The sequence below is a fragment of the Corvus kubaryi genome, unplaced genomic scaffold, assembly GCF_017639235.1.
Source record: "Corvus kubaryi isolate FWS band 111438036 unplaced genomic scaffold, C.kubaryi_AGA036_p1.0 split1-131, whole genome shotgun sequence".
NCBI lineage: Eukaryota > Metazoa > Chordata > Aves > Passeriformes > Corvidae > Corvus > Corvus kubaryi.
The window spans coordinates 10,600,905-10,672,993 of NW_024582073.1; positions in this window are offsets into that span (position 1 = coordinate 10,600,905).

The following is a 72,089-nucleotide window of genomic DNA, read 5'->3' on the forward strand; positions in this document are numbered from 1 at the left end:
TTCACATGGGAGACACAAACCAAACTGGAAACACTCAGCTACAAATGCAACAGCCTGTGAAGATGCACAAGGGATTTATTTGTACTTATGAGAAGATCCTGTGCTATAGTTTGTTGTGACACCAGTAGCCTGGCATCTGCTATTTTCATGGCTTTTCCACCTTTTAGTTTTGATTCACATTAAAGATCATAAATCCCCTCAATATATCCAAGGACGTAATGGGAGCAATATAGAGTGTTCATTTTAGTATTCAAAGTTAACTTTTACTGTCTGCATACTGTGGTTCTTCAAGTTGGTTTGCTGAAGTGGTGTTTAAAGGATTTTTTACAGAATAAAGAAAAACTCCCTTTTAGAGTTGAGCCATTAGGGTTTATCATTTGTTCTCAAATATAGTCACTTTATGCCTTGAGTGACTTTTGAGGGTCAATTTATTTTCTATTAACTCTTTCAGTGGTGCTGAACAGCATATTTTCTGTGGTATCTGGAGGAATATTCTTACAAAAAAGCTGTTAATTTCCAAGCAGTCTAGACATTTATTGCCTCATATACACATTATTTTTATCAAATACTGGTTCAAGAGTATTTTCAGTAGTATCAATGAAGCTCATAAAACTGGTTTTAAGCCCCAACGAAGCTCATAAAACTCATAAGTTAATAACCTTATTTTAGTGGTTTTTATTGGTTACTTCATAGTCTGAGTACTGTATTTTGGTGAGTAACCACTGGATCAACTAATAGCTGCCAACTAACATTTGACAACTGTTACGACATCTCTGGCAGTAACTGAATACCAGTGCATTAAATGTCATGAATAACATTAGCATTAACCTGTACACCAGCTTCCGAGAGCTTCCTTAGCTTGTTTGTTTTCGTTCAATATATTGAATGGTAGGGAAAAATCCTATTATTTCAAGCAAGCAAGATAACAAAGAAAGCAGAAGACCATTAAACAGCTTTCAGACAAGCAAGGAGACACATAATACTGTCCCAGCCTGGCTCCGTGGGGTCCCGCGTGCACCCACAGCGCACGGGTGGGTTCAGTATTACAGTCAGTAGCAAAGAGTCGAGAAGGGCATTTGGGTGCGTTCCGGCAGGAGCATTTATTGCTGCTACACTGTCAAAGGTTGGAGAGGCAAATACCAACATGATCCCAAAGCCCACAGCTTTATCTGGGGGCGGGGAAAAGGCGGGACTAGGGAACGGGGACCAATGGGAAAGCTTTGGGGGAGTGACGAGGGGTGGAGGCCAACAGCCAACTGGGGAATCCAAACTGGGATAGATTAACATAACAGAACAATGCATCCTGGGAGAAGCCTGTTTGGTCACCCTAACGTAAAGTGGCGCCTGTGGTACTAGGGACCCGTCTTACTGAGAATCTTTGTCTTTTGTAGTGTATGTTCACCAGCCACCACAGACACAGAAGTTTCTAACAACAAAATATCATAGACCTAATATGACTTGGGAAGGACCTTTTTACATAGATGAGCATATATATCAAGAAATAATAAATTTAAAATAAACCAAAAGGAAAAGGACAACCCTAATTTCCCTGCATCTGTATACTAAGGCAAGAGAAATGAATTTGTTCTAATAATGATGAAATTAGTAGTATATGTTGTTATCAGTCACAAAAATAGTAGTATCTCTGCAGTACTTTTTTCACTCTTTAAGTGTTGCCTACTTTTATGTGCCTTCCCTTTTATGCTACATGTGGATATTTACATGGGTATAAAAGCGGTAATCCCAGTTCTCTGATTTACTCTCTTGGTGTAGGTAGTGTGTCCTGTATTTGTGTTGTAAGGAGTCAACTGCTTGAAGAAACTGGAGCTGACAAAGGCATTCGTCATTCCCCATCTGAGTGGACTTAGTTTTAAGAAAACAGGGAAATTTATGAAGAACTGTGTATCTGTGTCCTTAGCCCTCCAATGCAAATATGCTTTATGTCTTCTGAATGCCTGTGTTTTCAGTGAGACATGTGAAAGAGTTAGGTGGAGAAGACTTAGTCACAGGATTACTGGCTGGAAAGGACCTCTGGTGCACTCAAATCTTCTTATGAGCAAAAGAGGAATGTGGGAACACTCCTTACAAGACAGTCAAATAACTAGTTTATTGTCCAATTGTTCAGGGCTTCTCTGCTTTGTTGTTTTTAAATTTGGTTTTAATTGAATGCGTAAGGTTGCATTCAAATAGTGACCAAGCCTTTTTATTTTACAAAATACTCTCTGGGATGAAGATTTGCTAGGTCAGTTATTTTTTAAAGAAGGTGTCAGAGACTGAAATATTATAATTTAAACATTTTCATTTAGGACTTTCAAAATTGTATTACAAAAGTTGCAGAGAACACCACCACACCCTGAATGGGGCCCTGACTGAGGCCTTACACGGGTCGCTGATGAAGATAAAGTAACAACTCAGGGCTGGGGACATTCACAGAGCACAATCTTAACACCTCCAAGGTGGAGACCACAGCCCCAGGGCTATCAGCTGCCAGGCTTGCGCAGACCCTCCCACCAAAGGGTGGGGGAAGAGAGGCTTTGGGTGTGTGTTGGAAAAGCCTCCAGTCAGAGGTGCAGTGACTGCCCATCCTCCACTGTGCAGAAGAGCCCAGCTGAGGGGCCCTTCACCTGGGGAAAAAGCTTATCCACAGCAGAAGGGGGTGACATGGCCCATCAAAGGCCCCCCCAAAGAGGTCCCCAGACCCTGCACCAGAGCACCAGAGATGATGCAACAGACCCTCCATGTTGCAAGGGACAGTGTGTTAAGCCAGCCCCTGCAAGGGAGGCACATGGGCATTCCCACCTGGCCCAAAGCGTTTATTAATCCACGGAATTCTGTACTCTTTGGCATGCGGTGTGGTGGTGTGTGGTGGCGTGGCCACGGCAATGACGGGGGACCCTCACCACCCAAAGACCAGATGGAGGGGAGCAACAAGATGTCATTGGGACCCTCGGACGGGTGATATGCTTCCACCTAACCCCTGTCACCTCTCCCTGTCCCCCCACCCACACCCATACTTCCTTCTTTCTTTCTGTTTTTCTTTCTGTCTTTCTTTCTTTCTCCTTGCCTCTTTTACTATTAAATAAAAAATACCAATTTTTTGGCACCAACATCTCATTTTTGGTTATATTTTGAACCTTCTACGTTCTTTCCGCTTTATACACAGAACCCTAGTTTTCTTTGCTCTTCAGGGTTTAAACTGGATCGCAACAAAAGGAAAAGAAACCAGTGATTTATTAACTTGAGTTTTCTGAGGAATATTGCTTCATGTCAAAATTCTTACAGCCACAAAAATGTGTGCATGTACAGCATGAGTACTATTGTGTGAACAATAGTATTCAATAATGAAATGCTCATGAACCCCTGTTGTATCATCTAGATTCAAAGTGTAATAAGAAAGATGGGGGTGACTTTTTAGTAAGGCCTGTAGCAATGAGACAACAGATAATGGCTTGTTGCACAGAGAATTAAGTGTCCTGGTGTTGCAATAGTGTCTCTAAAGTTCATGACTCAACGGGATAATAATATTTTTTTCAATTTCTGTTGGCACTGCTATGATAAACCCACAGTTTTACCATCCCAAGATAATGCCTGAGATGCCTACTGTGACTGTTCCCTGATTTTCAGAAGATTCATTTAATTTAACATTTCCTGATTTCTTCAGTGGCACTGCAAATGAAGTGTGGAGAGAACATCAGAAATAGTTATCTATAACTGCATAGCAAGTACATGAGGTGACATTTCTTACAGCATGCAACATATGTGAAATTTCTTCAGGCATTCTGTAATGTGATTTTCTTTTTTTTAGTGGATTCAATATGAACTGTGATACTATTAATGTGTTCTGCTATTAAAAGTTATTAAAAGGACAAAGCAGTAATCTTACTCAACATCTCCAATTTACTTTGATAATGTAATTTTACATTAGAGATATTGCAGAGTTGCATGATAGCTAGCTCACAGGTGTGATTCTTGTCACCTTTCTTAAAGAGAAAGTCAATTCTTAACAGTATTTTTCAGGCTCCTAACTGAAATGTAAATTAATTTCTAGTGCTGGAAGAATACTCATATTTGGAAAGTTGCAGCTGAGGAAAGTTTTCTGCTTGGAGACAATGCTACAAAAAGTGTGCTCTATGCTGCTGTTGTTTTTGATGTGTGAGACAAAGACATTTTTCTCCCATCCTTAAATAGTTTCATTTTTTTTCCACACAAGGATGGGGTTGTTGATTTAATCCTGGTAGAAAACTTCAGTTATGGCATTCTATGATTACTTTTTGAGAGAATCAAAATTAAAAAGGCATTAGGAGCAGTTAAAGTGAATGTGAAATTGCCAGGACTCTTGTGATGCATTACTATTTTCATTGAAATAAATTGGAGACTATGTCAATAGACTTACTCTTGTGGTGTGACTTTTCATAGCAAGAATATGTATTTGTCTTAAGTGATACAACAGATTACTGCTCCTATTTTTGCAGTAAAATTACAGATTATTTTATGAGAATCCCAGGAGCTGGGAGCGACTAGAAAAATGCAGCCCACTGACTGATAATACTCATTTCCTTTAGTCATGATTATTCACTGTGCTAGTCTTTGAGGAAGTAATAAAATAAATAGTCTTCCTCTGTTCTTTAAAATATGTGAAGCTGCTGTTAGTTATTAAACAGCAGTTAAAGAGATGTTAGAATATTTTGACAGCGGAGCAGCAAGGGGGAAACAAATTAGAAAATAATCACGAGTCTGAATGAGCAGCAAAAGATGTTGTGCTTGTCATGAGTGGCAGGTGATGCTTAAAGAAGTTGCATGGTTTGTCTGTGTTTAGAAAAAAGTGCCTCCACAGAGAACAGAAAATTGAAGAAAGGTCTGTGCAAGAAATCCTCTGAGCATAGATTTTAAGGAAAATGGGACACAACTTACTGGGCTTGTTTCTCTTTACTCCAAACTTTTTTTTCCTCTCAAGTTTGAAAAGGATTTAAAACTTCAGAAAACAAGGGGATTGTGCAATATTTTCCTTTCCTGCTGACCTCTGTTCTTCTAAAGTCTCTGTCATACTACCAATGTGACAAAATCCAAGCATGATGATACAGTGAAAGTTACTGGATGTATTTTTACTACACATTTGACAACCTAGCCTGTCCACATGACAGGAATTTCCACCCACTCAAAGGGTGGCCTGAGCTATTAGCATAGGTGAAGTAACAGAAATCCTCAGTGGGTCTGGGGCATAGGAGGTCAAAGGGAGAGAGAAAACCAAATGAGCAGCTGCTACAATGAAAGAAAAGGTATCAGCTGCACCACATGGTGGCCAGTCTTTTTGCACCTATAACAAGTGCCTTCATGACAGTAGGACACCATCAGGGTAAGAGCATGAATGAACAGTTCTGCATGACAGTAGTAAATAAATAGTTTTCCTATATTTTTCTATAGTAAACATATAATTTACTTAAAGGTAAATATCCCTGGCCAGTGTATTAGTTTTTTTTGTTTTTTCCTAACAGATTTGTGTGTACATGGATTACCAAATACTTAAATAGTTTGGAAGAATGCCGCACTGACAGCATTCGCAGTTTGCTGTGTTTGGAGCTCTTCTGTGTTTCTCTCGCCTCTGTTCCATTCTTTGTTATGCCTGTGCATATAGAAGCCTTACTATATGCTGAGGCAGAAAATTCTCTGCCTCATCCCCTCCTAATCCCTCATTACTGTATCTGAAATAAATCACACTTTGTTTAATCACCAGATGGAGACAGCCTGTGCATCAGCTCTCCTGTGCAGTTCAGCATTTGTTCTTTATGGAAAAGTCAAATCAGTAACTATCTGATAGGTAATTTGTTCTGTATTAAACCTAGGATTAAAAAGAAAAAAAGTGATTTTGTAAATCACTTGCACTGTATTTTCAGGTTGTAGGAAAAGAGTATGGATTCTTTCCCCTTAGTCTGAAGCTTTTTTGTTTGCACTTTGCTTCCTAAGCAGATTATATTTAAAAGAAACTTTAAATCTTTTTCTAGCTAGAGAGACATCTTTACATATTAAAAAAAAAAAAAAACCCAACAAACAAACCATGAAAAAGTATCTGTCTACCAAAAATAACATTTATTTCTATTACACCTTTCCTGTGCTCTCTAGAACTCTCAGTCTCTGATGAGCAGACATGAAAATTCCATCAAAATTTGAAATGAACTTTTGAACCGGCAATGCTGGAAATTAATGAAACAGGTCTGTCCTCTCTGGCTGATGCAATAAATGATATAATGCCAGTAGGAAGAGATTGTTTTACAGAGCGATTTTGAGTTGGAAGGATTGCACTGCACCACCAAACACACTGTAGTTAGGGTGATCCTATTAAGAAGTGGAAGTGTGAATGGAGACATTTGTTAAACCAATATACACAGGAAGATGAAATAGTGCAGTACTGCTTTCACAGGGTAGCCTCATTTTGTTTTTAATCATGATGTTATGTTCCTAGGGTTGATTCAATTTTTTTTTCTAATATGATAATTAGAATTCTGTTCCCTTGTAATAATTTAATATTGTTTCTGTGTTAAAGTTTATATGTATAGTATTTTATAAAGCATATAATCTCCTGAGTAATTATTTGCTTTGTCTACCAGTTTTGAGCTGAAAGCAACTGAAAGCTTTTTAATTTATTATTGGTTTTTGTCTGTAAGGCTATGTGACCAATATTTTTCCATAGAGCTTGCTCAGCTGGAGAGTTATGTTGATTAATTTTATTCTGCATTTGTCCAGGCCTATTCCAGATTAAGAGAAGATAAAAAGCAATCATCTTTCTCAGCCTTCTAAAATGTATCAAAATATCAAACAGTTTTGAATTTTAGGAAATCAGTGTAATAAAGGTTTCTGTGAGGTCTTATAGAATGAGAAAATTATCACTAAAATTAACAGTTCTTAGGGTCTTATCTTTTTGTCTCCAACTGACTGCAGACATTCTCACGTCTTCCTCTTCAGTTTAAGGTAATTTTTTTTGTTTTTTGTTTGTTTTTTAGAAAAAGCTATACTTGAGTATACATTAAAATCTTGCTTAGAGGAGGGGTCAGTCAGAAAGAGTGGCAGTGTTACAGAAACTCAATGGGCATTTTTGAAATCTCTGATCAATCTTAGAAAATCAAATGTAATTTTCAAATATCTCCCATAAATACTCATTCATAAGACATTGATGGATCATGGATTTTGTCATTCTGGAAATCTGTTCTAGTTATACATATCTGAGATGCTATGATAGCTGCAATAGATAGAGAACAGGAAAATACAATAAATATGGAAATATTTTTTATTTGTCCTATGTTGCCAAATTGATGAAAATTCCTTATTGGTACAATAAGTCTCAAAAAATAGAAAAGGATCTCCCTGTGCTGAAAATTGCATTGCTGAAGCACACTGTTAACTTCAGTATCTTCACAGATTAACTTTCTCAGGCTTTGTACTTCACTAAGTGTCAAATGGGGCATGCAGGTAGATTTGAATTTTGATGTTTTCTTCCTTGATATTTTAGTTCTATTAAGGAAAATAAAAGGCTGTGCTTTTCATTTAAGCTAATGCACCTTTATTATGCTGAAGTAATGTGTCACTCTATCACTATTAATTCAACTGTCTTTTTATGTAAAGTGCAAAAGGTATTATTTGTTAGGTGACCTCTTATTCAAACCAGAGTTTGGTATAAATGAGAATTGATCCCAAACTTTAAAAGAGTGAATGCAAAATCTGCTTGTTAAACTATGTATCTGCGATTTAATAGATACTCAGTATTTTATTACTAATTTCAAACTAAGTTATTTGTGTCACAGTGATGCAATTTCTTGACAAATTTTATTCCTTGACATGCTTTTTAAATGAATTAAATCTTCCTAGGCTGGCAAAATCAATTTGTACCTCTGTGACAATGAATTCAAATAACTATGCTACTATATACCTTGATAGCCTTGGAGAGAAAGTATAATATTTAAACCTGCATGCTATGTTTCTATGCTAGTGTTAAAAGGCCATGAGGACAACACTGTTTAATTATTAAAGAATAAAAGTTTAATTCAGATATAGAGCTATGCAAGTAAATCAGTCACAATGTGTACTCTAATTGAAAATAACTTGTGTTATCTATAATCCTATCCCATGTCTAGTGTATCATGATTAATTTGATGAAGTACTGCTGTTCTATCACACTGAGAAATAATATTCTGGTAAAACACTTGAATTCTGTTATCACTCCTTTAGGGAGCAGGAGTAATATCATACAGCAAACTTTCACCTGCATTGTTCAGAAATTCTTGTAACCCTTAAAGTAAAGGAAAAAACCCTGCACCTTATGAAGCAATTTTAAATACAAAATAATTGGAAGGTCGCACCTGCTATGTGTACAGTTGTTTTGGAAGAACAAAAAGAGAGGCTAAATTCAACAGATGAATATATGTTTTACAAATTCTAGATCACAAATGTGCTATATGTTTTTAAAAGTTACAAGGGATAAGCATTTCACTCTAAATACTGGTGATTCAGAAAAATCTACATGAGTGACCCTAACTGTTGTTAATAGAAAATTTACATCAGAAGCATTTGTAAGACCTTCCACCATGACTGGGTATTTTTCCCACCAGTTCTAATGTCCTTTGGGAACAGAAGCTTCCTGCACCCTTCTTATTCAGGTTCTGCTTCCATGTAGACTAGAAGCGCTGTGGAGATTAAAAAACAACAAAAAAGGAAAAGTATGTGTAATACTGGGGTTTACGCATTTCAGTGTTCACCTGAAGGTAGGAGTTTAACTGAGGTCCTGAGTTTCTGACATTATTTTTAACAGCAATATAATGTAAAATGCATAAGTGATATTTAATCAGGATGAAAGTCCTCCAAATAGTTCAGATTTTGTTTGTGGTTTAGGGGAAAAAAATGCTGCAGTTTCCAAGATCTCTTCCCATGAGGAGGTTTTAAATTATTTTCTTGTGTGTGTGTGTGAAGAGACACTGCAGGTCTTCTGACTCGCATGCTAAACATGCTCTCTGGGTCACTGGCATCTCTGTCTTTAGTCTTAAATGCGTCATTCAACAAGCCTGTGCTTAGAACTTCACTTCGAAGATGGGATGAACTGTTAGAGGCTGAACTTGTAATACCTCATAAAACAAGAGTCAATAAGATCTATAACAAAATATGTCCCCATGAAAAACAACCTGAATAATACAAGGGAAAATTCAGGTCCGTATGTGTTTCATTCTGTCTGGTCCTTGTTTGATAGCAATACATGACCAACTGGAATCAGACACTCTCTGGAAAAAAAAAAAAAAAAAAAAAAAAAAAATCATTCTCCACTGAAACAAGTTGAAACATTTCAGAAGGTTGGATTTGTCAACACCATTGATTTCTGTGTCTGAATATACTTTAAATGGGAATGAAAAATTATACTATACAGATATGAAATTCTGGAAAACAAAAAGACAAAAAAAGGCAAAAGACAAGAATTCAAGGGCAGTATTTCTCCTCTGCATGTGTGCAACAGGTGTCATGGTGCTAAATTTTTATGGGAACACAGGACATTCTGAGTTGGAAGGTACCCACATGGAATCCAAGTCTTAAGTGAATAGCCCATATGAGGATCAAAATCACAACCTTGATGTTTTTAGCACTGTGCTGCAGCCAAGGTAATCTCAGGGACTATAGTGGCCTTTCAGGTACTATGTGCCTATTATGACTTTCTTGGCAGCAATATTACAATATTACTGTGTTGCTCCTCGACTGTTTTTAGCATAAGGACAGAGGAAGCTTGTTTTATTAGAACAGAACAAACAGATTCCATCAATCAAGTACATATTGCTTTCAGGGATTTGCAGGAAGTCATGCCTTCTGATCAATAAATCAATATGATTTCACAGAAGCTTCCTATTGTTTAAAATACACTCCACTCACATCTCACAACTTTGACATCATACCCTGCTTAGGCACTTTGATTACTTTTACATTTTACCTACTTATCTTATACTACTTATACATATCTTACACAGTTCACTTACACATTTTATATCTTCCATATATCACACTACTTCTACATCTTACTTACTCATACCTTTTACAACTTCTACATAACACAGTACTTATACATATTACTTGCTTATCTTATGCTACTTATACATGTTACTCTACCTATACATTTTACAACTTATCCATAATACAGTACATATACATTTTGCCACCGCTGTGCATGAGATCCCATATTGCTTGATTGATCCCTCTATTTTGTCCATCAGCTCCGCACACACTTTTCTGATAACATGATTGGCTTTAATCCAGTGCAGCACAGTCCTTTTTTATCTATTCCTTGCTGTCTTGGTATTTAGTTTTTCAGCTTCTTCTTTCCCAAGTCTTTTCCAATTTAGCACAGTTTACCTTTCAGTCCTTGATGAATTCCTGAGGACTCTAACAGGTGGGGCTCCTGATCCAGGCATGTAGCATTGAGATGATGATAGCAACAAAACCCATCCAGTGATCAGCAGCCAACTTAGTCCAGGAAAACCAAACAGCCAGACAGCAAAAGAGAATAAACAGCTATAAGCCTATCCCACCTCTCCTCTCAAGCCTTTAGACTGGAGCTTAAAAACTCTCTTGGGGCTGATGTGCTGCAGCTGACGGTGGAAAGGCCAGGTGAAGCCAGTGAGGGTAATTCCAGCCTGGTCTCACTCTGAGGGTTCTGGTAAAAATAACTAAAAATGGTTTGGCTGGGACGCACTATCAAGGTTCAAATACTTTACAACAGGGATTCTGTATAAAGTGAAATCATACCAAAGCCAAAATCTATGTTGAAATTCATCAAATTTGTTTAGATTCTGATGACTAATAACTTAGTGCCATAGTTACTTTCTGTACAGTAACAACTTTAATGGGATTCTAGAATGATTCATTCGTAACAGGAAAGAAAAATATATTCAGTGCATCAGATGGTATAGGTCAATGTTACAAAATACTCTGCCTAAAAGATGTATTGATTTGTGAGGTTATTATTGCAGTTCATCTGAATTGTTTTACTGCTGGAGACCATGAACTTTCCCATGTGGTGAAAATTATAGATGATGTCCACTCTTTTCGTCTTTAAAATGTCCACCAGCAAAATTTTTTCAGCATAGTTTAAAAAGGGCTAGATGCAGATGAAGAGAATAGCATCATCAGGATCTCTGTTCCTCTTAAGGCTTCCAGGAAATGTTTTGTAATGACACATATTTGATAAATTTTAGTATCTTTCCTTCCCTATTAAGGATGTAGTGTTGTTTAGGTGTCAGTATTTTTGAGAGGATCAGTATTTTAATTTCCACATTCTTAAGTCACCAGATGTTTCCAAAATATTCTTGGTCCCATTTTGAAGATAATGGAAAAGTGACTTAAAATTTAATTCCCCATCAATTTGTCCAATTGGGATCCTTAGGTACATTTGAAAAATAAAACTTCACGTCTAAATCATCTGGTGACCTTGGGAATTAGACAGCTTATCCCTGACCAGTTGCACTGCCTTTTCATTCATGTATTAATACACTCATATAAGATTATGGAAGTCCATTCTTTATATTTCTGCCTGACAGAAAGAGTTGAACTTCATTGTTCTGTACTTGTTTGTTAGTTTATGAAAGGTTGTCAATCCTGCAAATTCTCACTTGGATTTCTCTGCCCAGTAGGAAATGAAAAGTTCATGTAATCAATATTCTCAGCTCACTTTTCTTTCCTTCTTTTCCTTGAGAAGTACCCTTCAGTCTTCTTACCTATAATCAGCAGTAGCTGTGCCACAGCTCCTTAATGGTGCCACTCACATTTTAAGAGTGAGGATCCAGTGGAGGAGAGAGGAGGACAGCCAAGGTGTACTTGAGGCATCCCAGTCAGCACCCATATGAGCTACCTGCACAAGCACAGGCACAGCGTGTGTGCCAATGTATTGGCTTCTATCGATCTTTAAATCTGCTACCTGCTAATGCCCATATCTTATCACTGAGAAGCTCTGAATACATTTCCTGCCTACTGTTTTCACAGCCATGGAACATGATGGACAAAATTTAGTACAAATATTGGCCCCTGGTATCACTTTAGATGCCAGGTTGACCTTCTGATTCTCAGGCAGCTCTCCATGAGGGTATGGATCTCATGTTTGTTCTTTCAAAGCTACCAGCATAGTTTATACATCAGATAATTTGAGTATTCAAAGTGCATCTTTGTTCTGGTTTTGCAGTATCTGAATCTCATATGAATTTGTTTTTGCATGTCTGGATTAAATAGAACATTGAAGGTGAATGTACTTTGAAATGAGTCAGTGGGATAGTGGTATTTTCCATTTCTTTCTTAATGCTGTCTAACATTCATTAACTGTGTCCTATGTGATTCTAGTTGCCTCTTCTTTGATACATGAAAAACAGATATTGGATGACTTATTACTGGCTTCTCCAGCCATCCTTCTGTTGTTACTGAATTGTTGTACCCCTATGTACTTGCTTTATATGGCCAGGCTTTTGTAGTGGGGGCTACAGGGTGGCTTCTGTGAGAAGCTGCCAGAAGCTTCTTCCATGTCCAGCAGAGCCAATGCAAGACACCTCCAAAAGGGATGTGCTGCTGGCCAAGGCTGGGCCAATCAGAAATGGTCGTAGCACCTCAGAGATAACACATTTAAGAAGAAAAGTTACTGTGCAGATGGAATTGCAGCCAGAGAAGAGCAGAGTGAGTATATGTGAGTGGAACAACTCTTCAGACACCCAGGTCAGTGGAGAAGGAGGAGGAGGAGGTGCTCCAGGCACTGGAGCTGAGATTCCCCTGCAGCCCATGGTGCAGACCATGGTGAAGCAGCTGTGCCCCTGCAGCCCATGGAGGACCACGGGGATGCTGAGATCCAGCTGCAGCCCGTGGAAGAGTCCCACACTGGAGCAGGTGGATGCCTGAGACAAGGCTGTGACCCCCATGGGAGACTTGTCCTGGAGCAAGGTCCTGGCAGGGACCTGCAGACCCACGAAGAAAGGAGCCCATGGTGGAGCAGGTTTCCTGGTAGGACTTGTGACCCTGTGGGGGATCCACGTTGGAACAGCCTGTCCTTGAAAGACTGCACTCCATGGAAAAGTGAATTGGAGTTTGTGGAGGACTGCTGTCTGTGGGATGGACTCACATTAGAGAAGTTCATGGAGAACTGTCACTTGTGGCAGGAACTCCATGTTGGAGCAGGCCAAGGACTCCTTTCCCTGAGCAGGAGGAGAAAAAATGTGTGATGAACTGACCATAACCCCCATTCCCTGTTTCTCTGTGCTGCTGGAGTAGGAGGTAGACCTTGGGAAGAAGGGAGGTGGGGGGAGAATGTGTCTTTAAGGTCTTATTTTACTTCTCATTATCCTGCTCTGATTTTGTTAGTAATAAAATTCAGTTAACATCCCCAAGTTAAGTCTGTTTTGACTGTGATGCTATTCAGTGAGAGATCTCTGCCAGTCCTTAACTCATGAACTTCAGTTATATTTTCTCTCCCCTGCCCAGCTGTGGAGGGGAGTGATAGAGCAGCTTTGGTGGGTGCCTGGCAAGCCCACTACATCCTACTTCTCGCATGTTAAATGACAAGAATAAGAATAAACACAATTTTTTCCTCATGGTTTAAAATTTATTTCAATATAAATTCTCTGGTGTAGTTTATGTAAATGGGGCATTCACTTATGTCATTATTTCTTTTCTTTCACAGTTCCATGTTCCATGTTTTTTTACTGCAGTGTAATTTTTCTAATGTATACTAGCTTTCCTTTCACAAAGCATCTGAGGTGCTTATATAGGCAGTATTATATCCCAATATCTTAATTTAAAAGCAGGAATCTGTGTCACACTCTGGTTTTGGTTTTATCAAACAAATCCTTAATATAAGTATGTATGTTTTACATGATTTTTTGGAACATTGTGGTTATATTGTACTGCATTATTTCCTTTATGAACTTCCAGTGTTCATGTTGGGAGTGTCCTGTGCAGGGCAAGAAGCTGGACTCAATGATCCTTAGTGAGTCCTCCAAACTTGAGATTTCTATGATTGTTTCATTTTATGATTATATGTTGTCCAGTGGCTGGATTTTCTGCCAGTTTTATATTTCCAGAAGAAGAAGTCAAGAGATGTCATCAGTAGCTGTGGAGCACAGTAGAAATGTTTCTAGAGCTATATATTATGTTTGCAGATCACTATCCAGTTTCCTCTCTCTTACAGAGGAAACATCTTTTTTTCTCACTGTTTCCTACATGCAGTGTTTCACCAGATGATAGAACTTGGATTTATTAGTCAAAATACAGTTTTTATTCACTTTTGGCATTTGTTTTCCAACGCTTTTTTTTTTTTTTTAGTTACTAAAAGAACCCAAAGCTAAGTAGCTGCACTTTTTACTTGCCTTTTTAAGCTTAGTGAAAAAAAAAAGTCCTTTGTTATACTCTTCCCCCTTTTCAAGTTTCATGTTAAAAAATAGATATTCTAAATTTACATTTCAATGATTGAATTGCCAAGTTTCAAACTAGGAAGAAGTATTTTGTTTGATACTTGTATTTTCAGTTAGTTTCCGTAGATTGCAAGGTAAGGCATCTGAGCTGTGTCTTGCTCTGAAGAATACCACTGACATAAAACATTTACAGCCCTAAGAGGATCACCTGGGTTCCTAATGTGACAGTATGGTGGGGAATTTAGGTCAAGTTTTGTGAAACTCCGACTAGACCTATGTGGTTTCCACCAGGCTATTATAACTTCCAACAGAGAGTATATACATCACACTCCATTTCAATGGGATGCTGTTTGTTGGTAACATAAATTAAAGCACATTTGACATCCAAATTGGAAGCAGAGAATGGAAATGAGAAGACAAACTATTGATAAATTGTGAATTGAATAATTGCTAACCTTTCTGGCCATCTTACCAATGATTAATCAGTTAGCTCTAAATTTCTGACTTTTTAAGCCTGGGGAAATCAAGTTGGATATTCAATATAGTGGAAGTATTTAATGATTTTGTCAGTTGTCTCTCTGATTTAAGTTAACAATTATGCAAGCAGAGATGGCCTACTCCAGTGAGGTGACTGGGGGAGCTCTAATAATTTGAGAAATTTATTAGTATGTTTTCTTTATTGTTTCTCAATTATGTTTGAGGTGTCAGATAACCTAACACTAAATTAGCCATAAAAAGAAATCAATGAACAGAGAATGTAACAAGAAACTTATTCTGTGCTTGATACTAAAAAGGGTGTGCACAGACACACACAGGATGGTGACACAGGCTGCCACAGACAAGGAGCTGCCTTTGACATCACCTACTTGCAGGACTGACATGAACACTTGCACAGACAGACAACTCCCCTTCTCTGGTAGAGGCTGAATCTCAGTACTGACAGCACACACTCAACACGCTCTTGATTCACACAAACATGCACATCAGTGGATCCCAAGAGTACTGACAAGGCCCCTTCTGTCTGGCCCACCCCAGACCAGATCACAGCCTACACTTTTGACCTGACTCCCGCTGCTGATGCCAGATCCATTCACACTGGTCCTGCCAGTAGCTGACACCTGGTGCCTGCAGCACTCACACATACACAGACACAGAGCATAGGAGATTACACAGAGATAGTCAAGAAGAGGTTTTACCAGAAGATAGGACAGACTGTGGTGAGGAGGTGCAGGGCTCAGTGAGACAAGAACATTGGCCAGCTCTGTTTTACAAGTGACTGACCTCTTTCACGCCTGTATTTCTAGTCCAACTTTCTTCCTCCCTGTTCCCCTTCCAGTGCACATTTCATCATCAGTTTGCATAGCTCCAAGACCCCTGGCAAGATCCTGGACCCTCAGGTTTGCATGCTTATCAGCAGCAAGCTCCTCATTTTTCTGCAGTTCCTTGGTAGCCCATCAGTGTGACTTGACCTCATTTGTTTCGGATCATTGTCTCATTTACGCTTGTCTACCACGTTTGTGTCACCATATATATTTTTTTATGGATTTTCTCTTTTCCTTAGTATCACATTTGGCAATGTCCTAGGTCCAGTAATAGAGAAATAATAGTGATTTCTCTGTACCTTCATCAATTAGTTTGACTTGACCAGGTTTGGTTCTCCTTATCACCTACCTTATCATTTGTCAGTGAGGTTTGTGTCTCTCTGTGTTTACAGCTTTCCTCTTTTCTTATTATACCTTATTATACCTTTTTATTGTAAACCACAGACTATTACTCTTCCTTTTAAAGTTGACCAGCAAAACACTGAAAACTTATACTTTTTTTTCTGTCTATTTCAAGCACTCTGTGTAATTTGGTGTCATTCCTGAAATGGTTTGTTTCAGTTGATCACTAATTCCCGTCTACTAATCAGTCATTGGATACAAGAAAGATGCTCTTCCAAATCAATTGACAAATCTGGACTGAAGGTTTCAATTTATTTGCATCTCTCATTTTCTCAAAACCTTGATGCTGTTTCTTTCCCGTAATGTTTTCTGCAGAACTGAAAAAGGTTTCATGTACTTAGAACATGTACTTACTAACTCCAGGTCAATCTTAACACTTTTTGGCATGGACGCATTCTGCCCAAAAAAAACCTTGAAAAGGGTAGTGGTTTGTTGAGGGGAAGGTTAAAGGAAATCAAGTATATTTCATTTCCTGTACAGAAAAAAAGTGCCAGGAAAGTTCAACAAAAGCATATTCTCATATAATGTTTTTTCTAACTTTGATAGGAGTCTCAGTCTAAAACTAACTATGTGGCCTAATTGCAAACATAAATATGTACACATGCTTAAGGAGGATTGCAAGAATACATTTGTCTTTACAAGAGTGCAAACTCTTTATAGAGTATAGACTAGCTTTAGAACATTATTATCCTTCTAACAATGAGGTCATACAGATGGAACATTATTAATGTATAAAATGGAGAATTATATCAAGAGAGTTTTTGGAAAATAGTTACTGATATGTAATATTTCACTCATCTGTTTCAGCAGCACTCCTTTCTTGTTTTTTATGCTTGATTTAACTGATCAATACTGAATTATAACAACATGAACATTCACTATACCTTTGTCATATGTTGATAGTGACTAGATCTTGCACTGCTTCTACCAAAATATGCCTTTCATTTTTCTTGAACACCAATCATGAAATGGAAATTTGCTGTGAAAGCAATATGTCTTCAATCACAATTACTGACCACTGCTTGGATATCACCTAGCAACTGCAAATGCTCAGCATAAGTTTTCAGACCAGAGAAATCTTAGAAAGGTTTCAAATATTGAATGCCTGAAGGAGTAATAATTTTCCTGCAGGTTATTTTGTGAGAGGAGGTAGCAGCACTAACTGAAACACATGTATGAAAAAGTATCAAAATCTTTTGCTTTTGGTGTCAGACAGTTAGCAATGCTCCCTGTGTTAGGTGAGAATCCCATATATAAAATTATATCATATCCAAATGAAATATATGATTCAAGTGTGGTGAGCTCTGTAACTTCATATTCCTCTAACACCTCCTTTATCCTGTGTATTTGCAGAGAATTAAAAATTTTCTAACTTAATACCTGTGAGCTGAGCATGACCAGAATCTTAAACAAATATTTGTTTGCTTCTGTTCTTCAAAAATAGAATATAATTATGTCTCAAAATGCTGCAAGTTTTCATCCTGTTTGTTTTTCATCTTGCAGTGTTAATAACATTCTGCAGATCAAATTCACGTACAATCATTTTGAAAGCCCCTGATGTTTTTGCCTTTGTTTTTTAGTAACCAGATTATAAATGCTTATCTTTTTAATACATGAGGGATGAATCCTCTCAAATGCAAAAACATTCATTATAGAAAAAAACACAGATATCCTTTCTAGACATGTTGTTTCTTTTGAATCTCTATGGAGTTTGGCAACTTTCCACATAAAACATGAATCCTTCATTGTGTTTTACCTTTTGTTGTTGAAAGCATTGAAATGAAAGAGGTTAAGATGAAAGAATGGATAGAGTAAAATGCCCCATAGTATATTTGTTAACATTATAGTGCCACATATCCTTTATTCTTCAAGTTTTTATTTTGGTTTGGATGTTTTTGGCCAAGTACTTCCTTTGTTACCTGAACATGCCTATACCAAGACATGCTTGTTTATTTTTAGTTACTTTAAAAGGACTTCAAGTGTTATTCTTTTAAATTAAATTAAACATCCATAAAAGAACTGGATAGGTGGTGAGTGAGGAACTGGTAACAGTGCATATTATTGTCATGGAAATCAGTCCATCCCATTACATTAGGCTTGTCAATCATATCTCTTTAGCAATTTTGGAGGTTCACAGATGCCATTGCAAACTGTCAGATATTTAAAGTCATCATTATAACTTAAATCCTACCTTTTTATCTATGCTCTCTACTTCTAAAGATTCAGATTTAATTTGAAAAAACCCAGTAGTTTGCATGATAATTTTGATGCCAGTCTTTTAACGAATCAGTAATTTTTTGTTGGTATCCATCCTAGACTGCACTGCTCCAGGAAGCTTATCTCAGAGCTGAACAAGATTAATAGCATTGTTAATATATGCAATTTAAACAAAAAGAATAAGTTTTTAGTCTCCAAACTTCAATTTATCTCATCTTGAATCTGAAGGAGTTTTACTCTGTCCATTAACTGGACACATTATTTATTCATATTTATACTTTTAAAATATGTATTTTATATAAATTATAAACATCTTATGTTTTTTCACTGAGATGTGAATATACTAATCAGTCATGAATTTTCTTTACCTATTACTGATCTGTGCATCCTAGCTTTCTTCAGGATAATGACAACTCTTCACTTTGCTTAAAATATTTTGGGTTTGATTATTTTCTGTGCTTTTCTTGTCATGCTCTTTTTTGGTCCTTTGCGTTACTCAAGCTGAACGTCACACACCCTGGGTGCAATTAAAAAATTCTAAAGGCTGAGAGCTAAAGGGAGTGGAAATATTTCTAGCATGATCTTTTTGTATTGTGACTGTGCTTAGCAATTACTTACACAACCTTACCTTCACTTTAACTGAACACCATATTTTTTGACCTAATCTAGTTTTACTACCAGTAGGACTTGGTATATCTGAACACAGCAGTACTCTTCACATACTGAAACATATGTAGTTGTTAAGCTACATTGGCAGGTAGGCAGTCTTGAGGGGGGTGGGACAAACTGGACATTCCCTAGCACAAGGTACAAAGCAAAATAAATAAAGCTTGAAAGAAGCACTGTTGTATATTAATGAATTTTAAGTTCAGGGTAGGAACAAATGCACAAACCTGTCGCAGTGTTTTAAAAACCACAAAGTGATGGGTCTACTATGTTTTGTTTGTATAGGGGAAGAGTGTAATTTGAAACAGGAAAAAATTATTTGATTAAATTGGGCTAAGATTGATAGCATAATGAATGAGCCATAGACATAACATGTTAAAGGAAAACAAGAGCCTCAAGAAGACAACATTTCATCAATAAGCTGTTAGGGTTGCTGAACAGTCTGTAATAGCAATTAATAATCCATCTTAAGCAATTAAAGGTGCGCTTGGGAGAAAAATCACTGGCATCTAAACAATATCCAAAAGCTTTTACCTGTACTGTGGAAAGATATCACTTTCTCTTTTCCCTGAGGCACTGAATGTGGCTGTTTCAAAGGATGATAAAACTCATAAAGCTAAGCTTGTAAGAGAAAACTTTATTTTTTTCAAGTTGCAAGGAGACAACATGTTTTCTCTTTAAAGCCTATGACAAAAAAAAAAAAAGAAAAAAAGGAAGCTCTTCAAAGGTATAAAGTGATTCAAGTTATTGAACTAAAGCTTTTGAACTCTTTAAGTACAGAAATCTCTGATTGGCTTCTTTTCTTTCCTTCCCACCTCCCAAGAACATGAAGGAGAATAGTAGTGGTGATAATACATTTGGTATTCTTTTGCATATACTAAGGAACAATATGTACCATAGTAATGAAAAAATTTTGACTTTGAAATATCACTAAGGGAGAGTGCCCAGGGCACAGTGGAGAAAGCACCACAGTTCATGATTCCTTTCCCTCAGCAGTTCTTCTTGGAAGAAAATAACTGTTAAAAGATATCTGTTATGTTTCCAAGGTCCCTGAAAATTCTGAATCACCAAAAGAAGCAAAAAAAAAAAAAAAAAAGATAAATCAGAGGGCTGGAGCATTTAGTTGGGTAATGCATCATTGTGTATAATTCATGTAATAAATTTGTAAAACCCAATTCTTGAAATATAGCTGATTTGCTCATGTCTGTACTAATGAATATACTGCAGACTATGGCACAGGCTTGAAAAGTGGTGTGTGATTGTTGACCTGCTTTCTAGCAAGTTTTCAGCCAGTGTCAGTGTTTTCTCAAGTGATTATTCCTAATTCTCCGCAAGGGATTATTTCTAATTCTTGTTACTCCCCTCTTTTGGGGAGTGGAAAGCTGAGGCATGAGGAGATAAGTATCATCTGTGCCTATGCACAGAGAATGTGTCATAAAAATTATTTTTGGAGAAATAGAATGTCAGCAATAATTTGGGGTGTTTCATGAGAAATTGAGCTTTAAGAAAGAAATCAGATGTGGCACCTTCTTATAAAACGATTATTTTAATTTTGTTACACTATGGACTAGGTATCCAAATAGGACTGATCTTTGCAAGTGAAAAGTAGTGCTCCCTTTGAAGTAGGCAATTTGGTCTGCTTTGCATGGAATTAACTAGACATTTTTAATCTTATTTCTCAAACACGTACAAGTCTCTTTCCTCAGTACAGAAGAAGAGGACATGTACCATATGCAGAATTCATTATGACTGCAAGAAAAGTAGTGTTGTACTTGGAAAAAACTTCTTGTTTCCAAGCCTTTTGTTATTGTAACAATAAAACTCAAATAGGAAGTATTGCTCAATTGAATGGTTTATAAATTGCTTCAGCTAAATTAACTTTAGTAAAAGTCAAGATTTTGGAATCCTTCTTGAAATGTAGACAACCAACCAAATAACTGCTTCTCCCGGAGAATAAAGCCAAACACAACATAAAACCAATACAGGAATAAATTGTACGCACAATTATAATGAGATTTTTTAATATTCCTGATTGCCAGTTTACTATCATGCTTTCCTGGATATTAATCTGGAAAAAATAATTTGATATGTCTGGATTGTTCTGTAAACATAACCCTGAATTTTAAAGCTCTTTAAATTATTTGGTTTTTATATTACAAAATTGTCGCACAAAGATTATATTTATGGGATCTCATCCAAAACTTTTGAAATGGGAAAAAATGTCCAATTATTTCAATTAGTTTTGTATTGGACCAAGTCCAGTTTTCATCAGACTAGTGTGAAAGATTAGATTAGATTAGATTAGAGCAGATTAGATTAGATTAGATTTGATTAGATAGATTAATTTGTGGAAGATGAGTTTTATTAGAATCATGGGTTTGCAAGCTTAGGTTGCATAAAACTGGTTCAGGAAAGTAAGAAGAAGAAAGTGATAACACTTTACCTCAAATTAGTTCAAATTGCTGCATTCTGTTGATGATTCTTCACATTCCCATTATTGACCATCTATTTCACTAATTCAGAAGGTAAATTCTTGTTAAATATATGCTATTTTTACACAATAGGGAACCTGGAAGAGGTTCACAATTTCTGAGGGTTTTTTTATATTATGATTAATGTAAGTATCTGGAGGTTATATTTCATTTAAGTAGACTTATATATAAGAAGAATTTATTATATAATCAATATTTTAAAAAGAATACATTTTTAAGGTATACTGATACATCTATTTCTATAAATAATACATTATTTTACACCTACATCTTTAAAGCAAGAGTACTATTCCAGATAAATAAAAAATTTTGGCAGATAATTAGGTTTGAGGGTACCCAATCATTCCTGATTTCTATTGACATAGTAGATCTGGAGAACACAAGCAAAGAGTTAGTTAGGGGTGCTCTTCAGCACAGCAAATCACTGCTATAGCACTCTCCACACTTTCCTCTGTAAATCCTCTTTATGTCATTAAGACAGCCCTTGAGATAGGCACCACTTAACTTCTAGTGCTTGTTAGCTTGTTTCTATTATCTAGATTAAAGCTAACTTTTATTAGATGTGGATTCTATGCAAAGCAGATCAAATACAAGTAAGAACTATGTGCTGGGATTAATTGAGCAATAAAACACCTTCTCAAGGTCATCTTAGTTTTTGTATTTTTTCCCTTAAGTTTTTGCTGTTGATGTTTGTTTTACTTTTTTATTTCCAGTTGTAAATAGCATTAGGAGACGTTTTAATAGTTGAATAGAGAGACTGTGTAGCTTTCAGAAGTGAAAACAAGTGACTTTTTTTAGTGACTCATTAAAAGGGTAAGTGATTATTAATTTCTGCTAAATGACTGCCTAGCATGGAGGTGAAAACTCAGTCACCTTAGTTACTGAGGTAGACTGCAGTTTCATTCACAGACTTTCAGTGTGATTGTATGTAGGCAAAGGGAGAAAATGGCTGGATGTGACTGCTCAGCCAGCTTGGCAATAATACAGCCAGAGGTAGTGAAAAAAAAAAAAAGGCAAGTCAAGGGAAAGCTTCTGTTCCTGTACTTAATTATTTAAAAAAGCTACCTAATTGTAAGCTTTATCTCTGACAGTTGTCAGATGTCTTCCTGCAAGTGAAGATCAAAAGGAATAATTAGTGTGTAGTCTCTTTGTCCCCCTGGCTAACAGAATTTTTTTAATCTGCTATAATGTGCATTGATGAAGTCCTGAATGGAAGTCAGTGATTTTCTCAGGTGAAAGGTTCCTTTCGTTTTATCTAATTCTGTCTAGTTCTGGTTTTTAGACAAGTGGAAGAGTAAGAAAAACTTGCCTTTGTGTAGTTTTTAGCATAATTTCTTCAGCAAATTGACAAAAGGCTCCTACTGTGAGAAAAATGTTTCAGCATAGTTCTTTTGCTTTCATGTAGAACAAAGACCTCCCTGCAAATGTAATTTTGAGCTTTGAAACTACCAATAATGTGTGGATCTCTTATTCCTTTCCTGGTTTATTCCTAATTAAAGCCTTAATTGGCTCCAAGCATTGAATATTTTGGACTCAATTCTTATCTGAAGTACGTAAATATACAAGTTAATTCTGTTTCTAGGTAAGGTGGTTAATACTTTAAATATCTCTACGTTTTAGAACTGGGAAAGTGAGAGGAGACACTCATCCCAAGAAGAATTGAAGAGTAATGGGAGAGAAGATGAAATTTCTCTAGTGGATGCAGAAGGGTGAATTCCTCTTGTTTGCTTTTACACTTTCATTCAGATGACCTTGCTTAAACAGTCAGAGTGGCAGGACAGTCATGGGTGACTGAAGGAGATTACAGCTCCTCTCAGTCCTTGTGAGGAGTAAGTCCGTAACATCCAGTAACCGCTGATGTCTTCATGACAGAGGTCTGGGAGACAGCTAGGTTTATTCAGGCACTTAGGCACTCTTGCCTGTAGCAGTATTACTTCACCTGAAACCTTAGCTTTCACCTATTCTCCCTGCTCTCCATGGCCTTTTATCTCTTCTCTCCTGAGCCCTTCCTAAAAGTCACTGTGTCTTCCTTTGTCCCTCTGAAATTGTCCTTTCTGAAAAAAACAGACCTTTAATGGCAGGTAAGAGAACCCCTTCAATGACTTTAAATTCTACTTCTGTTAGCAAATAAGGATATACAACTGAACAGCATATAGTATTCATTATATAGTAATAAAAGTAGTTATCAAAAGATAAATTCAGAACAATTGAAACCAGTAGAACTGTCCATGCATGCTGGTCATGCTGAACTTTATAATTTTGACAGGCATAGCAAAAGGCTGGAAATCATTCAAGACAGCTTAGTGCCAGACTATTTCAGATCACAGCAAATGCGTGGACTTAGTCTACAACATACTATGCTGTTACATCAAAGACAGCCGAAGAATGATGAAGGTAAGCTGGCCTGGCAGGTATTGGTGGGTGGTCAAATCAGAACCACCAAAAAACATTAGAGTCACAGAAAAATTGGAAATGCTAGAGTACAACCCAAACCCCTGTCATGGGTGGAGTTTGCAAATTTAGGCAAGGTTTATTAGAGAAGCCCTGCTGCAGAGCCACGAGGTGCAGAAAGGACGTCCTTGTTTTCTAAACTCCTTTTCAGGGAGGAGTCTGGTTGTGGCTGGATCCAGTCTTAGCCCCAGACTTTGTCAGTGGTTTAAGTAACTTTGTCCCACAGGATTAATGATGGCAAATCAGATATATTTATTTATAAAAATGAATTGTTTACTAGGACAAATGATTAGATAAAAATAATAATCAGAATTATTTACTACACAGTATAAAAGCTAAAACTACTAGTAGTGTATAGTATAGGATAGTGCACTATATCAAAGCAATTATATTAAAGAAGAGGGGATAGCAAAAAGAAACAATTACTAAGCAGAGATTGATGTAACTCACCATACTAATACTCATAGTATTGGAAATGATATAACTTAAATTTTTTTTTGGCTTTTAAGTAATTTTAGTCGTGGGTTTGTTTGCCTTTGCCAAGGTGGGGGAGGATTGAGGTTTCTCTTCAAAAGACTCTGTTCACTGGGGGTTTGAGTTTCGCTGGGTGAGGCCTGATGGGCTTCATTCAACAAAAAGAAGATTCCTAGACTCTGAAAGTTTAACGTGTTGGGAATAGCCAGAAGATAAGAGGAGATAAACGGACATTACCCCCCTAGTCAAATCAGAGATACCTAGTCTGGGAAAAGATTGATAAGAGAACCAAAAATTGAGGACCAAACTAGCCTTCATTGAAAGTGAAGGGATCAATAACCAATAGAAGATCAAATACTAAGAATTGTGTAATGTAGAACCAATGAACGAGAATTTCTCTGGGTTTTTTTTTTTTTCTATGTATAAATACGTGAACGAACTGGTAAAAAGCCATGTGTGATGGAATGATTTCTACTGCACATCCTGCCATGTTTGGATGGAATGATTTCCATTACACATCCCAGCCAGAATAACATCCTGTCCAGAACAAAGAAATTCTCTAACACTTAAAAGATGGTGTTGGAGAGTTTCTTTTATCCCCACTGTTTCAATGGTAGTGGGCAGATCTCTTTCACTCAGCCTCAAGGAGCATCCTTGGGGACTGCCCCCTTCCCAAGAGAGAAATCTTCACACACTCTACGGAAAAATATGTTAGAAGAACGTAACCATATGAGAGTTCATAACCATATGAAGTACACTTTTATAGTGTAAAGTGTTTGACTGCAAGTCACATGTCTCCCATTGCCTATCAGGATGTTGTTAATTTGGAATTGGTGAGCAGACTGGTTTTTAGTATAATTCAACACCAAAACCAGCACATGATGCCCCTTGTCAATCCACTACTGATAGCCTTGCACATAGGGCATTGTCCGAGTTTCTTGAGCACGTTCCAGGGCAGAGCATCCTGCTACATCCCCACCTATGCCCAGTTCCCAAGCTTCTTATAACAGAGTACATATAATTTGTGAAGGTTTATATAATGAGATGTTGTCCTGGGTTGCAGTGTATTCTATTACCATCCTCATGAGCCATTGAAACCAGGTGGGGCAGGGTTTCCTTGCCTCCTCCCCCAGACTATCTTTCTGTTAATGGCCCATCATTGTCCTGCTGCATGACTCATAGATAGCTCCCTCTGGACTATCTTCTGTTAATGAGCCTAATCAACACTTGGCCTCATGACTCATTACCCCATTGTGAGATGCTCCACCCAGAGGGAGGAACCAAGCATCCCATCCTGCATATAATCTGAGACTGAACACCAGAGATAACCCTTCCTACTGGATTTCCAGAGGACAGGAGCTATATAGCCACCACTGGACCTTCTGAGGAGGAGCAGACCCTTTTTCTACAGGATCGCCACTTTGGGAGGACTGCAGCCACCATTCTACCAGACTGCTACCACCACCCTGACTAACAGGGTGTCAGGTTGTATCCTAACTGTCAGTTTAACCCAGTGTTATCTGCTTTTTTTTTTTCCTTCCTCCCCCCCCCCTCCTTTTATTTCCCTATTAAGTTGTTATTCTGACTTGGTGTCTCCCACTAGTTTGTTTTCAAACTAGTACAGATGTGTCTTCTTCTCATGCTTCTATTTCTCTCCAAAAATATATTAATTCTTGAGATGCTATATCAATTTTGTGTTTCAAGTTTTTCTCAAGTCTCAGATTCCTGAAACAGAAAGCTCAGTGATTGATAACAGACAGGAAATAGTTGTTTATTTAGGTAGAAACCTGTTAAAATACAACTTGAATATATCTTAATAGCTTAAAACACAGAAAGCACATAGAAGTAATGATATTATAAGCATCAATGCCTCATACGTCCAAATTAAATCTCTGCATTTATTTATACATATGTTGTTCATGTATGAGCATACAGGCATGCAAATACATGTCTTTAAAAAATATGTTTGGTTTTACAATATTTGAGTTGAAACAATCTTCGTACATTCAATGAATGCTTTTCTATCTGCTGTAAATATACTTTAAATAATTTCATATAAAAGGCTAAACAGAAATGCAATAAATGAAAATCTTATTTTGATTTATGGTATGCGTGTGAGTATGAGAGCTAAGTCATGTGGAAGGCAGAGCAGAAAATGTAATTATGTTCTAATGCTCCACTGTATAACATTACTTTTTTAGCAAAGCCTAAATTAAGAAAGTCAGAACTTAAGAAATCTCATAAGCTTTTTAAACTTGTGGATTAAACTTTCAACTGTTTACAATTGATGGTCACTATATTTACAGAAATATACATTTTAATGTATATTATTATAATTACAATAATCAGTGAGAAAAGCATGCTTTATAAAAGATAAACATAAAGATGTAGAGAAAAAATAGAACAAAGCAATGCAGAAAGAATTAATTAACATTCTTCCTTATCTATAATTCTAGCAGTACAAAATTTTTAAAATTTAAATGGTGAAAGGACTGTTCCTCTTCTCATGAAAGCTAATGAACAAAAAATGGCTTGATATGAGAGGAACTCTGTGCATCCCCAAGGACTTCAGCATGAACTTTGGGTATAGGCAGGGAATGCTCACAAATGTTAGGGTCTGGAAGCTCAGAGCTTCACAGCTGGAAGTGGGAACTCAGATATAGGTAGGTAATCCTTTCCCAGCACTGAGGCAACCTGCGATAAACAATGAGTTTGGCTATTTTAGAGATTCATGGTCTGATCTCTTTGCTTTGAGGTCTGACACAGACCCTCCTGTAAGTTTGTCTGAAGTACATATATTTTATTGTCCCTTTTGGCTCTACAAAATTCTCACCAAATCCCAAAACCACACACCTTGTTTTTTCTTAAGTCTTAGCATTTTTAATCATTGTCTGATTTTTTCTTTAAGTTATATTTCAATGACAACAATTGTGTTCAGTTACTGTTCTCCATCCTGTTTATTATCACCCAACTTTCCATTATTTAGTTACACTGTTTTTTTCTGATTCATCAAATTCCACAGAAAAAAAAATTGCCATTTTTTCTTTCTTTTTTTCCGTTTTTTCAGACCTGTTGAAATGTAAAAATGTTTGGCTGAGCCAAGTAAGTTTGCATTATTCATGACCAGAGAAACTTTCTGGATAACTTATATTAACTTTTGCTTTCAAAAGTCATCAGTGGCACATACCATTAGTAGTTTTCCTGTATCAATCCATTCATCGTTTAAAACTTGTCAGTTTTTCATTCTCTTTCCTCCTCTAGGGACAGTGGCAAAAATTCTTCTCATAAGTCCCCATTTATGTTTCATATTATTTTGCCAAATGTGTATTTTCATTTGGGTGGCCAAGGCAAATTTATGCTTGGGCAACTAATACAATTTTTTCTTATTATCAAGCTGCTTTCATTCCTGGGATACACCCAAAATTCAGTGTGTGACTGTGTCTTTTCATATCCTTAATATTTGCATTTAAAATGACCATATGCTAAGTGCATACCAAGAACAGTATGAAAAGTAGGTTTTGAACAGCAGAAAAACAATAGTGCTGCTTTCAGTATATAATTTTAATTTTTCCAGACACCTGCAGTTTATTTTGGCACTACTGAAAGAGCATAAGTTGTACTCCATGATTTCTCTGCCTAGCTTGAAACTGATCTTTATATGTTGAAGGAAGCTGTAGTATTTATCTAATTATTTGGTTGTTTATTCATTTATTTAAAAGAGAAAGCCATCATTTTAGTGAAATGCCAAGGTTCATGATCACCTGTGGCGAAACCTGTGAGTTAGTGGGGCTATATTCACTTACACTCAGCTGAACTTGGCTCAGTTCCTGATATTAAAGTAAACCTGTGGAACAGAGAAGAGAATAGAAGTTTAATGTAAGGAAATAACATCAAAACTACAAGCTGTCTGGTGTGTGAAGTTTTACAGATAATTAATATCAGAATTTCAAAGGTGTGGTGGGGATTTAGGTGATCCTCATTTCATAACCTGGGGGTTTTTTTATAGCCTTGTCATAGGCATATCCATAGACAAAATCTTAATTTTTGATCAGATTTATAGAATACACACTATTAGATAAATAAGTTACAGGGACAGATAAATAGATTTCTTGTAGATTTCAGTGACAATCAAATAAGGCTCTTACCATCCTTGTCAAGTGGTCTGGTGACTAATGACATCATAATTCTGTAGCCTAAGTGGGCATAAATTTCTTCTACTGCAGGTCTTTTTGTTCCCTCCCGGCATTTCACTGATAACATCTCCTTTGTGCTGACATGGGTATTCATTCAGCCATGTACTACCCTGGGAACAGATTTGGGTTAAAACTCTTTTGAAGAGGTTATTTCTCAATGTGTGTTATTATGCTATTCCAGTTCATCGTGCAGCTTTGCAAACACCAGGCAGTGGCACTCAGAGGAAGAGATTCACAGTAGTAGGAGAAAGCAGCTCAGAGTAGGGGCAGCAAAGGGTAAGACCTCTCCTGATGTTACAAATTGTAGCTTATTCTTACTCTAGGAGCTTGTTACAACAACATTGTTAGCCATAAAAGTTTTATTTTTTGCTGTGTTATTCCATGATCCAGCCAGACTTGAAGGTATTTTTTATTGTGTTGGAATAAATCCTTTCTTTCAATTAGAAGTAGCTCTTATACCACAATTCATTATCTCAGAATATTGCCTGAACAGAAAATTAAAAGTGTTGGCTTTCTCTTTCTCAAACTCCCTTGATATCTAAGGATGCTTTCTGCTTTATTTCTCTATTAAATAATTGTTTTCATGTCTTGACAGATGGATATAACATATATTTTTCCTATTATTTTCCTTAATGATACCCAATGAAGAAATAAAAGTTCATTATATAAAGATGCATTTTATATATATATATACACTTCTGTGTCCACATGTAGCTTACTTAATTGACTTTTTAATTAGTTAGTATTCTTTTTCAAAAGTAATTCATGGATATTTTAACCACTGAGGAATAGGACAGTGAATGACACTGGTTATTGTGCCTTTAAATATTATGCAATTCTTTCACCTGCTAAGGAAATAAATTTTGAACATTTTTGGTAATGCTTCACTTTCCGAAATGACTAAGCAGAATATCTGACAAAATTAATGGGGAATTCTGATTGGGGAAAAAAAGAAGGTAGAGAGAATACCAGAAATTTAAAATTACTATTCTTGATAAAAACTTTTTCAAAAAATTACATATACTCCCTTGAAAATAATTTTAAAATTCTAAGTAGTTCTAAAATCTGCCTGTTTAATTTCTTAAACAGGAACATGTAATTTAATGCAATAAAATATGACAAGATACTTAGGCCACAATTAAACATAACTGAGGAGATGATAAGATCCTCACGACAATATGCTAGGTCATGTGATCAGCTGCACGTATGAGGTGTCAGTGAAGAATCCCAATTCTTTCCTCTGTGTATTTTATATTCTGTGTACTTTAAAAATGAGTGCTGTAGCACCAGCTTAGGATTCGCTTTCCTTTAATGGCTTGTTTTCAGTGTTACCCTGCATCTAACCAAGTGGTTTAACTACAAGCAACTGAGAATCTCATATAAATAAAAATGTAATGGACTCCAAGGCAAAAGAGAAAGTTAAGTCCTTCTGGAGCTGCAGGTGGTTTAGTGTAAGAATTTGAAGGTAATAGTCTTAACAGATCTCTTTTGCACCTAACTTCCACTCTGCGTATACATGCCTGTTTACTTCTTGGCAGTCTCTGTTTGTCTCCTGGTACTGTGGCTCTACCACTGCACCTCTTCATGGGAAAAATGCTTGGTTTTCTGTTTCCATGTTGCTTGTTACCCTGATTCTTTTTCATCACTGAAAACTAGACTGCTGCCTTTGTCTTGCTGGATCTGCTCCTGGATATCTTCTGGTTCTGTCAAGCCACATTTCTTCAAATCTCTGAGTATTTCTACCTCTTACATTCTAGGCTTTACAATAGGCTTTACATAGCTTTCCAATAGCTGGATAATAATGTTTTGGGTAATGTTTTTGATAGCTTATATCCGGGGGTTTTTTCCTCAACTAAGTTTAAGTTAGAAAAATTAAAATGAAAAAATTAAGTTAGAAAATTAAAGTGAAGAAATCTGGTTCATCTAGGCATGCAAACCACTTTTATCATGATTAAGAGCAAGCAAAAAATAATCACAATCCTCTATGAAAAAAATTATTTAGAGTTATCTAATTTTATCAGTTTTTGTGTATCTGAATTGATGTAATGACATAAATGACAACATTAAAAATAATTCCTTTCAAATAAACTTTTTTTTAATCCTACATTTCATCCTCACTCACCTCCCTCCCCCAGACAGATTAACTGGACAGATTGCTTAGATTTCCTATGGCTTATAATTAATACAAGTGATTGTGGTGGGTGCTCTGCCTGTGGACAGAAAGTTTTCTCCACACTACTATATGGTGCCTGCACAAAGACTGCCATCCTTTGAGGAGTATTATTCAGAAGTTGCTGAAGGTGAAAGAGTAAGGTGATAGGATTTGCTGATAAGTGAAATGTAACTTTGCATTAATGTTGTTTGGGTTTAGCAAGACACTCTCAATTAACACTGAGGCTTATTTGAGTTAGCAGTGCTTTTGAAGTAAAGCTAGTGGTGTTCAATAAATTCTCCTTGCACAGAGGAAAACTTGTTTTACTATGAAGATAAAATTCAGTCATTCACAAGAACAATGTGGTCAAACACTTCATTTTTTTAGTAAAAACTTTCTAATTTTAGAAAATTAACTTCTCTTCTATGGTTTCTAAGGTGATACTACAAAAACGTATCTTGTTTAATTAATAAAGTAGCTGGAAACAATGACTAGGACATATGGAGCCACTGTAACAAAAGTTTTATTGTTTCCAAGAGTGTTCTGGTCTAATTAGTAATCTTTTATCATAAATAAACCAAACTCTGAAGGAGTATTTTCTTTCTTAGGCACTTTTGTACCTACTACAAATCCTTAGAGAGAGACCAAAAAAAAAGAAATTAATGTCTTTTTTGATCCTGTGATTGCTAGGATGGGAAAATATGAAAGGATTTCAGGAAGAAAATGAAGAGCCATGGATTTGAAAACAGAGAATTAACTGAAAAATAACACTGAAATAGTTTGCAACCTTCCCAAACACATAACGCATTTCATATTGCTTTTGTGCTTAAGCTCAGTGAAACAATTTCACTGTTTGAGGAATCCCCTTTCCAGTTCTTTCTTGGGGTGGTATTATATCCATGATGTGCTTGAGCAAGGCTCTGGCTAGGTGCTATCTAGAAAATGGAACCATGACACCGTTATGCTTCTGTGAAAGGGAAGTACGGAATATATGCCAAAAGAGCACAGATTACAGAGCTGCCACGATGGGTTAGAAGTGCTTTCAATGCATCACGTGGAACAAGAGGGAGGCAGAGTGGGCCAGGATGGGAAGGATGGGACTGGATGGGGCGGCCAGCCAGCCACTCTTCCACTTCCATTCTGAAACACAAAATGGAGGTTAGGGCTTCACTCTTCACTTCTACTTTCTTCAGCGTACATATATTTCAGCCTGAATTTATCGAAGTTGAAGATTTTTTTACATTTTGATCTTAACTAAATTTATACAATGGACTTGTAACAGAGCAACCTAAAGGATTCTTATTTCAGAAACAAAACAACTAATGAAATATGCTATAGAGACATCTGAGAAAGAAACCCTAGTTAGGTTTATCAACAGAAAAGAGTACCATTTGTTTTCAATACTGATGTCTAAATGAAGCACAGCTGGACTGTGTTATCATGTCAGGTAGCTTAATCATTAGGCAGAGTTCAGCAGTGTTCCTGGGCTAACAGGGCTAGGTGTCACTCAGGATCTCAGTTAGCAGAAGTTTAGCCAGCTTGACAGACTCTGTAGTGTGCTCTGTTACACCCTGGCTCTGGGAAATGCACGTGAAGTCAGCTTTGATCTGTCTGTGTTGGATATGTCTATAGTCCTGCAAGGAGGACTGGCAGAAAAGGTGGGAGAAACCTGCAGTGTTGAGTGTTAGTGAGCCTCTGCATTGAATTATCTGAGACAAATAATTTCTCCCTGAGTTCGTACCTGACCTATTCCAATTTTAATTTAAAGTGTCTTAAGGTGTCAAGGTTTTAAGCTATGTTTGCCAAGCTAAGTTATGACTGTTCCAATTCTCTTTCAAGATCGCGTCACTTTACAGTTCTGTAAGTGAAAGATCTAGCTTATGTTCTTCTTGGGTAAAATATCTGGGGTAACAAATCCTAAATAATCAGAAGGAGGGAAAGGAAACTATAAATCACTACCTCCCCTTCATGCAACTTCCCTGTAGCACATGTTTTCTGTAGCTGTATTTCTTATAGAAGTACTCATCACTGTAATACTTTTGCCATTGAAATGTTGATGGACTTTCCTAGTTACTTTTGTTGTCTGTGTTTCATGTTTTTTAAGGATTGTATTCTTAGCTCACAGTGTTTATCTGTGCTGTAGGTTCAGCCTTTGAAGTAAGGGGCACATCCCCCTGCTCCTTGCAGACCCTTCCCTGGGCTGTGTTCCTGTTGCATCTTGAGCAGGGGTAGAGAGGAGTATGGTCTTCAGCATACTTGTGCTTTGGGGTATAAAACAGAGCCTTTTCCTTAATTTATCCAGGATTTCTCTGAGGAGATACCTGGATGAGTGAGGATGAAGCATGTAGCACAGCCACTTTTCTTGTGGAAGAAGGGCAGAGATGGGGAGCAGGCTGGAGACAAGGCACTGGAGAATGAGTGTCTGCCCATACCAAAATTTCAGCTTGTGACATCAAATTTAAAGAGCACATGGTCATGTGTTAAAAATGTCCCTAATCACAATAATCATTTATATAAACACTTAGGCTTCTTAACAGTATTTTGACTCTAGAGTATTTACATGAGAACTCAACCTTAGGGAAGCCATTAGAAGATGGGAGAAAAGAAGTCTAAAATGTGAAAGCCTAGGTACCTAGAGAGTTCTATAACTATTTTCAATTTCACTTAGCACTTTATCTAATTTGCTATATGTCTACATGCATTTCTATTGTTCTGAATAGTCAGAATTTCATATTTCAGAACAAATACTCAGCAAAACTGTAATGCATGGGGGTTTATTGTCTGTTTCACTTTCAAAAGATAGTGTGGATAGAATTTTTTCTACCTATAAACAATAGCAAATTCATATGCACATGTATCTGTGCTGTACAAATATGATCTAATGATTAGGCCCTGTAGATCCTTGGGAAACTGCTGTACCTCAAATATGTAGTGTCAAGCAGGAGCAGACAAGATACCTTGAGCTAGGATTTGTCTGTGCCATTGTCCTGCATTGTGGTGGCTGGCCTGCAATCCCTTTTGGTTTCCAATACTCAAGTTCATTCTCTGTGCTTTGCAGCCCTAGCTTTACTCTGCCTAGATGCAAGAGGTTATCTCCAAAGCAGGTGCGATGATACAGTCCAGAAAACCTTTTAATGAAGCAACTATTTTGATAGACAAAAAGATAGAGTTCCTTGTCGCTAAAGCGACATTGTTGTTTCACATGACAAAGGAAATCTACGAATACATAAATAACTTTTACATTCTCTCTATATAGTTTATACAATAAATTTATAACTTCTATATTCTGTTAAGAGTAGTTGTAATTTCAGTAAACTGCTGTATTGCTCTGCTAAACCAAAATCCCTTCTGTCATTAAGTGTCTACAAATGAGTAAACTGGGTATTAAGAATTAAATCTTCTTCATGTGGAATATCTTAAAAGAACTGGTCAGAGAGTACTGAACTCTGACAGGGAATACTTTTCCTAAATCCACATTGTGTCAATTCTGGGATGCCAAGCGGATATACTGATGTCTTTCTGTACAATAACAGAAAGATTTTTTTCATGAATTCTCTGGACTTTCTGACAAAAGAAATTTAACTTTATTCTGCAGAGGCCATGTCATATCTGTACTTACTGTTAGTGTGCTCCCTGTTAACCTAATTTGGCTGCCACTAGAAGGTGTATGTCAAAAAGTCTGCCAGGAAGCAGTTAGTCAAATTAATTAGGTATTCTCTTTCCACATAGTGTTGAATATCTGAATATCTTCTGGTGTTCATAGCAACTATTCATATGTGTTTTAGGAGGGAATATATGTTTTACCTACTAATATGAACCTTAATTTCAGCATATGTTTCATTTTCCATCTCTTTCTTATTCTCTTCTGTGCAAATGCAGCAACATTAAAACTATACCATTCTGTTGTTTTGGTGCAGAAGAGACAGATAAATTCCTGTTGATGCCCAGTAAAAATGTGTTCTGTTCCAAGGTCTGGCTACTGAAGTTGCCTTCAGATTTTAATTAGCTTCTGGAAAGTTTTTTTCCCAGAGAGATAAGGAAATGGAAAATATCTTGTAGGGTTTTGATTAATCAAATGAATATAACATTGGTCTATATTTTGGGGGGGAGGGGATAATTAAAAATAAAAAGTGGAAAATAGATGTGTCAGGATATTAGTCATGCTGAATTGGCATATTAATTCTTTTTTTATTGATAATCTATGGCTGTCTTGTTGATTTATTTGTGTTTTCATTAATTCATCTTTCATTTGATCTTTATTAGAATAACAATTAGAAGATATAGGTATTGTAAAATTGAATTTTATCACAAAGATAAATTAACCCTGGGTATGTGTCAATTAACCCTGGGTATGTGTCAGACAGAAGCAGGTAGCTGTGCATTTTCTAGTCATATATTATATTTTGAGTCATTTAGTCTCTATGATCCAGCCATACTTAAGTTTTGATGCTGAGTCCACAGTAATAAAATCAGAGTGGAATGGCTTATTAGCCTGGATACATGTTCCTTTTCTAACACTATATAATAGGGATTGAAGTTATATTTTCAGAGTCAAGAAATAAGAAATGTTCCCATCTTATTTTTATCATTTAAAATGTGTCACTTCTTGCCTGCAACTCTGAGATGACTCCTTCAGTAACGTTCATTTATCACAAAACAAAAATCAGTGGCTATATAGTAATCCTTTCCTCTCCCTACCCCTCTTTCCCCTATCCTTTTTTTGACCTTTTCACTTCTGAGTGAGAGTCTCACAGTGACAGTTTCAATAGAGCAAAACACAAGTGCAAGTTGGTAACTGCTCTTGGTTTGGAAGTTAGTAACTGCTGTAGACATATGCTATTGCTAATATCACAGATTACAGGGGAAAATCTTCTGACCTAGCAGCATAAAAAAGAGGCGGATGGCATGGTGTCTGATGGGTTTGTTATGGCAGCCAGTATTCCCACTTTAGGAAGTATATGTGTAGCTCAAGATGTGTACCTGATGGAAGGACATGCTTCTGAAATAAATACGTCACTGAAGGTACCACCCTGAACATTTGTATTTTACCATGTTCAGGACAGTTAATCATAATCTTAATAGTGCTTTTCCACAAGCAAATGCTCTTACAAATGACAGAATTGTCAAAAATATCAAGACATAATAATTTTAAAGGTGAAATTCAGCAGGTATTAAGAATATCTGGAAAAAATCTCAAGTTTCCAAACCATATGGCTGATGTCTGATTGGACCCTCCCTGCAGAATCTTTTCACCCCTTCACAGAAAACTTCCTCATGTTATCTTTTGAGGAAAGCCAACTATTGAAATTTACCCTGAGTCCAAGGATATGAAATGTAAAATAAAGTTTTCAATTTACAAATTAAATTGCCTCTAGGAGAGAGAACAGAAATGCAAGAGTTAGCCTGTTGCCATGCCCACTTGCAACAGGAAGTTCAGGATGTCCTAGAACTTGGAAAGACAAATTAAAAAATATAAATAAAAATTTGTCTGCATTTAGAACAGGGAAAAGCCATTTGGGATTAACATAATTTAGCCGATGGAACTGAGCTTGAAAACCTTTAAAGACTGAATGTAACATTGGAAAGTAGCAGAATTCTATATAATTTATTTTGACTTTTAGTTTGTAATATCAAATATATTGTTCAGAATGGGAAGAACCTTGATTGGGTTTAAGACAGTGCTTTAATGCTATTCATTGTATTGTTTGAACTGATGTCTTGAGAGGCCACCTAAAAACAGAGACTAGACAGGAGTAAGGGAATAAAAGTAGGTATTTATTTGAAAGGCCTTCAAAGGTACCCCCTGGGGAGCCAGAGGCTACTGCCAAGATGGACCCCAAGATGGACGACAGGTCACAAGTTCTTCACACTTTTATAGGTTTGGTTCATTTGCATATCAGGGTTAATTCTCCAATTAAAGCTTCAGTTTAATGACATAATTTCCCCTTAGCTTGCCCCCTCTCAGAGGCTTTTGGTTTATACTTTTTGGGCCTAGGATGGTCTGGGTGTCCTTGAAGAGCAGGCCCGGAGAGGCTTTGTTATGCCCACCTAGCACGAGAGAGCAGAAATTAACAGGTTACAAGAAACTTCAGAGTTACACACTAAGCAATGCAGGTTTGAAAAATATAAAAGTTAAAACCTAAGGCATCAGAGTAATACACTCGGTAGCAGGATATTGAGTGGATCTTACAAGAACAGCGAGATATTAGTGAGGTACTGCTGGTACTGTATTTTCTAGTCTTCCTTTACAGAGAATTTATTCATGCTGAATAGCAGTTTGTGTCTCTTGCTAACAATTCAAATCTCAGTCTCATACACTGATGTCATATCAGCTTATGTCATTATCTTTATATCATATCATTATAGCTTATAACAATCAGATCTTTAGGTCAAGATATTGCCACAAAATTTGCACAGGGACAAAAAATTGAAGCTGTTAAAAAAAAAGTCATAATTGGTTGTGGGGTATGCCCAGCCCCTGCCCTGGAGGGATCTCTGCTGAGATAAGAGATTTCGCAATCGCCCAGCAGGACTCCCTGGAAAGGCAACCACTTCTTTGGTCACGGGGAGAAAAGACAGACTCACAGTCCTTTAGGAGACCCTATGCAGATCCCTTGTAACCCATTGGCCTTCACTCATCCCCTGTATCCCTATAAAAGCTAAGGCCTCTGACCCTGTGAGAGAGAGAGCGCTCTTGTCCCTGGCTTTCCCCTTTGCCGGAGGGGACCAACAATAAAGCTGCCTTCGTGTGGAACCAGCCACACGAGCCTCTCGTCTCTCTGGTCTGGCTTGGCCTGGAGGCTGCCCTGCAGAGCTGAGCTGGAATCAGAGCTGACAATCACTAAAGAGCTGACAGTCTCTGCAAGGGCCCTCCTGCCAGCAGCTGAGGGAAGACACCGGGCCTTGGGAAGGTGATTCCTCTTGGGACCATCTCCCCAGACCGGTCACCTCTTCCTGGGTCAGAGCCACTGACCCCATCACCAGCTGTAATAATTGGTGTGCTCTTAAAAAATCCCAACCAACCAAACAACAGCCACAAACAAACAGCATCTCCCTTACTCCTTATTGTATAGGTTTCTTAAGCATAGGGTCTTTAGAAGAGATCTGAGTGTATTGGTCAGAATAGAAATTCATTATTTTTCTTCATGTGTTTTTCTAATTTTATTCTAATACCTGTAGTTACTGTAAAGAGAAGCATGTTAGAAAACAAATGCATATGAAGACCAATAGGCTATGTAGCAATAGATGCAGAAACAAGCCCATAGTAAGGGTAAAGAAAGCACACAGATTTTATTAGTGTGCATTCTTAGTGCTAAAAATATGCAGTTCCAGTCCTTCCTGAACCTGAGATATTTTCTTGTGTTTAAGATGGATTACTCTTCCAAGTATTTATCAAATCTTCCACTTACTTTTGTAAATGAATGCTCCATGAATGTTCATCCTATGGACAGGCAGAGGATATGATATTGATTTTTTTTTTTTTTAAGCTCTTTGTACTTCAAGTTCTTGGAAATAGTAATTTATTCTTCACACTGTACATATGCCTGACAAAATCCAGTCTTCCCCCATCTTATATTTTGTATTCTGCTTTTAAGCTTTCCCCCATCCTTCTGTCTTTAAGGTCTGTATCTGGAGGCATTCTGGCCCTTGACTAACTAAACAGTTAAAATCAATTTAAAAAATATTAATGAACTGCATTAACCTGCCTCTTTTTTTCCTGTTTTGGCAGACTTAGGATGTAATTCTTGAATGTCTGAGACATTTTATCCCTAAATTAATAATTGCAGTGACAGATACACAAACAAATATCATAATTCATCAAAGGTGACAAAGATCTTCCAGGTTCTGTAACTGAAATATGATGTTGTACTTTCCTTGACGGTTTCATGACTTGTTAGCTTATAATTTAATGGAAATGGAATAATAAACTGGAATACTTAATTCTGAAGAGGATCTTTTCACCTTTCCTTTAAATTCTCTAGTGGCAGGTTCCTATATCTATTCCATGAAATAGCAATTTTTGATAACACCAAAAAGCTTAAAGCGATTGGAAGGGTTTACCTGGAATTCATAAGACTGGTAAAATGCCATATTGTGGCACTGACTTTTTAGGGTAAGACTGAGCAAACTACATAATTTTTCTGGTTCACATCTATCTAAAAGAGAGATTATACTATTTTACCTAGATACATATCCACTGAGTTTTAATTAGTTGGATCAAGTAGATATGGAAGAATAGATAGTAGAGAAACAAACAAAAAGCATAAACACTTGTTTTAATTGTGAAAAAAATATATGGAAAACAGCATGTTACAATTTGTGTCAAATTGCCTGTGGTGTGGAATCTTGTTCTTCAGCAGCTACTGGAACTAATTCTTCCCTCATACCGGTTCTACATTGTCCAGTGGTGTGGCAGCCTGTGATAAGAGAGTGTTCCACATTTAGAAAATAAGAATAGCAGCTGAGCTAAAGATGTTGCTGGAGACTTATATATTTTGACTTTTGAGGGCTTAAGTCAGACCCCCCAACTTTATTTAAATGTATTTTATATTGAATTATAGTCATCATCCTACTTACCTCCTATTTGCTAAGAGAATAAACAGTATGTACTGCCTAAGCATATGCGCTGAAAATAAACTGTCAAAGAACCATTGCGGGATTATTCTTTTGTTGTAGCTGTCATTGGGAGAGCTCTTCCTCATATGCTTGCTAAATTATATGACTTTTTTTTTAATATACTCCTTGCTTTATATGCCACAGTGCTACTGCTCACTTGTTTTATTGCTGGAATGAAGCAGGGAAGCTTTATTCTGCAGCATTCTTTCCTGCCTGCCAGATGGTTAAGTGACTTCTCCTTCAGGAGTCTCAAAATTTTCATGCACTGACAACTGGATTTATAAATTGTGTGATTTGGGTATCTTGAAATGAGAGGCAAGAAGCTTTTAAAAAAGGATCTGCTACCTGCCTGTTCTTGTTGGCTTTGTGTCTCTGATGTGATCCTTCAATGCTTCACTCATTGCTAATCTGATCAAAACCTCCTATATGTTATCTCAACCCTATAGAAATCTCTCCTAGTTTTACTAACTGAATGTGATCTCTGTGTAAGGATAGATGTTTCATTTTATTTTATACCACCTTATCCTTCACAGCTTCTTTTCAAAAGCCAAATTTTATTTCCTTCACCATTCTTCTGGGGATGTTTCACAAGAAATTACCCACAAGAACTTATATAAATCAATAATTTATATGTTATACATGTTATTTCACAAGTACATATATACATTATTTATATTGGACTGTTTTCCTTAAAACTGGGATATTTTTATAATGAATAAATTAATACTGCATAATGTTTCACAAGAGAGATACATGAACTGTCTGAAATTAATGGAGAAGGAGGAAACACTATAGAAAGAGATATTTAAGCCCATTAGCTAAAATGTTCTGTATGCACTGTGTAAAGTCACATATTTGGAGTATAAGAATCACAAACAGATTAATATCAAATGTGGCATATATCAGGCAATGAAAAAGATTATAGGTAGCAAGAATTCTGAAATATTATAGGGTTTATTTGTCTTTATAAATAGTAGGAGGGGTTGTTAGTTTTGTGGCTTCAGTAACACAAAATAAAGTGGCATTAATTTCACATCAGGTAAAGTTCTGTGGCTGGAGTCTTGTGATACAGAATATGGGGAGTTGTTTTGTTTATGTTTGTCAGTGTTTTTCTTTGCCCTTCATTGACCTGATATGATGTTGTATTATTTGAGTTAGAGAATTTTGCAGAAAAATATTTTCTCATCAATCTTGGTCATAGCAATGCCTTAGGACCTCTTGTCTATCAGAATTTACTGCATATTTTGTAAAAGGCACTGTGTTGCTAGGTCATTGTATGGGATAACCCCATGTTAGTCTGAACAGTCTTATTCAAGCATATTGTTTCTGTAAAGAAAACAAATGAACAAACCGTAGTAATCAAATCAAAAATATCAGAATATCATTCCAAGAGTATTTTAATCCTTGTCATGTAATGATACTGTTGCAGGAATGGGTGTTTTCACATAGTGTGAACTACTACCAGACATAATAAATTTGCAGGGGTTGATACCAGTGATATACTAGACGGTTGGAAAAGAACACTTCAATCTCTCTTGACAGTAGGCTTACATGATAACAGTCCTCAGCACTTCCCCAGCTCGTACTTTCTGCTATGTCAATATCTGATTTTCCTCCTGCATGCCTGTAACTGGAGAGCTCTTTGCTAGTATCAGATATCACTGGCTGGACAAATTCTCTTTAAATCTCCTAGCTCTTTAAGTGGTCAAAGGCAAGCATCTTGAATTAACCCAAAGTTTATTTTACTGAGTTTCTTTGTCTGTTTATTTCAGGCTCAGCTAGCATAATGATTTAGATTTATATTACAGTATAAATCATATTTCTGGGCATATTCCTATATTTTAGCTTTCAGAAAAGAAGTGACATGAGAATAGGAGGCAGCCCCTTTCCAGGTTTTCTAACTGTTTCTCAGAGAAGAATGCTTTAGGATATGCTCAAACATTCCTTTACAGCTGCAGAAAATTCAGGCAAACATTTCAATGAGAATAGTGCAGCTCTTTCTAAAAATGGGAGTATCAGGAAAATACATTATTTTGTCTTTTTCTAATTTAAGAATGGGCAAGTTGTTGTTGAAGGTCTGTGTAACTTCCTTGCTTTAAGGAAGGGCCTGAAATCCTTGAAAGAAATAATCTTTGTCAGGACTGTGATTTTCCAGATCTGGTCAAACTCTCAGTTTAAACATGTTACATAGAGGGTTTATTTGACTGCAGAACTTGTGTAGCATTGCTCATCATTCCCTACTGCAGGAATGAATCCTGGTGGCAAGGCAAGAGTACTTGCCCTGTGACTCCAACACCTAAGTGCTACAGGCCAGATTTAAATCACATAAGAAACCTTGTGTCTTCAATGAACTCTTTGCTGGTACCTGTATGCTGTGATGATAAGAAGGATCTGGTTGAGATTTTGGGAGGAATAAGAACTGGAGGTTGGCTAAAGAGGTAACTTAAAGAACGGTGTTGAGGATGGAGACCAAAAGATCAAGTTTTGGGACAGGGAAACTGAAAGTTGGCTGTGCTAGAGACAAAGACAAGTTAGGGAAGGGAACTGAGAACCACTGTGGAGGTGGGAGGAGAGGGAAGGTGACCGAGAGATGTCAAGAAGGTTATTTCAGGCAGGTAGTATGGACTAGGAGAGAGAATGAGAGAGATGGACAAGGTGAAAAGAAGATGAGAGATCACACAGTAAAGGCAGGAACTGGAAGCATGGTAAGAATTTGGGAATTACAAAGGATCAAGAGGAGTAGAAAATAGAAAGAGTGGAAAGTCTGCCAAAATAAATTTGGGAAAATAATGTTGGACACGGGAATATCTTCCTAATATCTACTATTTAATCATAATATATTCTGAATTTTTAATGATCCACTTGTAAGCAATTATTTATTAACAGAAAAAGCTGTCTGTGATTTGTCTCTGACAACAGAGATTTATCTACTGACCTGCACTGAGTCAGGCCACGTCTGCCTTGTGGTATAATTTGAAGCTGTGATACTAATAGGAAGTTTTGGAAATCAAATGTGTGGTTTCTAGTTTTGAATCTATTCCTTTTCTTACTTCTTATCCCCTAGTGATCTCATTCTTTTAAAATCTTGTTCCCTCTCTATCCTTCAGAGTATGCTTTCCTTATAATTGCTGTTATAGTTTGCCTAGAGGTATGTAACTGTGCCCAGCCTCCTGCAGCTGAAATTCTTGCTGTGAAGATGCTTTATTTTTCCTCTGAAAAGTGTCTATTTTCATGAGTTTTGCAACGTTGCTTAAAAGTAAAATTGGACAGTAATCCTTCAGAGTGCTTAGATAAGCCCCTTAGGGAATGATAATGATATTGGCCATTTTCTAAATAGCTGAAACAGAGCTTCTGTTTGGAGGAACCATTAAAGAGATGAGTAATCGCTGGTGGCAGATCTTCACAATGGTATTTCAACAACTAATTAGGATTGTTGTCACAGTTAGTGGCATTTCTTCTTGGCAAAGCAGCATGCAAAGTAGCCCTTATATTAGCAAGTACTGTGGCTGACAGCCCAGGAGCAGGTGATGGGTATGAGGTCAGTGAGCAGCTGCCCAGAATAGTGAAGAAATGATTAAATGTCTACAACCTCGGAGACAGAGATGTTCTCCAACTAATTCTTGTGAGACTCTGACATGTCATCTGGTGCCAATATGAAGAATCTTTCTAGATGTAAATCCTTATCTAGGAAAAGGAAATGGTTCGCTAACAAAAAAGTTATTAAAGCAAAACCTTTGCATTGTCCAGAATCTATGCTCTATATATGTAATCTTGGGTGGTGAAATAAATTATCATATTTTCCAGACTAGCAGTCTGTTTGGAAATGACTGAATAAAAACTGTATAGAGAGCAGGAATTGGAAAAATCAAGATTTTACCTGACTACAAATATCTTCCCTATTTTAGTGACAGTCCTAAGTTCTGTTTTCATTAATTCAGCAGTTAATTAAGAGACCAGCCTTCTGATATTCCTATTTTCTCTGTTGATTATAATGTGTTATATTTAGAAAAGACTGAGACAGTAAAACCATAACAAGACTTATGAAAATTAGTTGTATTAATCATGGTGTTTGGAGAGAACCCATTTATTTATGAACATGTTTTCACTATTTTTCAGGCATAAGAAAGAAAATGTGTTAATATAATCCCTTGAAATGAGAAAACAGGAAGCTTCTACTATCACCTTTACAGAATCACAGATTATTCTGAGTCAGTCACTGATTATCTTGAATAAACCAGGCCAAAGCCAGCTTATTTCCTGTGGCAGAAGTTTTTCATTAACATTTGTTTTACATCACTGTGGAGATGAAACAAATATTTTACTAGTTTTGAAATAGGAATAACTAAAGAGAGTCCCTATGCATATCTGTATTGCTCTGCAAATTTCTTGAAATTAATTTAGAACACTGAGAATCTGCACTTACACAGTTGTCTATAAGGAACAGTTTCTAGGATACAGTTTTTAATTTGTATTCCTAATAATTGATACAAAGAAGAAAAAATACAATCCTCACAAAATAATGTATAAAATTATGTACTTTATATTCTTCAGAATTATATTTGATCAAAGTAGACATTTCTGTCTCTAGAAAAATAGAAATGCCATGATTATTTTTAAAATTTAAAAAGAGACTAAAAGGCAAAACTTTATGTATTCTTGAAGGAATTTTAAAGCAAATGTTGAACTTTTTCTTTTAGCTTCAATCTTTCTTGAGTTCGACTTAAAATATGTTTCAGAATTGCTTCTTCTTTATTTGTTTCTTATTTCTTCATGAGAAGAAATTAGGCAAAGTTGGTGCTTTCAGAAAATCAAAATACCTTAATTGCATAAAATCTTCTAATCAGCTGATCTGTAAAACTATATTAATTATGTACTTTGACATAACATTCTTTCAAAGACAATTTTAAAAAAAAAAATCACATGCAGCTGGAATGGTTAAAAATATACAGAAAATTTCCTTGGAAATTCTTGCCCAACTCTCCTGTAGTATTTATTTTTGGTTTGCGCTGTATATAGTGAAGTCACAAATAAGGCTGAAGTAAGAATTTTATTCTTATTGGCATTGCCATTTTATCTGGGACACTCGTTCCCTGTTCCTTTTCTGTAATTACATAACAGTTTTCTTTCCAGTCATCAAAGTATGTTTAAGTGTAACATTACAAGTTTGGGGTTTTTTTGACTGAGACAGCTTTTTTTATTTCAGACCCTGTTCTGCTTGTGAATTGCATTTTGTGCTTCCTCCCATGTAGTTGTACAGTGACTACTGTTTGCGAAACCGTGTAATAATCTCAATTACTACAGAGACTGAAAAGTAAAAATTAATCTAAAAGAATATGTCATCATTATTATTTTCAACATAAATCACTTCAGTGACCTAGTCCACAAAATTAACTATACACACAAATGTGTTGGTACAACTGGTGAACAATGCATGAAGCCAAAGCATGCAGAAAAGGCAGAATTTTTTTCAGCCAGTTTTTCCACTTTGGAAAATATATCATGTAGATGCATCCAAAATTGAATGCTCCAAGTTGGTAACATGGATACATCTGAAAGAATAGGTAATCTCAGTTTCTTTCTGCCACATCTGACCCTCCCCTGCTCTATCATGAATTTTCAGACCAACAAGAAGGACATTAGAACAACTTGTTCATTCCTCTGCAGTATAAGGAAGTAAAAAATTCGTTAAAAAAAAAAAAAAAAAAAAAGGAGGTAGTGGGTTCTTTAGAGCAAATTTATAAGTGAATCACAATGGAGAGTAATGTTACAAAAAAGCCCAATTTCTGCCACTTCAAAGTTACTGAAATCATATGAGGAAATCAATAATTGGTCATAAATGTGTAAGGTTAGGCATGTTGCATTTACCTAAGGCTTTCTAGAAGTGAAATTAATAGAGAAAATTCAAATTCTTGTCTGTGTTTATTAATTTGGTCACACTTTGTTAAACTAAATGGAATTCTTACTGATTTTTACTTTATAGTGTTGATTTTATTTTGAAGGAAACAGTCAAGGAAAATCTATTGTTATTAGAACTGCTTGAATTTTTGATAAAACAATATTTAGTTAAAAATGCCAGGTATTCAAGTAAAAGCATTTTTCTTGAAAGGGATTAGTTGTTCAAATTTCTGAACTAGACAAGGATATTTTTATATTTCCAGAGAATCCCAGAGATTCCAGAGCTTTGAGGCTTCTTGGCTTTGGTAATCGATAATCAGGGACTTGTCTCTGAAATTAGAAGCCTGTGAAAACTGTTAACTGCAGCCTCAGTGAGAATATTTAGACTCCACCTTGATGGGAGTTGGATGCCTGGAAGGCTGTGGTAGGTTACGGCCCTATATTTTTTATCTATTTTCTTACAATTAACTTCAATTAAAAACGCATTATCGTCTCATATTTTCTATCTTTCTCTCAACTATATTTTCTACTTCATCCCTATTTTGTGGTATTGATGCTATATCCTTGCTAATTCAGTCTTTTCAGTTAATCCACATATTAATTCATTTTGTGTGATTGCAAAATGTCCACATTTTAGGAATATGGGAACTTCAAATAAAATGCACATTTTTCATTTCCCTTTATAACTACTGAACTTACAAAATTACATCCTTATTATCTCCTATAGAAATTTTATCACTATGTTCCTGAAGCACATAACATGGAACATAGACCATGCAGCTTTTCCTGGATGGCATTGAATATGTTGAGATTAATAAAAGAAAATAATTCTACACATGGTTTCTCATAATCTTTGATAATTAGTATTCCACTCCAGATTTCAGTAGTGAGATGTAAGCTATTGAAAAGCTTTTTATAGCCTAAAGAAAACCTCTCAGAAAGCAAGCTCGCTGTGTGTTCTGCAGTTATTATTTCATGGGAAATAATGTCTTAAGGATGTCCGGTTTCACCCACTCTGGAATTTTGATTTTGAAACATGATTGTATCTAGTGACATACAGTTAAGTTTCTAGTGTTTAGAAATTTAAGGCAACATGTATAAAAGTTGGGTTCTTTTATGCAAGTCAAAGTGGTCTTTGCATACAGAAATAAATAAATTTTTATTTTAGTTCCTTTGTCACCTTAGTCTTGGAAGTATCTAGGCTTCAGGATCTGTCAGGATAGTGGGAAAAAGAATCTAGAGCTGAAAAATGTCAAAAAATGTGAGAAAAACCCCTATTTTTCAGACACATAATGACTGTAAAATGAGAGGGAGGCAGGTTGGAACTGGTTCAACTGGGCACGAGGGAGAGTGACTGAAAGGATAAGGAGGAAGGTTCAAAAGGTCTGTTTAGGAGAGAGGACATGACCTGGAAGCTGGGCAGAAAGGGAAAAATTGGGAAAGCTGTTTTGATATGTTAACTAAAAGAAAATTAGCTTCTTGGAACACCTTTAGTAGAAGGGAATCACCCAAATTAGATCAATAGCTAAGAGGGGATAAATAATAAATTGTTCAGAAACTGAGGTAAGAATAGGAGAAAACAGCAGAGCAGGAATAGAAATTAAATAATGCAACTATACATTACATTATGAAAGTCACTCTGATCATAAAAAAAAGCCTCAGCAAAATCTGCAGGTGTAAGATTTCTACTTGAAGATGAATATGTGCTCTTTAATGTATTAGCATGTGTTTTAAGAAGCCTGTATAAACTATTATGCATGGAGAACACTTTTTATGATTGTTTGGAGAGCTCTAGTCTGATCTAATGAAATAACCCTAATTACGTATCCATAAGCTCAATCTCATTTATGAACAGTGGAGAGAAAATAAAGGATATTTTGCTGCTGATACTGCTATTGTTGTTATAGCCTGCTGCTGTGGGTATCACTGAAGCAGTTATCTCCCTTCTTTCCTTCTGTACTACAGCATGTTAATTCCTGGAATGCACTCTGTTCTGATGCATATTTGGTAAACGAAATAGCCTTCTTGCATCACTTGCTTATAACATGTTTCTAAAGATGTAGGACTGCAATAAAAGCATGCCTGTCTTCAAACAGTTGCACACGCTAACAGACATTTTTCTTGAAAATAGTCCCTTAAAAAAGCAAGTCAGACATACACAAATAAACAAAAAACATAGGTGCCTTTATGGAAATGGGTTGTATCTCTGTGGAAAAATAGATGGCATCAAAATAGCAACAGCCCTCAAAAAGAAAAAGATTTTTAAAAAACCCAAGCAAAAAAACCCAGCCAAAAAATAAACCCCAAACCACCTACCGCCTCAAAAAACACCAAATCAGCAACCTCAAACAAAAAAATTTTCTAGGCATTTGCCTGATTAGTCAGGTGAAATTGGAATTTTAAATTTATTAGGAATGCAGTCATGTTTTGATTTGTTTGGAAAATACCTCACCCTTACAGACTTTGATCTTGAACCTAGACTTTCTTTGAACCAAAAGTACTGGAGCACAAAAATAATAGGTTTTTTTGAAGGTTTTTTTTAGTTGGGCTTATTTTTGGGGGGGAGGGTTGGTTTTGTTTGTTTTTTTTTTTTACTTTCTAAATGGTGCAGCCAAGGAAACACTGAGTCTGTTCTTGCATGCTTTTTTATTTTGCAGGTTTCAAAGTGTATTATCCACATTGCTATTATTGAGCTGATTCCTGATAGGAATGAATGACACAGTATCATAGAATAATTTTGTTTGGAAGCAATGTTTGGAGGTCAACTAGTCCAATCTCCATCTCAGGTTTAAGCAGATCAGATTACTCAGTCCTGTTTGATCAAGTCCTGAGCACCTCCAAAGATAGGCACTCCACATGTTGCTGTCCTGGCAACAGTTTAGAGTGTTTGAACACACTTATGCTTAGAGAAAATCCTTTCCCTATACCACATTGTGCTCCTTGATTCCTGGCCTGTTGCTATAGAAGAGTCTGTTGCCCTGGGAAGGGTCTGTCTCCACTGTGTTCCTGGTCAAGTATTTGTACTCAGCAACAAGGTCTTTTATTCTCCTTGTTGAACTGATCAGGTCCCTCATTGTCTTCCAATGCACACACTGCTACAGTCCTCGACCATCTTGGTGTCAATCATTTTGATTCTTTCCTGCATATTAATATCCTTCTTTTACTGGAGAGCTCACAATTGGACAGAGTGGTACAGATGCGTTGTCACAAGTGCTGGATAGAGAGGAAAGATCCCTTTTCCTGGACTGGTTGGCTACGCTCTTGTAATACAGCCCAACTTGTGGTCAGATTTCTCTGCTGCAAGAGCACACTATTGACTCATGTTCAGCTTGTTGTCAAGCCAGATCCCTAGGTACTTGTCTGTAGATCTATTTCCTGTACAGTCAGTCCACAGGTTGTACTTTTGGAAGGGGTTATTTCATTCTCATTCTGCATTTCCTTTCATTGAACTTCATGAGGTGTATGTCTATCTCCACCCTGTCAAAGTTCCTCTGGAAAACAGCCCTGAGGTACATCATATTGACTGCCTTGCTCAGTTTGATATTGTCTGCAAACTTCCACCAGTTTGATGCTAAACCGTGAGTGTGTATGCAGTACCACAGCACAGAGAGCAATAGAGCTGCTCAGAACGAAATTGTTCTTGGTAAACCTGTATTGGCTGTGTTCATTCACCCTCTTGATGAATCTAAAAATGTCATCTGTGATTGTTTTCCTGTCCTTGGTCACTAAGAGGGCTAACATAAGCAAAATGAATAAAAGAAATAATGAGAAGGAGCAGTCCATGTTTCACTGTATGTATCTATAAGAAAGTGAGCAATATGGAAAGGGAAATCCTCACTGTTTCACAGGGAAAGAATGGGAAGAGAGGCAAAGAGGGACTTCACCCACAAAATGTGTGTCTTTTTTCTCAGACATTAGTGGGCATCAAATCCCTGTTTTGTCCTGAACTGTTAAAGGAGAGTTTGATGCCCCATCTTGATGAAAAGTCTGGAAATTACCTTCTAGGATAGAGTGAGACAAAACAGTATGGGAGTCCCTTTTCTTTTCTTAACTTGGGTTTCTAAACAATGAGCCTGTTGGGTTTTAATCAGTATTTCATGTTTATGTAGTGACTTCATGAACATATGAATGAGCATTTTGTTTCAAACTGAGGAAAGCACACATACGTGCTCTTATCACAGAATTGCACAAAGCAGTGCGTAAATGTCACTGTCAGAGAATATAATTGTTTCTAAGAAGAGGAAGGCAGTGTCATTTTCCTTCTTCAGCTTTGTAGGCTGAGCCACATAAGCTCTATACAAATAGAGAATGCCCATTAAAAAGTGGTCTAAAATCACCTTTAATTAGTTTAAAAATATTAAGGCAGAGAGGGAGAGAAACAAATACCGTTTACATTAATTGCTATCTCGCTTATACCCACAGAAGAAACAGCACCCCATTCTACAGAAATCACACAAAGAGAATAATGTTAGGAACCCTGATTTACATAAAGAAAGTTTTCTTTTGTTCAATCCTTCCCTTAGTTCCAGAGAACTAAAGAGAAATTTGCTATATATTCAGTGAGAATGAAATGTATCTCATGGAACAGGGATAGAATTCTTAGTCAAAGACTTAAATACAACTTAGGTAGTTCACAAGGCTTGTGTGGAGCCCTGTCACAGGTCGATATCTCACCTATTGAAAGGTCAAGCCATTCTTGTTGCTTCAGCACAAGTACTAAATAGGACTCTGTCATTCAGTGGTGTGGCAGAAGTGCAACAGGCTTAATCTAATAATCATTTGAAATTCCTAGCCATGGTTAACCTTTAAATATTTCTCTGAGCCAGTAATGGATTTCAGTTTCTAATGTCAAAATATTCTACCTGCAACAAAGTTTTAACTTTGAAAATGTAATTTGAACTTCTTGTAATTATAAGTTTTCAAGAGTGGAAAAATAAGAAAGAAATGTCCCAAATATCTGAGGGAATTAACACATGAAGCACTCACTTCACACTTGGTCTTTGCAAAATTCCATGTTGAAACTGTTTTAGACACTGAAGTGGTCTAAAATCCTTAATATACAGTATCAATCTTGTTCAAAGTTAAATTCCTGGATTTCCCTGAACAAGTATAAAAAAGAAAGAGGAACTGTGAACTGAAGCTAAACAAAATAAGTCCTGTCATTTCCTCACCCTCAAAAAACAACAATACCTTTGTAATTTTTTTTAAAAAATCCTGGTTTCATGGAATCACAGACTCACAGAATATACAAACCAACCAAAAGCCAAAATTGCAATTAGTTTCTATGAAACTGTAATCAACTTGGATCAAAAGTCTGAACAATGAGCTAGATGAATTCAGTGCATTGAAAGAACAGGAAGGTCTGTAAACACGAACAAGTTATTCCAGCTCCCTTTTTCCTCAGTAGAAATAATAATTTTAAAGATAGATTATTCTAAAACACACAAAATATCTTATTCACAATCATGGATGGGTGAATTGTAAATTTATGGCTATATTTATATCCATTAACTTTAGGCAAAAATGTCTTCTATTAACATTACTGTTTCATTGGTATTCTTTGTAATGATCTAGTAAAAGCAGTGTAGGGAGAATTGTATCTTGATAATTTAATGCTAATCTTTAATTTTTTTTCCTAGCTAACAATCATCAGATTTGCTTACGAATTAATCTTACACAATAGACTACCAAAACTGGTATGTGTGCTCCTAAAGCAAGTGAACACAGAGTAAGCTTGGTATGTGAGTAAATAGTGCTTTTCTGAGCTATTTATATGCACTTGTTTTCAACCTTCAGATCAGGTGACAACTAAAGAGATACCTAACACGAGTATTCACCCTTATTACCCTTATCCACTGTGAAAGTAGCACTGTGTTATAATGAAGCACATTTTTTTTGGTCAGGTTTTTAACACAGTAGTAAGAATTTGCAATTTTTGAGGAACTCAAACCCTTCACTAACAATGTCAGCTTTTTAAAGGCCAGTCATGACAGTCACTTAAAACAAACAAGTGAACAAAACATTTTAGAAAATGTATTAATCTTATGATTTAATAGTTGTACATTAACTGCTCTCTTTTAGGAATAGGAAAATTGCATGTGTTAAATGCTTTGGAGACCCAGGAAAATAAAAGCTTAGGCCATAGATTTTACCACAGAACAGATAGGAAAGTCTGTATTTTAGGGATATCATGAAAATAGTAAAGCCTGGATGTTAAACATCAATGAAAAATCTGAGCAGAAGATGATGGCCTGATTACAGGTCTGAGAGATTATTGCTTTACACAGTAATCAGAGCGTGAGAGACCAGAGAGGGATTTGGAGGTGAAAACATTGGGATTCTTTTTTTTTCTTTTTACTTATTAAACTTAAATTCATAACTAGTCAGCCATGAAATCAAAAACTCAGAGAGATAAGCCAATATCTTCCTGAAGGCCTTAAAAGAGCAAAGGTAATTTACTGAGACTGTAAAAAATATTCATTTCTTGAGGGAGAGTCAGGAAGAACTTAGAACTCTTCCAATATACACATTTTTACAAAACTGTATGCTGCTAAAAGTATTCAGTTATTATATGAATAGAAGTTACACACTGCAAAATTGTCCCCCACACAGTGATTATAGAACAGGAAGTTGGGATAAAAGGGAGAAATCTTTTAGTAGTGTGCAAATTTTTTCATTTCTCCTTTCACATATCAAAGTGTTTTTCCCTTCCTGTGAACATTATTACAGTTATTATAGCAACTAGTGAATCTTTTCAAGATGTAATAGGAGTGTCACAAAGAAAATATGTATTTTTATTCCTTCATATCAATATTTATATATTTGTCAGTCAATAATCCAAGGCCATGGTGCTAAGTACAGTGCTGGCAAAAGTGCTTTCCCTCTGAGAAGTGAAGTCAGCAAGGTGCCACATGATAGCATTCAAATAATGGAGGAATGTGCATGAAATCTTGTAGCTGTTCTTCATTGTGACCAAAACTTTGTCCTTTCCATTACCACCTAGGTAATTCCAACCTGCAAGTCCATAAGACATAGATATCATCAGAAAACCAGAAGCCTCCATAGTAACTTGTAAGAGCAATAAGTAAGGGAACTAAGAATGCTGACTAGCAAGTAATGACATTTTCCATATCTCTTGGTCATTGCCAGCCCATATAATGCGTCAGGAAACCCCTATAAAGTGAATAAAACTAACAAAGTTTGAAAAAAATAAAGAACCACAAATAAAACGACACCAGAGAAAACCTAAACGACCCCAGAAGGAAACATGAGACCTTTGTTTACAGTATATTTTTCTCTTGGAAAATGAAACTTTAAAAGCAAATGCTGTCAGGTTCTTCACGAAGATGAAAAACATGTTACAAGCTTGATTTTGATCATGTACAAGGCCACTCAAGAATGTCTTAAACTGACATGAAAAGAAATGCTTCTGTTTTTTTCCTTGTTTTTCCACCAGATGAAACGAATGCTTTATTGTATTGGATGTTAGTCTTGGGGAGGAACTGAGGTCTAGTTATACCAGATGAACAAGCAACAGCTGGTGTGCAGTTTCAATCCTGCTTTTTAAGTCTATTGTATCACTTTATTTGAAAATCTAGATATTTTAGTGCCCAGATTTTTAAAAATGCCAAAGTCTTTTCAGATTCATCAGTGTTTAGATATCCAATGTGGATAAGTAAATTTAGTGAAAGCATGTTCCCAAAAGGCTGTGTTGAAATTTCATGCTGAGTAAGGATCTGAATGCATATCTTGGTATACATCACAGGCAGGAACAGGGCAAAGACACTTGGAAGGAAAATAAGATCCTCATTTCTACAGCAAATAAAATCCTTCATATATCTTTATCTCTACAGCAAGGGAATGTTATCTGCTTGAACACTTCTCATTTCCTACTATGACTTTAAATGAAAGCAGCAGCCTTTGTAGATTCTTATTTGAGTCAGTCAGTATTGTTTGCTGCTCGGAATATCTATGACAAGGCATAGCTGAGACACCTAGAAAAACATCTGTATTTTCATTCTACAGGTGCTACTGTCTTGGTTTTCATGTGCTTGAGAGAACATTAAATGCTTGGCCAATGATTGAGTGCTTTATGAGACACTTTTTGAGCTAGAAACATTTTAGATCCAGATACTCGTTTCACGTACCTGTTTTTAGATCTATTTTTACAACTAAAATAATATTACAGAAATAAATTTCATTAATTATAAGTTAATTAAATAGAAGAATTCATTTTCTTCAGAAGTAACAAAATAAAACCATAACATAGATACATAGAAAAATATTCAGATGCCAAACTGAAGAAAAAACCAGAACAAAATGGGAGATCTGTTGGCAGCAGGCACATGGTAAGTGGCTGCATTTCAGAAATTGCTTTGAGAAAAAGAAAATACTTTGAGACTGAGGAGTTACAGAACTGCAACAGAGAAGTATAACCTCTGGGCAAGTTTAATTGATTATGACTAGATGATGCACTGTTGAATGTCCCAGTTCAGCAAATCTTTTAGATTTTGCTTGGAAATTTTGTTTCTTTATCCTGTTTGATGCAGTAAACATCCATTAGACATTAAAAGAGTACACCAATATGCCACTGATCCTCTGGTCCTTGATAAGGTGCCAGCCACTCAGTATCACCAGTTGCATAAACAGCTGGAGTTTTTCTGGACCTATTCCTATCATGTAGCTGGATGACTTCCTGATGGTTTGCACTTCGTCGTACCTCCAGTGAGCTAAGCTTGTTTGTGATAGATCTGAAAACTTCACAGAGAGAAAAGGATATTTCTTTAGTCACATTTAATTTAAGCAGACTTCAATATAAATTTAATAGGGAGCATGGTCTGGAACGTGCAGAATAAGCTGTTCTCTGCACTTTTAGCAGTTTACTAGCAGACATGGGGAAATCTCTAGGTTACAGTAATCTCTTCTTTTCCTTAACAGATTGGTTGTATGCATGAGTGGTTTAATCTGTTCTCCCTAGTGAAAAAAACACCCATAAAAATAGTGTCTTTCCTAATTCAGTAAAATTTCATGGCACTAAAGTCACAAAGTTGTAAAATGAATGGTACTCTGTATGAAAAGACTTTGCATACAAGACAACATTGTTTACCTTAGAAGAAATTACAAAATTATAGAAGTAATGCTTTTCTTTCAATTTCATGTTGCACTATCTATTCAACAGGCAATGTTTCTGTTTATATTCCTTTGTATCTGATAAGAACCTGTGTAAGAGATTTATGCTTTGGAAACTTGAATCTAAAGTGGATCATACTGTTCAGGGTGTTCTTTAACCCTATAAAGGGTGTTCTTTGATAGTGTATGATGATCCAGTAAAGTCAATGCTAGATGGTCTTAAATTGAAAGAAACAAAAAGATATTTTAAAATAAATTTTCCCAGCTTTTTTAATGCTGTCACATTGTAAAAGGTTAATAAATGAATAGCCTCTCTCTTTTATTCAGATTACAATAAAAAGATATAAAATGAAAAGAAATATAAGTAAGCCATTTTGTAATAGTAGCCTTCATTTCTGAAAAATAGAAGAAGAACCTGAGGGTGGTGTTGAGTGAGAGGCTTGACATGGCCCAGCCAGGTGCACTCACAGCCCAGAAAGCCAAACATGTCCTGGGCTGCATCCAGAGCACCGTGGGCAGCAGGGCCAGGGAGGGGATTCTGCCCCTCTGCTCTGCTCTGGTGAGACCCCACCTGCAGTGCTGCATCCAGCTCTGGGGTCCCAGCACAGGAAGGACATGGATCTGTTGGAGGTAGTTCAGAGGAGGCCACAAAGATGATTAGAGGGATGGAACAGCTCTCCTGTGAGGAAAGGCTGAGAGAATTGAGTTTGTTCAGCCTGGAAAAGAGAAGACTTTGAGGTGACCTAATTGAAGCCTTCCAGTACCTGAAGGGAGCCCACAGGAAAAATGCAGAGTAACTTTTTACTAGGGCATGTTAAAAAGGGGGGCAGGACAAGGGGAAATGCCTTCAAACTGAAGTGAGTAGGTTTAGATTAGATATTAGGAAGAAATTTTTTATTGTGAGGATGGTGAGGGACTGGAAGAGGTTGCCCAGAGAAGTTGTGGATGACCCATCCCTGGAAGTGTTCAAGGCCAGGTTGCATGGAGCTTTGAGCAACCTGCTCTAGTGAAAAGTGTCCCTGTCAATGACAGGGCATTGGAGCTAGATGATCTTTAAGGTCTCTTTCAACCCAGGCCATTCTATGATTCTAAAATTTTATGAATTCTCTTTTTTGGGAAAAAAAAAACAAACAAAGGGTATTTTGGGAATACTTCAGAAGCTAGAAAACTGTATTTTACATAAATTAATTAAAAATTGGAGCAAGAATTAAACCTCAGAAGGGGAGAGCAAACAGGGAACACTTAATAAATCTATGATGGATGATATTTAAGGACACTGATATTCAAGATAATATGCTTAAAAAAATAAGATTATGAAACATTTAAAACAAACTAGACAAACACAATTATCAATTGCTTGACTAGAAAACAGAAGATTGATTATGGCTAAGGGTAGTATCAGTTTACCCCAATTTATTTTTTTTTTTTATATCATTCAATATGGAGGTCATATGATGGGGAAAGAGTAGAGAAATCATGCTTAAAAAATAAATTATAGAGTTTTTGGTAGAAAAAGTCACTCTCAGCCAAACTTCTGTGATTGGAGACTAGCATATGTTTAGAGCTGTGTGTGATCCTGGAAAAAAATAGAAAATTTAGTTGCTAGTTTTGGAGTTTTGTCATATACTTTTATTGTCTAACAGAGAGTAAAATTCCAATAGACAGTCCAATTTTTAAAATGCTGAGATGGAAAACTGGCTTCTGTATTTCAAAAAAAAGTCCCTATCTCATTCATAGCTATACAATGAATTAATTAGCTGTTCTGTATTCAATTACACATTAAGAAAAAGAAAATAAGTAGAACCACAAGCAGAAAGAGCTAAATCCTTTGAAGATTATTTTCACTGTTAACTAATTTTCTTTTATAGTGTAAAACCAAAACATCTGAGAAATGAAATTTAAAGACCTAGTTCCAAAATCCATAGGCATGTATCTAATTAAAATCACACAAAATCACCCAAGTTTGTCCTTAATGAAATGAAATGGAAGCTAAGAAAAACAAATCCAGTAAAACGTGATTGCTGACATTGCACAAACGGCTGTTAGTTTTATAAGGGGGTTAGCTATTTTAACAAGCAATCTCTTCTGAAGGACTGTAAAGTGTTTAAGAATAGAAGTCCTGGTTTTAATTTGATTCTCATCACTGCAGTTTTAGTTAGCTATCTTAGACATCTATAAGGAGAAGAAGCATATTGACAAAAATATCGACTTGACTACAAGATCAAAGAATGAAGATTAAAGCAGGATATGGCAGAATGTGGTAGGAAAAATAATTAGATTCTTATTTTGCAAATATTAATTTATAATACTTCAAAAAGAGTCCATCCTGAAGTTTAGTCAAAGTTTTCACCCTATTTAATTTCTGCTTGTCACCAAGTTACGTGTTTATATGATATTTAATAATGCCTTATAGTAGTTTATTTTCAAACTGTCTCTTCTGAGACTTCTTTCTTACATTCTTTCTTGCTTCTTCAAGCAACTCAAATGTCATGGTCAAAACAATTAGAAGCTTTTTGTTTCTGGTGTTCCTGTTTCTTTTTTCTTTGAATATTAAGAAACCTCCTGAAAGGAATGTTTATCTGCTAATATTTTGGACAACATAAGAACGCCTGTTTTTTTTTTGCTCAAGCCAAGCAAAGCCCAGGGATCCTGCATGTTGTGCAACATCTCTGCCACGTTAATAACAATGGCAAAAATTTTTCGTTACTATGCTACAGCGAGAAATCCATAGAAAATTACCTGCTTCTTTTTGCTCCCTCAACCTTTTTCAGGGTAACCTCTATAGCTTTTATTGGATTTCAGCACCTCAACAGAACTCATGTAGCCTAAATCGTTCCTGCCTTGTTTTATTCCCTCACTGTTCATTCCCTGTACTCTCTGAGTTTGGTCAGGTTAGACATAAGTTTTCCACCATAAGGCATCTAAACTCACCCAAATTCCATATGATGCTCAAGTTGTACATATTATTTTTGCCATCTTCCATAATGCTTAATACTTTGATTATTTATGTTTTCAATTTTGTTTCTAATCCATACTGGATTGCAGAAGCAGCTGAATGTTTTTAGTTTGGTGATGTTAAGACAGCTGTTTATTTTGGCAATCTGGCTAATTCATACAGTGAAGAAAAAAAAGATATCTTGATAAAATGAAATGAGGCTTTGAAATAGTGTCAGTCTCAAAAGAATTTTCTGTTTTTCAGAGCACTTGTGGAATCATCTCCATTTACTGGTCCTTGTAGAGAACTACCTGATCTGATCAATATTACTCATCAATTGCCTTGCAGTGTGTAGCGTTATTTTTAATTTAGGTGGTATTTTAAGCTTTTAACTGCTTTTCTCAAGTTCTATTAAGGATACCTAATCTAAATAAAATTACACTAGAAAGACTCTGTCATGTTGAAATCAGCATTTATCTAGATTCTTCTCAGAGTATCGGCATATGAAATTTGGGCCAGTCTACTCCTTTGTTTCTTACTCTAAATTATCTTTCCTGCAGTAATTCTGGTGGAAATTCTCAATGTTACTTCCCCCTTTCTGTCATGTACTGTTCTGTAGTTTCCCAAGGCAGTCAATCATTCTAGTGCTGGTGTGTAATTTGCTTTGTGAAACAGACATTTTGCCATTAATATATGTGAAATTCCTTTCAGCTCTCATTCAACACAGTCACTTCCCTCTGGTGATCATTTGTACTTTTCTGTGTTTACTTGACTTCTGTCTGGGACAGGCTTTACTGGTTGGCTGAACTTCAGGTGACACTACATTAGCATACAGAGTTTTATTATGTGACTCAAGCTTACTGAATTCACCTGTGCTGTCACATTTTCACAGAAAGCAAAATGCCTCTGAAAATTATATTTTTTCTCAGTCTCTTTCCAAGTTACTAAAGTAAGATGGTAAGTTAATATTGGTGGAGTCCATTTTAAACTTATAACTGGTATCAAAGATTTAGTTATTAATATCAACAACAGTATGCCGTGGCAGCCAAAATGACCAGCAGTATCCTGGGGTGCACCAAGCTCAGCATCATCAGTTTGGTCCTTCCAATCGTGTTTGTCTTTGCCTATCTTCAATTGATTGTATATTTTTGTAGACAAAATATCTTCTCCTTCTTCTTACAATTTCCACGCAGATTGGAATGGTCATATATTTAACACCACAGTTACAATGATAACTGATGCAGAGGAAGATGCAAAGAAAAGTTTCAAGATTGTAATTGCTGAGAGGGTTTCCTAACAACCCTTTCCTTCTCTCTCTTTAGGTTTTGGTATGTAAAGGCCTTTAAGAAATGGATTTGAAATTAATAAATAAGCAGATATTTTGAAGCTTCAAAATTCAACAAACAAAATAGATTAAAGTAGATATCTTTGTGGTATTGTTGAGAAGTAACAGTACAGGCTCTAAGTGTCTCAATTATTTCTCTCATATTTGTCTTACATGATTAGAAATAAGTTTCTTCACAGCTGAGGAAGGAACTAGGCCTGCCTTAGCTTGGCTTTAAGGAGGTGCATTGCCACAGTAATCCGTTGTGCTTCTCCCCAGAAAAGCTAGTTCTGCAGTGCATTAGACACACATTATGATTTATCTTAACCTCTTACCTCTTCTAGCAATGTAATAGCTGCAACAGAGTGAAAGGTTAATTGTGGGGTATCTAGTATGCTTTTCCATAAGTGACCATAAATGTATAAAAAGTTCCAGGAACTGGGGAATTGCAGGGGAGAATAAATCAGATTTCATGCTCATTCTTTTCACTGGCAAGAACACATATTAATCAAAATTATTTCAGAAATAAAGAGAGATGTATAGAAAAAAATAAAACATATAAAATTGGCACAGTCCTTTGAGAGCAAGAATGAGATGTTAGGGATCCTGCCCACTTTATATTGATCTGAAAATCCTCTGTGTGGTCAGCATGGCATAGTGGCTGAGCAGTATTAAATATAACAGGGGAGCACAAGAATAGACAACAATGCACTCAGAACAGCACTTGGACAATTTGTGTGCGAACTTCCATATAAGACTCTTTGGGCAATTTGGTGCTTTACAGAAATGTCCAATGTTCTTAATAAACCATCAAGAGAAACACAGTAGCTGGTGTGGCTAAAGCATTCCTCAGGCTTGAGTTGGTATCTCTGCTGGCAAAACTGGTGCCATACCAGGTTATTTCAGGCTAGCAGGAGTATCCACTCCTTTGGAGTCTTACATTCAAGTGCAATGTTTTATGTACCTTTTATTTTTTATGCAATTATCATTCTCTTTCCCAATAAACAGTATTTTTCAGTAAGCTTACTGCAGCAATTTACATTACTTTGTGGCTCAGAGTTATTTTTCTTTTTGGTTGTTTGGTTGTTTATTTTTGCTGTTTCCGTCTTTAACAACTTCCGCTGTAGTTTTATTTATCTTGATTTACAAGGCATCAATCACTGCTTCTTCACAAATATGTTATCTCATTTAGCAGAATACTCAGAATTGTGATTATATTTTACTCATTTTAACCATCTAAAAATTAAGCATACACATAAAATAGATTTATATTGTTATTCACAGAGAGAGAAAATAAATAAAAATTAACTTACTATGTTTTAGAGGCATTCTTATGTATTCAGAAGAATTAGCCTTATAAGGTATTTTGTCTCAGTTGATGAGGTGCAACCTAAGTATCATAATCCAGAAGTTTGATTTTTAGATGCCTGTAATGATGAGCCTCCCCCTCCACCTAATTTAGAGTACAGAGTATTCTGAATCTTGATTTCTCCTTGGTGGCAATTTAATTTACTCCTTGTAATATTTATTTCACTCCCAAGCCTAGAACTACCCAAAATTCAAATATCCTTTCCAGGACTTTTTCTCTAAAAGAAATTGTTTTTCTTTTTTCATCCTTTTTTATTTATTGTGGATGAATTTGGCATAGTTATTCCGAAGGCAAAGTGTATTTTTTGAGATTTTGATAAAATATAACACGAGCCATTCTATTCTTACTGTGCCTTCACAGAACCCTGGCAACAATAGAGGGTAGACCAAAGTGTGAAAATATTTTCTTTAATAAAAAAAAATGCACATCATCTAAAAGTGATTTCTCAAAATTTCCTTTTAGTCCTGACTGTAATTTTCTACTCCATACAGTGCTAGATTATGTCACTTAAAAAGAGGCCTGATAACGTTTGCTTAACATTGCTTAAAATTATTATTCTGCTAAAATTAGTAACTACTGCTGCTTTTTGTTTTAATGAATCATGTCCATTCCTTGTATGCACCCAGGTAGCACACTCTGTGACTTTGCCGCTTTAGCTTAATGAGGACAGTGAACCCCAGTGTGCATTACCATAAAGGGCCAACTGAAATGCTGGAGTTGTCTAATCTCTATAGGTACCTGTCATTTCATTTTACACTCTCTGGATGATGGACATTTGCAGAAGAGTGAATTCCCTTTAAAGTTTCAAATCAAATCAGGACATTTTCTCAGCCTCCACAGTATCCCTCTTTTACCCTGCATGCTCTCTGAGGATTAAAGAACTGCTACTTGTCACCTTTATCAGTTAAATCAAGAAGGAAGTACATATACTGTTCCAATTGATCATTAAAATATTTGAATCTCAGTTGCCATTGGAAGACTCCCAGTCTTTATAAAGGATGAATATTTTCCTGTTGGAATCTGCAAAGACAACAGAATATATCTCTTAATATTCTTCCCTTTGAAATTTATAGCTGTGTTTTAGAAATATCTTAAAATTCAGACTTTTTTCCCCTGATAATGACACTATCTAACATATATGTTTCCTGACTGCATGAATAGAAAGTAGACTTAAACAACAAGCACTTTTTTTACCCTAAAATGTTAGTAAAATAAAATTTATTTTTGCATTAGTTAAAATTAAATTTTCTCTAATAATCATTCATTCATTCATTCACATTCACTTCCCAGAATTCAAGTAGCAGGAAACATGTAGTATTTTTCTTTCTCGTTTTGTTTAAAAATTCTACCTGCTTAGCTTATTCATGAAACAGTAAAATAGTTCTGGTTTAAAACTATTTTGAGAAGACTTACTTTAATTTTTGATTAAGAAAACTGAGCTGAAGTGACTATGATGGTTAGATATTGACATTAATTACATTAAATGTAAAACACGATTTACATTTTGTTCAGGGAATAGAGTACTTCTGATATCTTGGTGTCTTTGTAATTGAAATGGATTTTCTATTTAAAAGAAATGCCAGCCTTAGTTTAAACTGGTAATTAGGGTTGTCCCAATTTACTTGGTATATATCCAGGATTTGCCATCCAAAGGTGAGTCAAAATTATCTTTGTAATCTGACTTACCCTTGTGAGGTATGAATTTATCATTGCTAAGGAAAAAAAAAATAATTATGTAAGAAAGTTTAGGAAAAATTCTACCTGCTGAAGTTATCAAGAATTTTGCGTTTTAAAAAATAATTTTATTTTTGAGCTGTAAAATACTAAGAAATGTTTCATCTTCTGAAAGAAACACTTTTGTGAGAGTTTCCATCCTTACATTTTTAAGTACATTGCAAGGTAACTTCCTGCAAACAGGTAAAATGTAAGTAATGTCTTGTCTTTCACTAGTTACCAGAGACAACTTATCTGTAGGAATGCTTTGCAGACACACAGCCATATTCTGGAGACAAAGTCAGAAAGTTGTGTAGAAAGTCTTAGCATAAGTGGACTGACCACACTAGAATTTATGTGCCGCCCTTCCTGTATGCATGTTGTGTTTACCTGTGTTTATGTAATAACTGATGACATTCACATGCAAATTTATATGTCTGTTCAATTAAGTGTGATTCTTTAAATATCTATGCTCAGTTCAATCAGAGTAACCACCTGTATTTTAAAAAAAAGAATAAAATTGTTGCCATCCTTTACTAATTCAAGACACAAACCTGAGCAGTATATAAACAACTTGATCTTGAGTAATATAATTTAAATTGACATCTATATATACTAAGAGGCAGGGAAAGCTGTGATAAAAGCTTGTGCAGAGCTTTTACTTGCACTTGATATTCTATAAGTAGGGGCTTATGATGAGGGCTTTTTAAATTAAAGAGAAACAAGATATAGGGCTTATTTGGGTGTTTGGTTAGAATCTGATAAAGGTTACATGAGAAATAAGTTAATGGACTGAAGTTTATAGCTGTGTGTATAACTGTCAAATCTCAGTGTAAATTACCTTACTCTTCTGCTGGCCAGAATGCAAAAATCCAATAAACTGTTAATAAAAATGGAAAGGTCATATGTAAATACTGCAGATCTTGAAAATGCACCAGAAAAATGCGATAGTTTGCACACAAATATCATTTCATATTCTGTTTCATGGTGTCTAAAGTGGCATGGGATATGTGTTTTTATCAAAGTATGGTGAGAAAAGATTCTGTGAAAAAGAGATTTGCTTTAAATCTGAAACCAAGTGTTTGATGTCTAATTGGGTGTTTGTTTCTCTGGCTTAGAAAGAATTTTTCTACTTTACTAAGAATACACAAAAAATAAAGACTGATTTAATTATTCTAGTAATTTACCAAGAGTGTTTACAATGGAATATATATTCTGTCTTTTCAATCCACTTGAGCATACACTTGTTTATGTATTTTTATTTACACTGAAATATATTGGTAGTACGTTTTACAAAATAAAAGATAAAGGATTTTGCAAGAAGACTAATTTAATGCTCAGAAGACTGGATTTTCCATGTGCCAGCTTCAATGAAGACAGTATTGCCTATATTTTCACAGAATCATAGAATGGTTTGGGATGGAAGGGACATCAAAGAATATCTAATTCCAACTGGTATGCTGGGGGCAGGAATGCTTTCCAAGAAACCAGGTTCTCAAAGCCCCATCCAACTCAGCCTTGTACACTTCCAGGAATGGGGCATTCACAGTTTTTATGGGCAACCTCTTCCAGTGCCTCACCATTCCCATAGTGCAGATTTTTTTTTCTAATATCTAACGTAAACCAGTCCTCTTTCAGTTTGAAGCTATTCCCCGTTGTCCTATCACTGCATTCCCTTGGGGAAAGCCTGTCTCCAGCTTTCTTTTAGGTCCTCTTTAGGTACTGGAAGGCTGCTAGAAGGTCTTCCCTGAAGGTTCTATTCTCCATGCTGAACAACTTCAACTCTCTCAGCCCATCTTAATAAGAAAGGTTCTCCAGCATTTTGATTATCTTCATGGTCCTCTTCTGAACGCACTCCAACAGGCCCAAGTCATTAAAATTGTCCTCATTTTTTTTCCTGAACAAAATATACTTTAAAACCTGAGATTCTCCAGCTACTGGAGTGATATGCATTTATTTAATTTGAATTAAATGGAATATATAAAAAATAAAAGCGTATTGTAAACACAGTGGTCTATAAGTCTGTTGTGGTTGAGGGAGGTCGATTTCACTGTTGAGTTTTCCTTCTTGCTTAGTTCTTTTTTTCATTAAATATGCAATGTAGCTGTACTGGCTACTTTCATTGTACTGCTTGCCTGTTTAAGAATTTACTGTTTTTCTTCTAGACTCTTTAACAGCGCTACTAAGGGATGTCAGCCTTAGTACTTGTAACTAGAAGAGATTTTTGTTAAGGATGCAATTTTCTCTTAGAATGATCTTCAGGTAGTGAATTGGTAATGAAATGACCTGTAAGATGTGTGCTTTGTAATCAACACATGAATAAAAATCCCAACTGCTTACTGCAAAACAACGTCTTGATATCAAAGATGCTCTAAAATTAGAGTGATTACACACTTATTTTTCTAAACAGAAAGATAATGGCTTTAATCAAGAATAACCTTCAAAAATAAATCAAGAAGGACACAGGAGATTTAGCCACAGGGTTACATAGCCACATTAACAAACAACTTCTACGTAGCTTGTTATAAAAGGAATTTTTTTGTCATTTTTTAATGAATCATAATTTTATCTGCAAAGGTCATCAGAGCCTTTGGACTCCTAGGGTACTCTATTCTTATATCAAAATAATATTTTAAAAATTGCTTATTTTCAAGTAAAGTTTTGTTTTTTCCTCAAAAATTGTAACTTCTGACTTAACAGAAAATTTATAACAAGAAAGAGATGTGCCACTAGACCAGAAGCCTAGATCAGACTCATGCAGTGTGATTTGTTTGGGAAATGTACTAGCATATCCCATTGCATATCTGAAGGGAAAAGGGAATAGAATAGAATACAACTTCACTATTTACTCATTCTTTTAGAAGACCAGATGAAATCTTAGCCTATTATCAAAAGCTTCTGAATGAAAGTGACCCCTGAATTTTGTAAGGCTGGATATGTCTCCTATTACAGACCTCATGTATAGATGTATGCCTCATCCTATGTGTTCTACTGGCAGTGCAAAAATATTCTAACTGTATACAAAGAAGCAAAAAAATCCACTGTAGAAAAGCCTTTGCGTGCTGCCAGATGCTGAGGTGTGTCCACATAGTACTGCACTGTATGATGCACTGTATGATGCAGAAATATAAGGTAGGATTCATCTTGGAATATATTAATATCCCAATGCAATTTTTCTAATTCTATTACAAGAATGAAGAGTCCTAGTTTTTGCTGCATGCAAGGAAAACGTTATCATCCCCCCATTTGTTATCTTAGGAAAGCCTGATGATATTGAATCCATATGAAGAACTGTGAATGACTTAGAAATCATAAAAAGGATAAAGGAAAATATTCAACATATCAGTTTCACTCCTTTAGACATAGCAAACTAATTCATTGGTTGTGTAAAAATACAAAACTAGAAGAAAAACATACTGTCCCATTAACATAACACAAAATGAAGTCCATATGTACAAAAAATTATATTTCTTTTGCAAAATTGATTAATTTCTTCTTTGTATGTTTAAAGACAGAGTTGCAAATTTGGATATATAAAAATCACTGGAAAGCAGCCTGAGGTAGCTGCTTCCTTAGCTGCTTGCATTTTAGCAATAAAAAATACATTACGAAAAGCTTTACTTAAAAATTTGGTGCTTCTATATGTAGTTGTGTTTTATTCATTAAGGTAGATCTGTATACTGGAAAACCTGAAGAGAATTAAATTAGCCTGAATGCAAATTTTCTTGAACTAAAAAAGTGCATGATAAAGATTTTTAAGAATATTTGTTACACACTCTCATAAGGATTTTAGTCTTACTGAGTAATGCGTGACTCTGTCACCAGCTCCATAAGTGAAAGCTCTTTTCTTGAGCTCAGTGACTTTTACAAGCACAGGAAGGGAATTGATCATGTAATCTTCAGAACAACTGTGCTGTCATTTTTTTCCTCTCTGTGAAATTATTTTCTCTGTGTGCTGAATCTTGTGGAAGAGAAAGAGGTACATTCTGTAATCTCAGTAGAAATAATTGGGTTAAACACCTTTTTTTTTAAGTACCTCTCAGCATTTTTAAAATTTTATGCTTTGAAGAACCAGGGACTATTAAGTGTAAATTGCAAGTGTTTTCAGTTAACATTTCTGTGCTGCAGACTTTCAAGCACTGTACAAAAAATTTCTAAAAATTCTATACAATGAAATGTTTATGATGGATTATTAATAATTGCATGGAAGCTAGTGAACACTATACCTTAGACTACTCAGGCTGGGAGTAATTGTGACATATTTAAATACTTGTCAGAGTCAGAAGAAATGGTCTTTTATTTATTTATTTTAAAGATTTTGGTGATGCTGTCAATAATTTGCATAGATATGCAATTTGTATTTTTCTATTGTAAACTGATTATCTTCAGTATTCATACCAAACCTCTCTGCATTCACTAGAGACTCCTACTCTCCTTAGCTGGAAAAACAAAATATCTGTATTGCATATGTTACAGATTTTAATTCACCTATCAGTGTTATGTCAAGTCCTGAATGTTATAGATCGATCACTGTTTTACCATGCAGAAATTATTTTTGTCAGAAAGTACTAATAAAAATAAGCTAAGGAAAAGATGCCTTGGGAATGTATGAGAATATTTTTTAATAATGAAAGTACCTTGTAGGTATTAATTAATTTAGATTTAAATCTTTCTAGATCTAACAAAATATTTTACCTTACCCACTTTCTTTTCCTTTGACACTTTTCATGTTTTCCATTTCTTTGAGCTCTCTCTCTAGGCAAGCTGTTTGAAGAATTCTGAAAAGCAAAATAAAATAAATTTTAAAAGAGAGGGAAAAAAGAGAAAAAAGGAAGAAGAAGAAGAACCTTGAGAGTCAGGCTTTTGTTTTGATTTTGTTCTTTTTTCTCCTACTCAGACCTCTCACATATCAGTTTTAAATAACATTAAAGCCTCTGGCTCCATAGTTTACTAATAATATGAAAGGCAATTAATTAGTGGGCACTGAACAAATACAAAGCTCTCCATATTCCTCAGTCATACCTTCTTGTGTATCATACTATACATAAAACTTTTTACCAGAAGATTTTGTCAGAATATCAGGCACCTCATTGAAAGAACTTCCAGTATTTGCTGAGAATACTCTGCGAGACATACATTGCCCGGAAAGATGACAGAACTGATGCATAGCTTCTGGACAATATCCCACCACTTTGCCATGAACTTTTATTTCTTTGCAAAAACTTGAAGTTTGTGGGCTGGTTTTCTTTTACCTTTTAGCTTTTCTTTCATCTTAGGAGACTTTTTTTTTCATTTCATCTTTTTTTTTGTCCTGCAGAACTACAATGGTGATGTAAAGAGTAATGCCTTCTCAGGTGTGGTGTTGCAGCTACTGAGACTGATGGTACACAAAATAGTATTTTGATAGGATTTTGATACTATTACAAAATGTTAAGGATACAGTTGTTAATACAAATAGAAAAAAATTACATAACCATCACTTTCTCTTGTAAGTCTTGTAAGCCAAAGCAGCTGGGCTGCAGCGCTCATGTTTTGCTTCAATGTCCTTATTTTTTTTTTTTCCTCAATTGAAGCAATATTTCCAGAGACTTCAAGTGCCACAGGAAATTTCACCGGACTGTTTGAACTCTGCTCTTCACTGAGGTCTTGGAACTACAGAAGTCTGCTCACCAGTTCTGGAAGCTGATGTTGATAATAGTTGATCTTAAGTCACAAAACTCGTGGATGGCATAGGTGTTAAAATGTAAATTAGATTTCTTTGTTAAAATGAGACTAGAAATCTGATATCAAAGGTAATAAGCCAAGACCTTGCAGATAATAATTTCTGTTACTAAACAGAGAAATTGTTGACATTTTTGTTAAGTTTCTCTTGCTGCATTTGAAAGGCACATGTATTCTACAAAAAAACCCCACAAAAATTGAGGATGTCAGGCCCTTGGCATCAATTATTTTGCTCTTCTCCTCTGTTCCCACTGTACTATGTGCTAGTGTAATCATATCATTAAGTAGGCAAGGATTCTTCAGTTTTTGAAAAAAAGCCACTCAGTGGGTCAAGCAAAAATTTTACAGAATTTTATAACACAGAGAAGAATTTAAAGAATTGACTTGAAAGCCTTAGCATCAGATGAAAACTATTGGCTCCACTGTTGTTATTTCTATTAGTTAAAAAGAAAAAATTATCCTAATGCTTTTCTTAACACCTTTTTCATAAAAAGAAATATGTCTTATACATAAAAAAACAGAGGGAAAGACATTGCTCAAGAGAGAGGATTTTATCACAACCATGATTTATTCTTTTCATTTTCCTTTTGTATGATTTGTGTTGGTTTATGCTGCTGAGTTTCATATTCACCATGGCTACAAAGAATTGTCTCTCTGTAAGGTGTAAGCCCATTTACTCCAGCGAAGTCAGTCATCTGACCAAAACTGTGTTTGTGGGACTGTGCTTCATTAGAAATTCCCTAAACTCCTCTACAAATCATGTATGACCCACATTCCTCACTGCCTCCTCTTGCTAGAATTGAAATTATAGAAACTACTGAAGCAATAGTACAGCACTACAGCACTACCAGAGGGTTAGCAAGATTCAACTGATTTACAGTGCATGTGGAATACCACTGTTTTTTTTATTTCCTATTTCTTTTGTTCCTTTTAACATATTCCTTTAAAAGCCTGCTTACTCAAACTAATAACTGTGATTTGAGTCCTCATTGTAGTCTAAAACCTTTATATTCATAACAGCTTTTTGTCTGGCAAGATTTCATAAAAGTTTAGTGCAGCACTTTTGCTCTACAACAAATCTGCATATAAGGAAAGGGAATGTCACTCTTCACCCCAAGCAAACTTCTTATTGTGTTGCTCAGAGATGCTTATAGTGACAGTGACTGCTGTGTGGCAGGTGTTCTGTGATGCTGGAGAGTAAAATTTCTACGTGAAACTGCATATTCTCCTAATGTCGATACTTTCCTGCCAGCTTCAGCTTTTGAATGATAAATGATGCAATTAAAGTTTTTGAGATGTGCATAAAATAACTTGCCTGATTCCTGCTAACCCTAAATAATTCTTGGGACATTATGGAATAAATCTGACTTTTTGTCTCAGTAAGAATTTTTCTTTTTTTCAAGCCTGACATTCTTCATAGCTTCCAAACACCAAAAGGAAGAAACCAACTAAAACTTCAAGAAAGCTACAATTTTCAAGGATGCCTCAAGTATTGTCCAAAAGTAGTAAGATAATGAAAAATCCAGATTAAATATTCTCTAGTTTCTCTCCTAAATTACTGGCTTATTGTTGGTTTTATATTTGAACCAAACCAAATTTTATTTACTCATTTAGTTAGGGACTGAATGTATCTAACAATTCTTCTTATATTATAATTGACTTTAAGGGGGTCTCATTTTTCCTGTTGACCTCTTTCTTATTTTGAAGTTATCCAAAATATGTGTGAAACTGGAAACTGTGCCAGTGGGTGACTGAAAAAAAACCTGGTAAAAGTGATTTTAAGGGCACAATTTTATTCAACTTCATGGGAAAAATGGGATATTTAGCAGATAACCTAAGACTGAATTAGCTTTACCCTGCGGAATTTATTTCCATAGCTTTTCATCCATGGGTCATATTGTTTGGAGGTGTACTTTCTACGTTACAGTTTCTATGTGAATTGAAGATTTCACTGAATTTAGCAAGAGTTTCAGCCAAGAACATTTAAAGATTTTTGAGCTTATGGGAAAATAGAAGAAAGCAGCCACCCTCACTCCTGAGGAGTAGGAAGGCAAGTGTAGAGGGGGAAAACCAATGCAACTGATTCCTTTATTGTCTAAGTGATCAAATACTGACTGTATTAAAGTCTGAAGGCACTTAACTTGGATCTCTGGTGAGAGAGACATGGGGGAGGAATGTTTTCTACACTTGCAGTGTTAGCTTGTGGCATGCCTTGTTTCTGAAATACCAGCTGTGGACCTGACACCTGGCAGCTTTCATGAATGGAATCATTATGATAGGTGTTACCTCATGTTTCAATATCTCTCTCTGTTAAAGGTTGCAACTATTGTGAAGAAGATCAGGATAGCACTTTAACACCATTTGGCATTAAGAAAACAAATGAACCAACAGAGAACTCATCAGGCCAAGCTGATACAGAGTCAGATCAGAAGAAAGCAATCAAAGCTCTCAGCCAAACAGAAATCTTGTCAAAAAAAAAAAAAAAAAAAAAAGATGAGCACTTTCATGATAATTATGTGGTTGCAATGTCAATTAACCTGAATATTTTGTGGACCCAGTTTCCATTGCCAACAGTGGCACAATTTCTACTGGCAAACTGGGGGGTTGCATTGGGTCACATTAATTCTCCTAGAGAAAGCTACTTTTAAAAATTTGTAGCTTTCGAAAAATTATGAATATTTACAGATAAACATTTCTGTTCTCAAATGTAAAGTAATTTTATTTTGTGTCTCTGTGTATTTGTGTATGCATGAATGTACACAAGCATACTTCTACATAGACTCTCTAGAAATTTACTCCTTATAGTGAGATTTCTGCTGTTTCTTGTTATGTTTTTGAACATAATAAAGCAAAACTAGAACACACTATTCTTTCTTATATCAAATCTCAAAAATAACTTTAAAGCACCATGCAGAAATAGAGGTAAAGATGGGTGCCTTTGCTGTACTCTTTCTTCAGATCAGCTGGGATTTTGGATTTTTTTTTCTTTCATAATTAGCTGATAAAATCCAGGTACATAGTTAACTCTCTTCCTAAAACCTGGATACTAGTCCTTTTTTACCCCAGAAAAGCTAGAAGGTAGAAATAGAAATATAACATCAAATAATTTTTACTTATCTAAGGATCTGGCGAGTATTCCATAAACAGAAAATTAGTCACATAAGTTAGGCAAGAAATTGATTTGACGGTATACTTAAGTAGTATCAAGGTTATTCTGTATAGCATAGTAGTCTGTAATGTTCTACCAGTAGGAGAATATATATTATAATGTCATCATTCTTCATTTGATATATCTCAGAATGAATCACACAATTGTAGAATGGTTTGGTTTAGAAGAAACCTTGCAGATCTTGTTCCAACCCCCTGCCTTTGCGAGAGACATTATCTGGCCTTATATGGAAAAATTCTAATGAGAGAAGAATAAGCTTGCAAAAAGAGTAAAGATTTAAGCATAGCTTAATGCTAATTTCATCCTTTTGAGGATAGACAGTATTATATGTGTAATTTTCAAATTTAATTGTAGTTGCAAATTATTTTGTTATCACTGCTGTATGTTTAAATTCCTGTTTCTTATAAGGCATGTTATGATGCTATTCCGTTGAGATGTTGCTTATAGAAGGCTTTCTCATGATACAGAAGATGAAGGGTGTTTATTAAAAAGGCAATAAATCTTTTCTTAGTAACTCTGGCACTGACTTTCTTGTGATACAGAGGTGATCCCTTTCATTGTATTTGATTGTATTTGATTAATCTGGAGACCAAAACCACAGTAACACCTGAAAAAACAATATAAGAAATACTAAGAAGTAAATGGGAGTGTCTTCCTTTCTTAATTACCATAGAATTAAAACAATAACCTCATATAAAAAGACTTCCATTCAGTGCATATATCTGTAATCCAAGTGTGAATGTAAGCACAAGAACCCCTGCTCAGTCAAGATCTAAACCACAGTGTTGCTTTTTAAAATGTCACCCACCTTTAAACTACTTCAGTTTTTCATAGGTGAAATATGGACAGTACATACTCACTTGCTAAGAGGTCTGCCAGGAGACAGTTACCAATTCTTGTGATACTTCTTGATCTCTTCCATGGGAAGGTGCAATATAAAAGATCATGACCTGTACTGTTTCTTCTATTCATAATGAAAACCATAATTTATAAGGTGCTGTCAAGCAAGTCTAAGTGTGAATGTTCCATTTTTAATTCTCATTTTGTGACAGATATAATTATGTTAACTTAGAAGTGGGGTTTCTCCAAAGAAGAAGAAAAAAACCCCAAACAACTATGCAGAATACCTTTTGTTCAAAGAGACAGGTCTGTAGGTGGAGACATTAGACCAGATTTCAATTTAAAGCATTAGTAGTCATGTATAAGATACAGTGTTTCAACAGGTGATCATCCTACCCTGCTCTGTACTGGTGCAGCTTCACCTTGAGTACTGTGTACACTTTTGGACACCACAATATGTAGTGGGTTGACCTTGGCTGGATGACTCCCTATCACTCCTCAGATGGATAGGGGAGAGAAAATAAAGCAAAGGGTTCGCGAACAGAGATAAGGAAAGAGAGAGATCACTCACCAAATACCATCACCAGAAAAATGTGCTCAAGTT